This window comes from Syngnathoides biaculeatus, chromosome 23 (genome assembly GCF_019802595.1).
Source record: "Syngnathoides biaculeatus isolate LvHL_M chromosome 23, ASM1980259v1, whole genome shotgun sequence".
Lineage (NCBI taxonomy): Eukaryota > Metazoa > Chordata > Actinopteri > Syngnathiformes > Syngnathidae > Syngnathoides > Syngnathoides biaculeatus.
This window is the reverse complement of record NC_084662.1, coordinates 19063259-19124921: the sequence shown is the minus strand read 5'-3', so window position 1 is coordinate 19124921 and position 61663 is coordinate 19063259. Positions and strand designations below refer to the sequence as shown.

Genomic DNA, 61663 nt, shown 5'->3' with positions numbered 1-61663 from the left:
CTGACCTAACTTTCTGGTTATAAAAATGAAGACTTTGATATGAAGGCTTGTGTCCGGTGGATCAATGTCTTTTCTTTTAAATGAGGCTTTTGCGTAATCACATACAAAAGCATCGCTTGTTTTCACAATAGCATTTTTGGAAAAACATCCGGTGAATCAGCCACTCTCGAGCCGTATAAACTACAATACAAACTCTGTCTTGTGTGACTATTTTCAAGCCAATGACTTCACTTTTTGGAAACTGCATGTGTTTTTTTTTTTTGTTTTTTTTTTTTGCTTTTGAATGCTGTATGAGTGATCCAAGGTCAGATAAATTTTCTTTTTTTCAAAATCCCACCTTTCAGACCTTCGCATAGTTTGGTCACAGCTAACATTGCTGTGACTATTTATGTTGAAGTGATTCTCTGGTGTGATTCAGCCTCTGCTCATAACGGAAGCAAGGCTCGGTTTGAGGGCAGAGGATGAGAGGATGGAAGTCATCACTCGCGTTTGATTGAGAGAAGCACATCCTCTCGCCATTTCCAGCAGACAGGCAGCCTCAACTGGCCAATGAGTACGTGCTAGCAGCTGCCCACCTACTGACTGGGCCTCTGTGGGCGCATACGGTGGAGGGACTGCTGCGCTTTTCCAGCCATGTCTCATGCTCTTTGTTCCTGTTACAAACGACAGTGAAGACATCGTTATCCTTATAATATAACGTGCAGCCAACAGGTTGGAAGTGAAGGATCGGAAACTTTTCAAGTCCGTTTACAGACAAATCGTTGTCGAAGTGTAGGTACAATAACGGTTTTGCGCGCTAAAAACAGCAAGGAAGCATTACAATAACTTTAATTGATCCAAAAAAAATCATGTTTCATCTAAAAATGGTGATCGTAGGTGTAGACTCAGTAATTCAGCAACAGTTTTTTTTCCATTTCTGATAATTTGTGCTGAACTTGAGTATTTTCCTCCTTTTCCATTCAAAGTTAGAAAAGCCCCAATTATTGGATGTCACTGAATTATTATTCTGACTGGTTAACCTGCAGTGTGAGGTGTATAAACAGTGTTTGTTCCTCCCAAATCTGATCAGAAAATTGTCCACGTCGACAATCATGAATGTTAAATGTGTTCAATATATACGATCTCCAATCCTTACACTGTATTACTGTATCTTCAGTTAACACCAAGTTTGGCTCAGCCACAGATTCTGTGATTGTGATGTTGCTGTGTTTGCCAGTCGTTAGTAATCCTCTGAAAAACACAATACACGTGCAGGTAGCCATGACTTACTCTGTTGTATGAATGGCATTAGGTGGACACGCGGGTTTGTTGCGTCGTCTGCAATTCAAGGAAAGAGTTTTTTTTTTCTGGCTGTCACAACAAAAGATAAATATCTATCACTCACATGACAGCAGGATACAACTGTTCTGAGCATTTGCTGTGAAATTTCATTTTGCATTTCTTTTGATTATTCTTGAGAACTTGTGTTCAATTGACTGGAAACAAGTTGGAATGCCACGTAGCTGTCTAAATCAGGCCATCCATCCATTTTCTTTCTCACAGTAAAAAAAATAAATAAAGGAACAACAACAATAACAAGCTCAATCCACTTTGGCAGTTTGCAATGCTGCAAAAAAAATTCCTCCCATGAGCACGGTGACCTCCAATTCTACAATGGCACAAGTTTAGGCCAAATATGAATCTTCCAAGAGCAATTTTGACAAAAACCGAGCAGATTGTCCTCATTCAAAGTCGGTCACCTCTGAAAGATTAAATATTCGACCCGTAGAACATAGTTTGAATGCCAATGCGTCTGAATGTCTGCTGGATGAGTTCAGCAACATCATTAGTTCATTCATGGGCCCTCTCAGGATATCATTAGCTTTTATTTTCACAGTAGATGAGCATAAGGGATGGGATGAAAATAAATCCCTCCCATCTTTATGATGATTTGACACTACCGCTGTAATAGCACCCGTTGAATTGTTTTGTCGCGTGTGCAGTGTACTTCAAAGTACTTGAAGTACTTTACAATAACTCCGCTGTCGAGTGAGTCTTCTCCCCCAAAATAAAGACGTCGTAGTCAACATTCCCTCTAATTTTTTACGTATCTGAGTCCATGAGCGCCCCCTTTGACCACTATGAACAACATCTGACGTATGCGCTGTGGTCAGATCAGTGGTATCCATTGAAGTTACATGCCTCATTAAAAGATTCAGGTTACAGCATTTATATTACCATCATAACATTTTAAGAACAATTTTATTTGTGTTTTTGGAAACTTGCAATGAAAATATCAACAAACAATAAATACATTGCTAACCAAACCAAGCCAACTATGAAATGTAAATTTGAAATGTCACTTCCAACTTTGTTTCATTTATTTATTTTTAACCCACAGTGATATCCCCGTCTGTTTTTCCTGGTGTTAAACTGAATTATTGCTTGCAGAATATCTTTTGCAATGCATGTGGAAAGCTGAATGATGCTACCAAACAGTTTTAAGGTTAATGTTATGATGTCTCATATTTTAGAAATACAGAATTAGCTTTTTGTGCACTGTATTGTCTGTGCTTTCATTGTCTATCAGGCTGTGCCATGGTGTAATTTTGACATTATACACCATTTAATGCTGTACTTTCTACTGTGGCTTCAGACCAGACCTTTTGTACTCAAAAGGAGAAAATCTTGTCCCGTTTCACCACTTTGTCTTCATTATTATTATTATTATTCACATACTCCGACATTCATTAAAGCAACATCATTTATTTATTTTTTTTACTTTTGCCATTATTGTTGAGAGTAAACATAAGCAGCATGGTTAACTTGTCTTTGCTGTATGTTGCCCAGACTATGTTTCTAACTAAAGCACCGGTGGTGAGCGGTGTTTGTAATTATGAGTGTACCCCTTTAAGAGCTAATTGTGGGCGGTGTCAGGTAAACAAGGAAGTGGAGTGTGTGGCACGGTGTGGCCGAACAGCAGCTTGTCAGAGAACGCGTGCTGCTGTGTTTAAAAAAAAAAAAAAAAAGTCAGAGTGTGGTTCGCTGCTCTGGATCGGTTTTCATATGCACTGTGTGTCTGCCACAAGTGCGCAGTTGCGCAGGTGCGCAGCTCAGAGGGAACATTGGTCGTAGTACCAAATCTAACCTGTGAGAGGCAGCATGGTGCCAAAGGGAATCCAAACAATATAAATATGAATAGATAGTTTTAGTTGCTCCTATATTTGGGTTCAGAAGCGTCGTTTCCTATTCGTCTATAGGTCAGCCTAACACGGTTTTAATTAAACACATAAGAATGTGTGATTGTGAGGAAGATAGATGGATGGGTGGATGGAGTACAGAAGAGGTGAAAAGATGAGCATTCCAAATACTTTCCAGATCTGAATTTCATCCAGCGGAGAAGGCCTTCCTGGCCTTTGCCGTAAACCATTGTTATAGAATACATAACGGCAGGAACACCAGCAAAAACATAACATACTTTTTCTCCAGTGTTGTACTGTAAATTTCACAAGGTCAGCCAAGCTTTCATGATCGGCACAAAGTCTTCTTTTGGCCTCAGGATACTCACATGCAGCATGTTCTCTGCAGGAAAGCCTCGTGAAGTATGGAAATGCCATACTTTTTTCTTTTTTTTCTGGCTCCTGCTGACAGTTGGACCTCCTGTCATTCACCTCAGCTCTAGCTTACCGGGTGCTGATGCTCGGCCCTCCCTGGGAACAAATGCCCTGTCCTTCCTGTCAGTACCTTTCACGTTGAATATTATATAATTTTGCAGCGTCTACCATGACTTTTTCCGCCGCTCATTGTCTCCACCAGCTACCCATTGACAGCAGGTTTTTCTTTTTTTTTTCCACCCCCTGCAGCACAAAATGTGGCTTGCAACAGCAGGACATAAAAAGTCCGAGTCGGCTAGTTGCCTCAGCCTTTCTTGACATTAAAATGTAGCGTGAATGCAGACACAGTGACAAGGAAGAAGGAAGGGAGGGGTCTCATAGTTCAAGTACAACAGACAAGAATATGTAAAACTCTGGATAGTGTAACTGTTGAAAGTCTAAAGGAAAATCAGAGCGCACTAACTGCAAATAACGACATTGATGGCAATGAATAGTTTCCATTGGTGTTCTGATAGATTATGACCTGACTTTCAATTCATATCAAATCAACTGCCTTTTACCATCTGAATAACATATCCAGAGTGAAGGCTTGCATGTGTCAAGCAGAACAGGAAATGCTCAACCATGGTTTTATCTCAAGTAGACTTGACTATTGTGATGATCTTCTGACTGGGCTCCCCAAAAAGAGCATTAAATAGATTGACATCAGAGTTTATCGTACTTGGTTGATGATGTTTGTTTTCCTCCGGAGTAAACAAGGGTCAATTTGACACTCTTAATTTTTATTAAACACATGAAAGCGATCCGTCTATTACAACCACAATTACATATTTCCGTTCTTTTAAGAAACCTCTTCATCACAACTTTTTATTTATGGTGATAAGGCAAATAGTTTCAGTTTGCTCATGATTTGGGGTTGGCCCGTAGTCTTGTATCCTACTAGAACTCACTGATTGTGAGTGCGGCTGTTAGTCTCTATGTGCCCTGCAATTGGCTGGCAACCAGTTCAGGTTGTACCCCACCTCTTGCCCCTTGACAGTTCCAGCACTCCCCACGACCCTCGTGAGGATAAGCGGTGAAGAAAATGGATGGATGAACCTGTAAGACGTAATAAATATGGGATATAAGCATAAAGAAGACTGCAAAAACAATCTATGCTTGATTACGCTTTTTTCCTGGTAGCCCCTTAGATTATGAAGACTTGAGTCTGTGTGTCACTTGGCACATTTGAGGCCTTTGTGATGGTTGGGTCCAGGCAAGAGTGGATTCGATTCAAACCTGTTTGTCTTGAGGGTGAACGAACGGCCTTGCTGCCCTTCCCTTTCCAGCCGTTATCACTGCTTTTCAGTCACATGACAGATCAGGTCAGCGGTGTGTTACAAACCTCATCACTCATGTTCGAGGAAGGTGGGGAGGGAGGGGGGGTGGGGGTTCTCTCAGAAGCAGCCTATACAGTTTTTGCCTTGTCACATCTGCAATGCCTCAGTCGGCAACCACTGCATTATGTTGCATTTGCATCTGCCTCTGCAAGACTAACCCCCCCTGGCCCACCCCACACCACCATCCCTTGTCCCCCCACCTCTGCACCTACCTACCATTCCGCTCATACAGTCCTTTTTTTTTCTACAATCATCTCCCTCAACCGTCACCTTCAGAACAACTCTACGGTGCCCACTTTAAACCCAAGTCATGGACACGTAATTATTGGCAATGAATGTGCAATAAAACCAATGAAGATGGTGGGGGAGGTGGGAAGCTAGGGAAACACACCAGAGAGAGGAAATTCCTTGCAGGAGGACACCATCTTTTTCCAGCCATCATCCCCTCCCCTCCTTTCCCTTCTTCCCCATCTTTTTTTTTGCCCATCCTAGCTCTTCCTCTCTCTTTGCATCATCCCCTCTGCGTTGATCTCGAGGAGATGCCGGTGCTTACCCCTCCCATCTGCACCCTTTGGCCCTGTTCCAGCTCGTCTGTGTTTGTGTGATTGCGCTTGTATGGAGCAGTGATGCTTACGTGCTAGATAGCTGATTAGGAGGCGCGAGAAATATTAGGTATGATGCAATACCAATCCTTCCCAAAACAGAAATACTGTTGAATGCAGTCTAGGTAGGAAAAACATTCAAATACTTGTTTACTGTACTTAAGTGAATATTTTAGTTATCTGTAGTTTACTTGAGTATTTAATTTTCTAACATCTTTAGCTTTGATTTCTCTATTATAAAACACATCACTACTTTCTACCCATTTACCAGAGGTGGTTAGAGTAACTAAAAAAATACTCGAGTAAGAGTACTGTTACTTTGGAATAATATGCTGTGATATAAAAAAAATGTCCTCAAAAATTTTACTGATGAGAATAAATAAGTATTCAATGGGGGGAAAAAGAGAGAAACCGGGGAGTATTTTCTGATTTATATTTTAAATAGCACATCAACATCCATCCATCCATTTTCTTTGCCACTTATCCTCACGATTGTCATGGGCAGTGCTGGAGCCTATCCCAACTGTCAACGGGCAGGAGTTGGGGTACACCCTGAACTGGTTGCCAGCCAATTGCAGGGCACACCGAGACAAACAGCTGCACTCATAATCACACCATGGGGCAATTTAGAGTGTTCAATGATGTGGGGAAACCAGAGTGGGCAGAGAAAACCCACACAGGCACGGGGAGATCATGCAAACTCCACACAGGGACTGAACCTGGGTCCTCAGAACTGTGAGGCCAATGCTTTACCAGCTGCTCCACCTTACCACCAGCACATCAACATTTTTATGAAGGAAAAAAAGACAACGGCAAGTCCAGACACAACACATTGTTTTGAATGAACTTTCTTTGTTAAGGAGGGGATGACTAAATAACTTATATTAAACATTTGGCAACCAGTTCAGGGTGTAGCCCGCCTTTCGCCCGAAGCGAGCTGTGATTGGCTCCAGATTTCCCTTGTGAGGATAAGCAGCTTGGATAATGACATGACATATCAAACATTGGTAGGTGAATTCATCCTGTTTTTTTCTCCTTTCATTCCTGTGCATACATTGCAGATTGCTTTTACTCCCCACTCCTTTTGAATGCACAGGAGACGCAACCACTTCCACAACGAGAAAGATAGAGCTCAAACACTTCTGAGTGGCTCGGCCAAACTGCAATTTGCATTCACTTGCTTTGATTCCACAGAGCAGGTTAATGCACACATAGACACCAAGTGGTGTGCAACCATCTGCGCCATTCCCTTGGATGTAAAAAACAAAAAAAGTGCAACCCTTTTTTCTTCTTCAGTCATCAAAGTGAAAACTAAAAATAAAAATTAACGTCTGTGTCATCAAATCCACCCAAAGTGTTTTGATATCTGAGTCCTTGGGAGACTTCTGCATATGATATGATATGATATGATATGATATGATATGATATATGACGTTTATGCTTTGATTTTTTTATTTGTACCCATCTTGTGACTTTGAACAGTGACCAGTACCGCGGAAGCTCTCTACAGGAGATTATTTTTGTATATCACAAAAACCTCCCATTTGAACATGGGTCTGTGGACTTTTTATATCCACTGTCGTTTGTTTGTATTATTGACTGTTTTCATTGTGTTAGATAAATTACTAATCTACTATATATTCTACCATTTTTAGATGGGAAATGAAGCGCACTTTTGCTGTATAAAACTTTAAGTACACCTTAACAGCGTTTAAAGCACATTCGAAAGACTCCCATTTACCTTTTCATGAATCATTAGGCAGTTGCTGCCATGCAAGGTGCTGGCAGGCCAACCAGGAGCAATTTGGGGTTCAGTGTCTTGGCTGAGGACACTTTGACAGCAGACAATTGGAGCCAAAATTAAAACTACCTACAGAGTCACAGCTGTCCCAATGAATGAATTATTTATTTTTTATTTTTTTGGGCTTCGGCACCTGGCTCCCAAAAATATCTATGCACGTGCCTGCCACAGAGCATTTCAACACTTTGGAAACACGGACCGAGACAACTTCATGTACGTTTCTTAAGTACCGAGTGGATTTCTTGTAGACCGACATGCTGACACATTTTAGACTGATTACAGGTGTCCCTAATAAAGTGTCCAGTGAGTGTGACTGATTGCTGCCTCTGTGGCTTTCCCATGAACCGCTCCAGGAGTGCTGTAGTGCTGTGCATGCTCCCTGTGTGGCCTCTAGTTACTGCCAGCTGACTGTTCTTCTGAAGCTTAACAGCGTGCAAGCTGTTATTAGAGAGCTGCTTGTATAGCATGCAGCGTTGTTATTGTTGTTTTTTTTCATTAGCAGTAATCGTATATCATCGCCTCTGAATATTGCATGAGGTTTGGGGAGGCTCAGCTGTCGTGACACCAACTGTAATATTTTACAAATCAAAGATGGATGAGTTTGTTTTTCTTGGTAAGTAGAAGGAGGCCTGACAAAGATGCTCAAAGACTGCGACAATAATGGGAAGTACTGAATGAAAAAAAATAATAATAAAAACAGGGGAGTGGTTGGAGTCCATCAAAATGAAAAATGGATACCAAGATGTGGGGGACTAAAAATAAAGGCAGAAATAGCCACAAAATCAGAATGTTAGAAATGAAAATGGCTTATTTAGAGCTTCCCTAGGTTTGTCTGGATGACAGCGGGTGAAGTGTGCAAAGTGATCAAGGGCGTTGAATTAATGCAACACGGTAAAAAGGACCCTCTAAGGCCCATAACGAGCAGCCAGGCTGCACGAACAGGATGTCTGAAACCATGCCATCTAATTACGGGACAGCTCTGCAGAGAGAATACAGAGGGAGATGAGAACTTTTAAAGGGAAAGCATACTTGTAGCATAACGACAAATAATTAGCTTAGAAGTTGAGTGCAAATGATGATGATGCACTGCAACATCGACAGTGCCTCGGCAGAATATTGATAGGTATTGAACATATGCACATTTTGTCACACTCCAACCAGATATGTCAAGTCTTTTAGTCTGATTTTCTCGTGATGGAGCAACGTGACGTGGCACATATTTGCAAAGTGGACGCAAAATGCTTCAACATTTTTCGGCTCCATCCACGTACCCATTAACTTGGCCCAGGTTTGCTGTCGCTGTTGAAGAAAAGCAGCCCCCACGGTATGTTCTCGCCACCCTGCATTTTTCACAGGGAGGATTGTGTGTTCATTTTCCTCCGCGCACACAGTCTCCTCTTTGGACCCAAAACATCCATTTTTGTCTCTTTCATGTCGGCCGTGTCCCCGACAGGTTTCCAGATGACATTCTTCAACAGTGGCATTCTTCATTGTGCAGATTTGTGGATCAAACAACCGATAGCTGTCCTAGGGATGGATTGTCGTACCTAAGGGAATCTCTGCAGATCCTCCCAAGGGGCCTCTGACATGCTTTAGTGATTGGGACTTTGAAGTTGTGCCATGTTCTTTCCATTTTCGCATTGCGGGATTTAAGAGTGCCCCCATGAGATGTTCAAAGCTTGGGATGTTTTTATTTTATAACCTAACACTGCTTTAAACTTCTCTACATTATCCCTGGCCTGATGTTAAATTACACAATGGTGGGCTTACTCGTTGATATTAGGTGACATCTAAAGGGAACTGAGGTGTACCAGAATAAGAGGGCTGGATCATTTGAAGATGCCACATTTTTCAGACTTTAATATGGCAACCATGAATTTTTCCGTCAACATCATTTCTTTTTTCTTAGCATCCACACAGCTACAAAGAAGTAAAGGTCCTCTTCTATTCCTGTGCTCAGTACAAGGAAATGGTGGGCAAACTCAGCGTGTTGGTCCTTTTCCACGGTAAGTGTGGTTGGGCGGGAAACTTGATATCTGGACCCGGCTGGTACTTCTCGCATTACGGCCTCCGCGACGCGCTTCTTCATTTACACTTGAAATATTTATGTTCTTAATTTAACTGCCAGGGGGCTCAGGTGTCTCTTCCTCTCCTGCATGTTTCGACCCACACTCCTCCTGCTGGGACCGGCGAGTTGGTTTTCTGGCCGTGTGGAGGTTTTGACTAAGAAACTCGTTCGTGATCACATGTGAAACCTTGGACGTGAGGTTCACCGCCGACCTATGGCCTTCTCGATGAAATCACATCTGCAGAGAGAAATGTATTGAATTTCAGACTATAAAGCCAGACCCATCTATTTACTGAGAAAATTATCAGTCACCTCAAAACCAATCATTTGTTCTTAGAAGTCACAGTGGCATGCTTCTATCTTCTGGGGGAAAAAAAATTGACAGCCACGCTTTCAAATTTTCCGTTTGACCAACTGCATCTTTTTTGTTTTAACTTTCAACTTCCTTAAGCGTAAATGGTCAGATTCACAGCCAAAGGGTGAAAAAGAAACTGTACTACATTGGCAGGGGTATAAAGTTGTTATAAATAGCCGCTATGGTTATGACTAGTGTGTGTGGGAGGAGGCCTACCAAACATGGTCAAGTGCAGGCCAAATATAGCAGACCAGTGCAGTTTTGTTGGTTTAGTATGTTGAAGTACAAAATGCTCTTCTGCCTTCACCGACAGTTTACTGAATTCATCTTACCAGATCAAACCAAAATGGAGTCATTGGCAAAGGCTTTATTCCAACTCCCACTGGCCTAAAAAAAATAAAAAATATTCCGGTTACAGCATGCTCCTGTTGCCTAGCAACCATCCAGCTCTAGCAGGAGCAGAGGCATCGTAGTTGTGTCGCTACCTTTAAGTCACAACCATGCAATTGCACATGGCATGACACACCAATGGACCCGCCCCAAAAACAGTGCACGTGCAGATGCTTACAATCGTTTATTATTGACACATCAGTCTCATTAGTGGACAAAAATACAGGTTACTTTTATCTATTTTTGCAACCAAGCATAGAAATAAATGGCTGGGAAAAAAATGACAAAAGACGTGATAAAGTCCATGGTTTTTATTTGAAAAAAAAAAAAAAAAAAAAAAAAAAAAACAACCAAAAAAAAAAAAACTATAGCATGTACAACTTGGAATGAATGTAAACTGAACTCAGACGAAGAGTGGCGGTGTGCTCCGAAACAGCCTGTGCTGTAAATGCAGCACAACGCTCACCCGTCCGAGTTGAGAAACAGAAGAAAAAGAAAAGTGAAGGCCAGTGATTCTCTTGCAAGAAAACGGGACAGACACTATCTCAGCGAAAAAAAAAAAAAAAAAAAAAAAAGGAGAAAAAAAAAATTAAAGAAAGCTCAATGTAAGACTTTAAGCCCCCCCCACCTCCGCCTCCTATTTTTTAAGGGCAGGACACACGACTAAGATGGTCATCCATACAACAAAAACAAAATTAAAACATGCCAAAATGTTTTTTTTTCTCCCCCCCCCCGCCTCTCAATTTTAACTAGCATACAATTAAGTCCCATTCCACTTTATGCTTTATGAGTCAGAACCTGGAAAATTCTCTCATCTTAACAGTACAGGGTTCCTCTCCAAATACAAAAAGAAAAATAAAACAAACCTGTACCAAACTATTAAGAGGACAGCGTATAGTGGAATCAGCACGCTCTGGTAGCCCGGAGGAGGATCGGGGTGTGGGGCAAGGAAGAAAGGGGGGGATATGTGCTCCGGTCTCAAGCTTGCATGCACAAAGAACAGAAAACGAGAGAGGAGATGGCCAGCCCGGACATTTACTACGAGCAAATGGAACTGGACACCTACTTCTTTGCTTTAGTCTGAAAGGAGTCGTTACAGGGTGAATGTTATTTGTTCAGTACTGATGCTAAATTATCACCAAAGAGGGAGGGCCGGAGGGAGAAGGGAAGGATCACTAAACCATCTTTTTCATGCAGATATTTTTGTATATTTTTCTTAACATTTCTCTGTGTGGACAGAGGGATATTGTATTTCAACATTCAATTATTTTCTATACAGAAACAATATGAATAAATGAACTTTTTTCTCCAAGAGGTAAGTAAAACATTTGGATTTTTTTTTCCATTGTTTTTTTTTTTTTTTCCTTCTAAGGGGACAGAACGGGGCGGGAAAGCTTCACTTTGCGGTCATCATCTGTACAAACTCTGGAAAAGAGAAAGAAAAAGTAAAATTACATCCAGAAGTGACGAGAAGATACGTTGAATCATTTTTATGCATTTACATTATTTAACAAGATGAATTTAAATCATGTGATTTGTTATTTAGCGACATGATTTTGTGCACACTTTCAGACAACGGCCATGTTTATCCAAATTCAATCCTAGTGAGGAACCCAGGGAAACACTACAAGGAAATACTGCACATGGATAAAGGGAGATTTGGAGATTGTCCAAAAGTAGGGCAATTCACTTAATGGACACAATAAACAACAAGATGAACACATCGTCTCATGGCGACAGCGGGGAGGGCTGGGGGGCATCTCTTTCTGCCATCACTAATAATAACCATGAGGGACATCCATTAGCATTGGCACTGTAGAGCGTGGCAAGCTTGTTTTGCCCTCTTGCATTTAATAAAAATCAGAGACCAGACCAGTGAGCTACATGTGCTGGGTTCTCGACTTGAATGGTGCTGATTGAGACTACAGTGCGCGGGGTCCTACATGGCCTTAGTTCAGAAGCTGGTTCACCTTCATAGTTGACCTGTCCGTCTCCATCGATGTCTGCTTCTCTGATCATCTCGTCCACTTCCTCGTCCGTTAGCTTCTCGCCCAAGTTCGTCATGACGTGACGGAGCTCCGCAGCGCTGATGTAGCCGTTTCCATCCTGGGCACAAGCAGTGGAGCGCCACACATTTTAAAAAGCGATGGACATTTTGGGAGTGGTGCAATAAATGGAAGAAAATATGGTGTAAATGAACCCTCCCACTATGATTGTATGGCCTGTGCTTCTGGCACATTCATGGTGGAACAAAAAAGTGACTTCACCAAAGTGTTACCCCAGTCTTAGAGACATATACCGTAATTTCAGGCCTAAAAGCCACAACTTCTTTTTACACACTTTCAACCCTTCGGTTTATGCGGTGATGCGGCTAATTTGTGGATTTTTTTCAAACGGCCGCAATGAGACACTCGAGCGAAAAAGGTAAGAATGACACCGGTGGAATATATGTGCCGAGGACGTGACTTTTACTGGCCCTGTTAGTGCTGTGCTAGCGTGTTGCTGCTGTGTTAAAGGCGTGTCTGTGATATTTACCGTTAAGTTTTATTTTAACCTGCTCTGTAAGCGTTAGCGCGGTGCTAGCACTAAACTCTTTCTGTGTACCGTCTTTGTAAATATCTCGTGTCTCAATGTGGGCACTTGCGGCTTTTACACAGCTGCGGTGTATGTATGTACCAAATGGTATTTCCTTTACAAATGTACTCAGTGAGACTTATAACCATGTGCACTCTGTAGGCCGGGAATTACGGTCGTACAATTGTCAAAGTTGATGAAGCTCAAGTGTTAGACTTTGTTCTTAGGTGGTCATACCTAGAATTTTTTTTCTGGCTAGACTGGACATTTACAGTATTTACCTTATCAAATACCCGGAAAGCCTCGCGGATCTCCTCCTCGCTATCTGTGTCCTTCATTTTCCTCGCCATCATGGTCAAAAACTCTGGGAAGTCAATGGTTCCATTACCTGGAAATAATCAACGAGTCACCATTTAATCCAAAAGGCAATTACATAAAAAGGAAACTTAGCTAAGTAGATGGCATGACCCGACATTTAGCTGATGAAAAAGCACCAAATGAAAGCATTAATTTCAGAGTTCAAACGCTGTCTGCATTATCATTTAGCGGGATCAATATTTCCTGCTGGCGAATCTTGAATTCATTTTCAGGACACTTTTGGTGCTGTGTAACTCCAGGCTGAGAGGAAGTGTGCGCACTCGGGTGGGGATCTTGGTGTGAGAGTGACTGCGCGTGTCTTCCTTAGGGAACCCCCACGAATACACTACATATGTTACACACTGTGCAGCGGGATTCCAGGAGGGGTGGGGGAGGGTTGGGGAAGACCCAAAGCCACTCATCCAAAATGCAGACAGAGCGTGCACAGCTGGAAGGTCGTCTAAATCAAAAGTTTCGGTATGAAAACCCAGCTGGGGACATGTAGAGGAAAAAGGACAAAATGGAGGAAGTGGGAATGTCTTTTAAGGGATTTCCAAAAATGTTCCTGACCAGTACTCGGTCATATCAATTCAATAATTCATATATACACTGTGCCACTTTCAGCTACTGTGATTTTAAGCACTCTCATCACTCTAGGAGTGGACCAAATATTATCTATATTAAAATATTGTTAGTAAATACTGATTAAGACGTGATCACATATTTCTGATACCCAAATATACAACTTACGAGTATCAGCATTTATTCATGCAAACTACCTTAAATCAATGTTTTCTACAAAATAAAGCTTATTTGTCTGATTGTGTGTTCTGTGACTGACTGGTCCTGGGTATCATCCCCTTCCTGCCTGAAGTTAGCTGGCATAAACTCAAGGTCCATATGACTTTGAATGTGATAAGCAATCTGGCAACTGGTTGGCCGGATATCTTTTGCTAATTTAAGAAATAAATACGTACATGTGAAAATTATGTTACTGTGGCGATAAAAAAATAAATAAATAAAAATCAAGACCTTAAATGAACCCATGTTGTTTAAAACCAGTTGAGACAATGAGGGTTAAACAATTAACTAACTACCCTGTGTTGAATAACGATGGGACCTCCAGACACCTGTTCTTGACTTATGTGTACATATTCTATCCACATCCTTCTCAGTAAAGCTTCAATAAACTGGTCGGTTTTCACAATGGATGCCCTGCAAATGCCCCAATGTCAATATTCATATTGTTAAAGTTGAGGCAATATTACCAGGGGATCAGATACTCTCGACAGGGAAAGGAGCTATAAGGGGGGGGAAGGGCTGGAAGCTGTTGAGAAGTTGCTTTTACAGGTCAGGACCATATCCAGGGATATCATATGATTAAAAACTCAATTAAAAAAAAAAAAAAAACCTCTGATGAAATTACACTTGAAGGTCGGGGAAACTTAGGGCAAAGCACCCAGAGGGATTAGCCCTTGGGTGGGACAGACGGCAGAGGAGATTGTAGAGATTAGACAATGACCAATAACACCTTGAGATAGAAAGTGTGATAGATGGAAATTTAGAAGTGGTGTGTGTGGGGATAGGGTGGACAAAAAGGGATGCGGTAATGTGATAGGGCAGATGGTGATCTCGTGGCCCAGGGTAATAATCCAAGATCTGTTATCTAACACGGAAGGGAGCCGGCAGAACTCGCTCTGCAACAAGGAGGGGGTGGGGGTGGGGGGGTTAAGACGGAAGGGACAACGCTGTAGAGAAGTGAGGCAGCCCTCGAGCAGTAGAGCTCCCCAAAAGCACCACATTCGCAAGATGGAGGGATGAACGCAAGGAGCGATGTGAAGACCGGGAGGAAGAGTGACGGATCATGGTGGGAGGGAAGCAAAGGAAAGGGAAAAAAAAGAGCATTAAGGGAGGGGGGAGTGGGCGTTGGAGAGGGACATGGAGATGAGGGAGATGCGAAGAGGAGAGTGTAAGGAGTGAACCGAGTGGGAGATGTGTGATTACACTCAAGAGTTGCTGACGCAAACTATAGAAGGCCGAGGCTTCTCTGGGCACTTCAATTTAGGCTTCTTTCATGAAGCTTTTGGAGGAAGAGCCACAAGGAGTGCTGGCTTTTATGACACATCCATGAAACGCAAGTCTTTTAACGTCTGATTGCCATAAATGCTCATTATTCATATCTGCGTGTGCACCCAAAACAAAAATTGTTTTTAACATGTGAATAAATCGCACAGCCTATTTCTGTCATGCTGAAGCTAACACCCTCTCTTCCTTTCAGTTGAATTTGCTGCTTAAGCCCCCTTGTTTGGTAAATAAAGGTGATTTTCAATGGGCCAGCTTACATCTAATGACTGCTGATGTGGGTAAGGGATATGCAAAGCCAACAGAGGCCTTATGTAACCACTTTTATTTTCCATTACTAGCTTCATTGCTGTCTGACCTAGATTGCATCAGCGAAGGCCGGCAGAGGCAGAACGAGGGGATGTTGCCGATGATGTGAGGACGTGTGTGTGCGGAAATGCTCGTTTCCTGCTCTTGGGTGGAAATGAAAGAGTGGGGTTGGGCACCGAGGATGGCGAGAGGACGCTCTGAACGTTGGCCAGCCAACCTGTGGCATAACTGATTCCCCCTCATCGACGTGGTCCCATTTATGAAATCTTATAAATTGACATGGAACAGCTGGGGTCAACGTGTTCTCACAGGAATCTGGCAAAAAAAATGGTGGGAAAAGAACTGCACTATTATCACATGCACTTATGCGAGCTCTGTGGAAGTATGCTAAGCTCCACACATAAAATTTGGTGCTACCATTTACAAAAGGCCCTTAAAAAATAAATAAATAAATAAAAAGAAACATACGGCGGCCGTAATAACTGATTAGTCGTCATTTGTGAGATTGTGAAGAATTCTGCTGGTTGTGCGGCCTCGATTCATTGTAGCCATTCAGTTTGAACTACTTTGCAGCATGACAAAACAAATATGGCATCAGCTAATGTAGTCAATGGCATAGAAAACGGCCAGAGCGATTAATCAGAAGATTTTTTTTATGTATTAACAGATGCCAAGAAAAGCTGACAATGGAGCAAAAATCTTTTCTCTGTGTTATAAAGGTAAACAAAAATTGAAGGACAATTTATTGTTAAATTTTTTTTTTCCGTAATTGTTGTAACACTTTAGGCACCAATAAATTAGGATGTACTTATTAAATCAATTAGTTAATGAATTGATTAGAATTTTGTTCTACCAAAAATCCCAAATCGGTCTAAAAAACAAAACAAAAAATAAATCCACATAGGTCAGCCCCAAATGAGAACAGGAGTTGAGAACATTCATCGGCTGTCCCATCTCTTAACTGCTACCCTACACACCAAAACTTTAGACAGTTTCGCACCCGTGCCACTATTTTTATTTATTTATTTATTTTTAAGTTGGTTACACCAGCACATGATTTGGTCACACCATTTTTGGGGGAGGCACAGCATGACAATGCATACTGATGAAGAGTTGTCCTAATTGGCATATCATTGTTTTATGAAGTACAGAGTGACGGTGATACAAGATATTCGCAAAATATTTTCCTGAGAGCAAGAAGTGTGTCTGGTAATTTAACTAACTGACATAAAATAATTTCTGTAAAGTGTACATGAAATTCACATTTTAAATGACAAGAAGACCACATGACTTGTTTGCGGAAAACTTCAGAGTTCATTATACGTACATAAAATATTTTCATTTTAATTTTTGGTATTATATGACATTACAGGTATTTTTAAAATTTTATTAATGTAAGCAAGTCAGATTCAAAATTTAAAGCACAAATAACAGTTGGTGCCCTGTGGTATTTTTAGATAGGTGCCTTAAAAGGTCTTCCCGGGCTACCATGCGCCCGCGGGCACCGCGTTGGTGACCCCTGTTTTACAGCGTGGAAATTGAGATGCAGTGGGGTGACGTTGTTTACAATTTCGAGAGTCTAAATATATAAAGCTTGCGACACATCAGGCCAGACTAAAAGTGGAGGGGCCGGATCGATGTAATGTCATTAGAAGCAGAGTGGCGATCAGTCCCAATTGAGTGCCTGTTGACCACTCACAATAACGAGAAGATGCTCATTCTTCAGAAAGAAGAATGCAAGAGATTGACCAAAGCGCTGAAAAAGACCAACTTTAAACCATGTTGTCAAATTTTCTGAGACTGTGTTGAAGGAACATTAAAACATGCACTTGCATAAGTGCAACCAGATTATATTTTTTACTCGTGCACGCTCAAAAAGAGTCGCATAAGTGACTATTTTCGTCACGGTCTCAAGTCCTCCACACTGATTAGATTGAGTTTATTCAAGGCAAGCGACGTTTGCCCGTCAGGATCTCTGCACTACTTCGACTGTTCACATTACCTGGAATGAATACCACCAGACAGCAGGCACATATTGCTCAGCAAGAACCAGAAAGACGGTACCACTTTATTGCGTTTAATGCATTGAGGCTTAGCTGGGCCAATTGTCCCCCTTTGTCTTACCGTTCTGTTTATACCAAAAAATATTCAATGGCCAGTTGTTATTTATTTGGGAAAAGCTTGTTATTGAAATAACCATATCCATGGTCATTTCCTAACATCAAAGACTTTCCCATAAATTCACCCTTTAGAGTTCATGGAATGTGGTGTAACATTTTAAAGTAGGCCAACCACCCATCAGTTTGAAGTACAGTCCACTGCTTTGCATCAAAGGCCACTGAATTGTCCCAAAAACTGGCAAACACTGGCAGATAAGGTCTTCAAGAATATTGGCCAAGGGTTAGTTCTTTCTCCTTTCCTACCTTTCAGTCATGACAAAGAAGGAGAAAAAGTCAGCAGAAGTTGAACAGTGACCTTTAAACCCTGCCCTTTATCATTCTCTTTTATTGCTCTTACGGCGTGCCCTTTGGTCACCTTTTTTATGTTCTTTATGCAGAGACTTGACTTGTTCTCCTCAACTACACCTTAATGACTTAATGGTTGAAATGGAGCACACAATGACTAAATCTGGGCAGAAAGCCGAAAGCTGGCCAGAGTTGGCTGAAACAGTTGGGATTTCATGCAAACTGTCAGTGAAAATAATTACAGTGATACCTCTACTTACAAACGTCTCTACTAGCGAAAAATTCAGGTTGTGAAATATTTCCTTGAAAAAAAAAAGTCTCTAGTTATGAAGAAAAACTCATGATACAACAGGGAAAAAATGGGCACTTGATTCACAGCCCCCAAATCCCACCCAATGTAGACAACATGTATTTTGGTTTGTGTGGCCCGATAGAACTGCTCTCCCATTGGCTATTGTCGTAGCATCCTCCTGGCATCCCATTGACTAGGAGGGACATCAATCTTTACCCATGATACTTTTCGTTTCCCTTGGACACTCATCTTTTATCACCACAGGCCCCAAGAAACTTTTGTGGAATTGAGTGTGCGTACAATCATACGTAAGTTTTCTGTCGGCTGTCAAAGGTTTGCCTCCTCCTCTGTCCCCCACGATGCCTTATACTTGTCACTCACAATTCTCTTCGCATAGTCATCCTATACCAGAGGTAAATAAAATATTTTTTATTATTCTTTACATTATGTACTTTGAATGCTTTCTTTGGCAGGGGGCTTGGAACGGATTAAGCTATTTACATGTAAAAAGCGCTTCTACTTAAAAAAAAATTCACATTAGGGAACGACTTCCGGAACAAATTAATTTGTAAGTAGATGTCCCACTGCACTTGACCCTCCAACCTTGAAGATTCTTCAAGGGTGAAGTGGGTACTCATTTCACACACCCACAGGTGAATGGTAGTTGGACAAAATGCTCATTCAGATTGCTTTAATGAGACAATTCAAGCACCAAACACTTTTGATGGCTTTTTACCATAATGTTGATGATTCATCACTTTCACTCACTCACTCAGTCTCAAATTCATTAAAAAAGTGCAGACTAACCGTCAGCATCCACCTCATTGATCATGTCCTGCAGCTCGGCCTCTGTGGGGTTCTGACCCAGCGACCTCATGACGGTGCCGAGTTCTTTGGTGGTGATAGTGCCGTCGCCATCCTTGTCAAATAAGGAGAAGGCCTCCTTGAACTCTGGCAGAGGATGATAATGTTAGACAACCACCTGCTTACTGTTGGGACGCTTATATTTGGACACAATAAGGTCAAAACAGTAACAGTAAATGTGTTTCTACTTAAGAACAAACAGAGGCCCCCATTAAAAATGTTTTTTTTTAGATTAAAAAGACAAGTGTGTGAAGGGTAAAAAAGGCAGGCTTTTTAAACCGTTGGCAACTCAGTAAATAAAAAGAACCCTGATTATAGAGGCTTAACTTTGGAGCTTTAGCAAAAGCTAATTAGCTACAGAGTGAATTTCATGGAGGGAAAAATGCAGCATGTCTATTCCCTCTTACCCCAGACAGTTAATTTTCTCCTCCTTCCCCTCTGAAAAATGCCACGAAACATTCAAGTCTAGAAGCAAGACGGGGTGAAAGGTATCTGTCCCACCACCCAAAAAAAAACAAGTACTGATAAATCTCTTTTAATAAGTGAGTGCTAGGATTTACTTTTTACCTCAACGCTGCAAATTGTGAGATCCCCAACTGATTTTCATCGGTCTTGTGACAGTGACACATTTCTAATTTGTTCTATTCACAACACAAGGCTACATCATTTCATTGTCATGGTTAACAAAGCGAATGAAACCATTTGGAGAATTAAAAAAAAAAAAAGGGGGGGGGGGGGGAGACAGTGGTCAGTTCTGAAGTTAATGGGTCTGAATCTGGGCTTGCTGCATTGAGTTTGCATGCTGTCCCTGTCCTTGTTTGGGTTTTCCTAAGGTACTTTGGTTTCCCCTGTGTTCCAAAAATTGGCATCATTAAAGACCAAATTTTCTACTGGTGTGAACGTGAATTAGTGTTTATGTGTGTGCCATGTGATTAGCTACTAGGCTGGATGGATGGATGGACGTGGTTCCATGAGTATTTTGGAAAGTTAATGCGCTTCAAAGGGAATCACAGTCCTTCATTATTCCTGTTTCTTTGCATGCCGTGATAACAGAGCCACATTACGCAACGGGTGTGATGGAAAAACTTTGACTAACATGAAATGGGTCAGTTTATACCTGCAATCTGCTCCTCTGTTAGTTGGTCAGCCTGTGGATGGAGAAAAAGAAGGGAAGGGGGAGCGGGGGTGGCAAACAAACAAGTTACTCAGCATGCACATTTTCCAAAATCCCAGATGTACTGGTCATCGCATTCCACCCACCACCACACGTTTCAACATTGGAGACCGTGTTCAGGGCTCTGTTGGCCTCTGCGCTAGGCCTGAAATAGCTTGCACTCATGGGGGGATGCTAAGATTTACCAGTGACAAGACTCCAACTTAACAAGATCCCAAGAGTGCCAATCTATAATACGTTCTTTTGAATTTTTTTTCCACCCAAATTACTTTTGTACTAAACACATGATCTGACCGTGCAAAATTGATCTTATCCTTATCACGCTTTAATGACATTTTAAATGTATCTTCTTTCCTGGCGACAGTTTGATTGCTGTGAAAGCAATCCCACACATTTTGTGGATGTCGAAAGTCACTATGTTAAGTATGAATCTGTGAGATGGGTTCTCAGATTTTGCAGAGGAAGACTAGAACCATAAACTAGGCGATGTTTTCTGTACAGGGTCTAAGACAGACAGCATGGAAATGGATACAGTCTTTTGACCAACAGGGGGAAACTGCTGCTAGCTTGATAATGATAACTCACCACATTAGAAAACATTTGTCGTCTTTGACACACTGTTTTCCGGCAAAAAGGAAACACAAACGAACAATTATGATTTGTCACAAATGTAGCACACACGCACACCTCTGAATGGTAACCTTGCTTGACACCAAAACTTTCCATTCCCATGGCTCCTGTGAATTAGTAACAGTTGCCAGTTCTGCCTGCAAGCCAGTTCCCACAGCAGTTTGGTGCACTTATGTTTTGTACCTGCAAATTAGCTCAGGATACTGACATAAATTGAGATCATCGCTGAATTCCAGAGACGCGCAAAAACAAATCAAAGTTTGCTCTTATTCGTGTAAATCTAGCCAGATTAGTCCAGCCAAATTACCAAAAGAGATTAGCAAGAAATAGCGCATGGGTCAAGCAAAATGCTGCAGCATACCTAAAATATGAACTGAGAATCTTAGTGCTGGTAAATGCACCATGGCAATTAGTATGGTCATTAAAAAAAAACACTTATTCGAACACCGCTTGTGTGGAACTGATCACTGGGCAACTACATGCCAAAGCAGTCGAGGTAATGTGTGGTGCACTAGTTTCCTGCACTCAGCAGAGGTGCTCGTTTCAGCCTCAATAAGTTTACTGGCTAAAGAACGACATGACTTCAGCAATGGAAACGCCTCCTCAATATGACATTTTTCATGGAAACAGCATTCTGGATTATTGAAATAATGTTTAAAAGAATTACAGCTATATTGCTAATTTTCTCAACAGTCCAATACTAATCTGTAACTGCATTCTCTAATGATTATCAACACTACTATGTGTAAAACATTAAAATAATCTGATTGTATTGTAAAAGCGGTTGTCTTCTGGCAATGATGTCACCTCAGCCCTTGAAGAAGTAGCCCAATATTTCACAACTTTGAGCAGAGAATCGTAATAATAAACTCTTCTCAAATGATTGACACAATGGTCGGATCCAGGATAATGGCAATGCTATTCTGTTAACAAAAAAGTGTTGTTACAAACTTAAAAAATAATAATAAATAAATAAAATAAAGTCTTGGCATTCACACAATGGGGAGATTCAGTTAAATTGGACATTCGCTGCATAACACACCACGGGCTGACCTTTTGACTCAGTTATGCGAAAAACAAAATGCATGCCCTCATGATTTGAGTAGTGAATAGAGGATGAATCGATGGAGCCCGTCAGGGATTGTGAATAACCTCAGCAACACTCATAAGATTAGCGGACATGATTCGATAACCTCTCTCTCTCTCTGTCTGTCTCTCTCACAAACAACTACTTCCTTTTCTACTCCCTTCCTGCTTCTGTTCGTTGTAACGAAAAGGAAATGTCAAGAGGCAAACACTGACTAATGTCACAGAGTTTAAAAAAGGTTCATTGTTCAAGCATTTTTGCCACATTTTTGTTTTTTTTTCCAATCACCCTCCTGTGGTAATTTCTCACTGCATTGTTAATAAGTCATCCTTAATTTTACAGAGGATGCTTATATGTCAAAGAATACAATGGTCATCCTACAATTTGCATCATATTTCGATAATTTTCCCACAGCAAATAAAAATCTATTCTTAAGTCAGTCATGTAATACTCATCAATTGTTAAAGGTATCTTTTTAAAAATTCTTAAGTAGTATACTAAAGTGTCAAATTGTCCATAAAATTAGGAAATCCATAAAATAAGTCATCTTTTGATGATGGATCTATCGCTTACCAGAGAGGGAGGATTCATGAGGCATGTGAGCTGAATGAAATAATTTAAAATATTAATTATCCATCATTTTTCCAAGCCGCTTATCCTCACAAGGGTCCCGGGGGTGCCAGAACCTATCCTAGCTAACTATCATACAACCAATTGTGTACTCACAAATGACTCTGTGAAATTATGTAAGAGATGGTGTAGAGCATGGAGGCAAGGTGACTGACTGGTAAGCCCGTCTGCCTCATAGTTCTGAGGACCCAGTTTCAAATCCAGCCTCGCCTGTGTGGATGGGTAGTGTTGGGCTATGAACAAAATTAGTGTTGATTTGGACTGAGTCCACAGATCAGGAAGAAAAATCACATCCCGAAAAAAATTTCCACATTACAACTAAAATGAACCAAGTAATTACATACTTCTTACTGTAATATCGCAAGCGCCGCATTGCTCTTTACTTGCATTTACATCCCCTGCTATTGTAACTTAGTGTGTAACCCTTCGACTCATGTACGCATTGTAGCTTAAAGAGCTACATAAATTTTGTTTGGAATTTAAATTCGCTGCAGAGGGTGACCACGGCGCATTGACCAGGAGAAAGTTTATCCAATACAATCTGGCAGATGATGTAAGTGGCTCGGTAATCAGCAGCCTAAGTAGCAGCAGTCTACCGTGAAAGGTGGCAGCTTGGTCCAGTCCACGGGGATTTATGGCACCAACGAGCGCAAAACAAACACGTGGTTCTACCTGTGGCCAAGCTACTGCGAGGGATCCTGGTTAAAGTAAGCCGTTTTAAACTATAAAAGAAAACGTTTCCATCCACAGAGGGCTGCTCAAACAAATCAGTCAAAGCATGCCAGCACACTTATTGGTTCAATAATTTTTTTCTTTTTTTGAAATCACTTTTCATTCGTTGGGACAGTAATTTCAGAATCGTACAAGGGTTAACGAGTAAATTCTGATTTGTTAGCCATTCAATTACTGTTAATATGAATAGAAAAAAGTGGTTTAAGGTCCAAGTCTGAGAACCCACATGGTGAGAAAGATAAATTTATGTGCATAGGACAGTCAGTTCACTCAATGTTCAATATAGCTGACAATCTTTTCTTTTAATAGTCAACTTCAGCCATATTGCACGGAGTTGCCAGGATGGAGAAGTGTCTATGATTGCTTGGTATCTGGTACCTTTTTGTGGAAGGATTACAAAAACAGTGGCCAAAGTCTGATGAGATGTCAAAATATTGCACCATCTCAAAAACATGTAATGAAAGTTTGATTTAGTTTTTGAGTGATATTAAAAGGTATTTTCCGTTCTGATTCCAAGTGTACGACCTACTACATCCTGTATACCCTCTTTGTCATGACGTTGCTACTGCTGAGTTTCCCTGAGTGGACTGGGTATGGGGTTTGGTGAGTCACTGCTTTCCTTCTTTGGATGGAGTCCAAGCTGTCGGGTTTTCAGAAATGCTGCGGCCAGAAGGCTTATGACCGGCCCATCCCTGCCTTTTCTCCTTTTTCCTCTTACTGATCCCCAACTCAAACCAGAACCTCCTCTTTTGGTTATTTACACCTCTTTTTCATCTCCATACCGCCTGGAGGAAACTCCCGGTGATTCACAATCGTCCGACAGATTGTGGTTTGTGTGCCTGGTGATGAAGGGGGAGGGTTATTTGCCGGTTGGCATGAGTGGGTCAGCCACACCCACTGTTGCTAGAGCAGTCAGCCCCACAGCATTGCAGTCCAAAGATGACTGCAGCAGGCGAGAGGTAGTTCACTGGGCCAGGGGACCCACTCATGTTTCACACTTGCACTCTCATATGATCACACAGGGTTCCGTTGGTTAGGTCAAACGGCATAAATGAATCTTTAAACGCTTACCTATCACTGATTTAGAGTCATTATCAACCAACGGAAAGGTGTAAAACCAGCTGTCACTCTGGCAGATGGGTGTGACAAACAAACACGCCACATTCATCTTGACAAACACAGTCAGCGTGACCCACACACACGCTCTTTGTAAGTAAGCTCAACAAAAGACAGTGAGGCATTATGGGCTGAATCGAGAGAAGGGAGGGGGGGGAGAGGATGGCTGTAAACAACACCAGCTTCCCTACACCCTGCGGAAAAGGCTGGTCCACCATATGGCCACGGTGGTCATAGGTGGCTGGGTACTCCTCCGCACCACTCATGCCAAGTTAACTGGGAACGAACGCAGCACATGACAAGGTGTTGGCCGCCAAGCGCATAAATTATTCATCGCGGCAGATCGGATGTCCTTTGAGTTACAAAACACACAACGAGAAACAAGAGCGAACAGAAATGAGATCAGGCCTCAGCCCGGTCAATACTTGGACCGCAGTGGGGCAGCTGTTTACACCCCAATGGGTGTACTGATGCAGACAAGGAGCTTAAAACTTTTCAAGGGATGCGGACAATAACAAACCACATGTCAGTTACTGTGCTGCAATGCAACATGAAGCTGCATCACAGCCAATACCACAAATAGGACATCTTGCTCGCGACAGCTAAGGAGTGTCTTAAGTTGCTCGGACCATTAATGAACTACCAATCTTGATCATTTATAGTAGAACCACAGGAAACTTCAGTCATAATTTTGAAACTTAATAACCTGGAAAAATAAATTACCATTACCAATATATAATAGAATAGTAAGTAAGTTTCTTTCGGCTTGTCGTTAGGGGTCGCCACAGCGTGTCATCTGTATTTATATTTATCTAGAACTCATGTTAGCATTTGCTGTCTTTATTAATTGGCTGGGAGATACGTTGGGATTCTAATGCATTTTGATTTATGTATAAGTCCCCAAGCGTTGCTTCAAACCTCTAAAGAGCAATCTTTAAGACTTTTACAGTGTTAAGTGCCATTGGGATCTAAGTGCGTCCTTTCCATTATCTTAATTGACATTGCTAGTGTGCCTATGTCATCTTTTACAATGCTGCTAACCTTTTGCATCCCAGGAAAGCAAAGGGGGGGGGGGGAGTATTATAGGTACACCAAAGTAACAAGCCCCACAGCATGTGTAGATTGTTTCAATTCAGAACTGCTTTAATGGTGTTGAAAAATAGCCCATTAAACTAATTAATATATCAGAAAATATGTAGAGAGTAGCCATGAATGGATGGATACAACGCAAAATACAGACATAAAAGATCCCAACAGGTTGCAATGCAGTTATGCCACTGTCATGCATATTATTACATCCATTCATTACACCAGTGCCACCCCCTCCATCATGGTTTGGTATGGCATGGCACGGCGAGGCCTCAAGGAGGAAAAAAAATTGAAAAAGACTCCGTGGGCAAGAGTTCCACGGAATTTAAAAAAAAAAAAAAAAAACAAGACCATCCCCCACACTTCCTGTATGTCCTAAAAGAGAAGAATGTTAGCGGGTGCCTTGAATAGCGGCAAGGTAGGCGTCGCAACACGCCTGCGCTCCTCGTGCCGATTGGAAAATGCATGGAACTCGAAGTACTTATGGCTGCAGAATAATATCTTCATAACTAGATATAGCGTTTATCCGTATAGTAATCTAAAAAGGCTTCAATGCAAGGGGGAAACTAGCAAGCTTGCCTCCACCGATGGTTGTAATTGCCGCTTACAATTGCGCAGTTATGAGGAAATGCGGATAAAATTTTATGCATTCAATACGTTCGCATATATCAATGCACCCAGTAATGAACGTCAAAACATGCAGAGACGGGTTTTCCAATAATGAAGTGGGACTAACGGCGTACACGAAGAAGTTTTTAGCGGGCGTTTTCCGCCTCTTCGCATACAGAAGACCTCATCGGTACTGATCTTGCGAAAAGAAATTCCTTTGTTTCCATTTATTTTTGTTAGTGTTAAGCTAAAAGATTCCCACCACAAGCCGTAAAATACAGTTTCCCCACCAAATGAAAAAAGAACGAACGAGCATTACATACCATGTCGAATGGGATTGTGTGCTTGTCGGTGTGTGGAGGCGGACTAGGAATGTGCTCGTCCCTTCGATGCGGCTCCACTAGCGGCTCAAAGCGCGTATATCGCCGCCGCCACTAGGCTCTGGGTATCCCTCCGCCAAAACCAGCACTGATCACTCACTTCCTGATTTCACCTTATGCATATTTTCTTGCAAAACAATCAATTACAATACAATAGACTTACAATACAATTGACTGTGTTGTGATCTAAAGTAAGCATAATATCATCAGAACACATTAATGACAACAATGGTAACTGGTTAGTGTTAGAGCCCATATCAGTTTTTAAAAAAGTGAAAACTAATTGAACTTTAAAAAAAACTTTATTGAAAGGCACAAACAGAAACTACTTTTTGATGAAATTAACATGAACTATGTGGTCTGTTTTGTAAAAAAAAGAACTGTTAAAATGCATTTATTGTTATAAGAGCCACAATATTTCATTCAAAACGTATTGTGAAGAATTAATGTTAAAGAAAACGGCACTACTTTATGCAAAACCTAAAAGACACATGCTGCCTTTAAATTATAGCGTATTACTGAATTGTATTAAAAATTATATTTAAAAAATAAACCATATCTTATCTCAAGAGGTACTGCATTTGTAATTTTTGAAAGACAAACTCTAGTTCCCTTGCAAAAGCACTAGTTTGCTTCCGCGCAAGGATCATGGTATATGAAGTGCTACGGTTGAAGCTGGAGAATTTGCGGTACCCGGCCTTGTGAAGTCGCTTCTGATTGGCTGCTTCAGACCCGCAATATTATACTCCATGTGTCGACTCCTCTGATTGGACACACGGGACCTGCATTGCACCAGGCTGTGGCGCTTGACGGGAATATAATAAACATAAATTTAGAAAAGTTGAAAAGTAATGTACCGTTCAGCGCTGGTCTGCAAACCCTTTATTTTCTAATCCCTTGACATTATGAATACGGATATAAAACGTAGGTATTTTTCATTGGTGCGCCTACAATAACATGAGCAGAGTGCGGATTTACTATTGGCTGCCACAAGTGTCTTAGGCCCGAGTGAAATTTACACATTTGGGATCAACTTTGCAGGCTTCCTTCTTATTGGTCCATGTACACTGTGATGACTGAACAACTTTCACAATCATTTTCTGTGGTCTGCTCGTGTAGTAAGAAAGTGGTGACAGCTGACATAAATGCCCCAAACGTCCCAACACACTTAAAGGTCATGTCCAACGCGGAGATGGAATTGACTCTGAAGCGCCACATGGTGGGCACAATGAGTCGCACATCTCAAGCGCAAACTCCTTCAGCTGAAAAAAAAGATCACCACTGCATAAAAAAGAAACACTTCCCTAGTTTGACATGAGATCAGACTAAACATTTACCGGTTTAGGTCAGTTAATATTATAGTACTAAAATGATTCACATTTGCTAAATGACAGAATAATGAGATCAAGAAGGATTTCCCCCCACCAAGTTATCCTGAGTTTCTTTGGGGTCAGATGTTTTCATAACGTAAGCCAGAGTTATCCTATGCCCTTCAACCAAGATGATGATGTCGTGTCTTTGGAAGCTTCTTTTAAAGCCCTGGATTTTAGCTATTTAGCACGTCGCCCTGGAAGTTAGATTTTTTTTAGTGTTATGAACTCTTAAAGTGTTTCATAATTTGTGATGTTTTTTTTGTTTTTTGTTTTTTTTTTGTTTTCCTCTTCCAGGCCACCTTAGCACGCCGACGAAATTGGTTAGAGTGTCTGCCTCACAATTCTGAGGGACCAGGGTTCAAATTCTGGCCCCACCTGCATGGAGGTTGCATGTTGTGGCACCAGCCCTCCCCTGACCCTTGTGAGGATCAGTGGCTCAGAAAATGGATGGATGGATGATTTGTTTCCATCTGCACTGCATTGAGGCTGACTGGGGAGTTCCATAACCGTCAGGTCCACGTTTTTAAAGTCCAGTTGAGGTAACTTCTTCACAAAGAACCGGTATGAGGCGGAGTTTGAGAGACGAACATCTGTGATGATGATGGAAGTGTGTCCATTTGTCGGATCAGATGACGTGAAGCGGGCCCTACCCTTCAGGTCTTTGTCCATATCAGAACTCAAGTGCCCATCAGTCAACCGGATGACGCGCCTCTCGTCGTCTTTCACAGACACAATACTCCACATGATCTCCCTGTGGTAATGTTATGAGTGAAGGCAGGCCAGCTTGACATCTGACCCCCTGGCAGCGTGGTAGTGGTCGTCGTTCATGGTGACCTCCAGAGCGCTCGCTGAATCGCCGCTGCTTAGCGCTCCAAGGAAGACAAAAGGCCAAAGGGTGCACCGCATCGTCCCTTCGTTCACGCTGGCAAATACAGGCAGGTTGACATGAATGATTCGTTTTGGCGTTGTTACAAGTTTACAATCAACAATGTTTACATGGCTAAGATTAACACAAGCACAATGACATAACATTTTTTTTGGGGGGGGGGGCATTGCTATAAGTTTAGAAGTTATCATCAGCAATGTTTCATCTGTCAAATAAAAACACACATCCATCCATTTTATTTTGCCGCTTATCCTCACGAGGATCGCACAGAGTGCTTGAGCCTATCCCAGCTGTCAACGAGCAAGAGGCAGGCTACACCCTGAACTGGTTGCCAGCCAATCGCATGCACATAGAAACAAACATCCACACTCACAATTACACTTTGGGGCAATTTAGCGTGTCCAATTAACGTTGCATGTTTTTGGGATGTGGGAGGAAAGCAGAGTCCCCCGAGGAAACGCACACAGGCATGGGGAGAACGTGCAAACGCCACACATGCGGGGGATTGAACCCGGGACCTCAGAACTGTGAGGCCAACACTTTACTAGCTAATCCACCGTGCCGCCCAAATAAAAACAACTATTTGTGTTAAAATTTCACGTGGAATCATGATACACGTATATAAACTCAACAATACAATCAACTCTATTGCATATATGTGTCAGGTTTAGCAAAGAAGGAAAGCAGACGTCAGACGTCAATTGGTGGCGACGTACGTTCCGCTTTATTAAGTCACGTAACATAACTTCAAAACTAGTCAGGGAGCTTATTATTCACAAAAGGTGGTTTTGTAGACGCACACTTAAGTACATTGTCAACACAGCAAGTTAATTTTGAGGACTGAGGCGAGGATGTGATAAATAGCGCTTAAGATGAGCGTGTGTAACTTGAATTTATGCCAGAGGCCACACTAAAACATATGCAATCTAGACGTGCATGACAAAGTTGTGTAAAATATGCTGTAGGCTACATGTGATACCATTTTGTTTTTTTTTGACTAACAAATGTCTAAACTAAAACTTCCCATTTTTGCATGCGCATTTATCAAAGTCAAAGTATTGCTTTTCTTTAAGCTATACTGTGGCAGAGAAGTATGTTAAAATAGTACAGGACATGTATGATGGCAGCAGAACAATGGTGAGGTGTGCCTTAGGTGTGACAGAGGAATTTAAGGTGGAGGTGGGACTGCATCAGGGATCAGCTCTGAGCCCCTTCCTGTTTGCAGTGGTAATGGATAGGCTGACAGATGAGGTTAGACTGGAATCCCCTTGGACCATGATGTTCGCAGATGATATTGTCATATGCAGTGAAAGCAGGGAGCATGCAGAGGAACAATTGGAATGATGGAGACATGCACTGGAAAGGAGAGGAATGAAGATTAGCCGAAGTAAAACAGAATATATGTGCGTGAATGAGAAAAGTAGAGGGGGAAGAGTGAGGCTACAGGGAGAAGAGATAGCGAGGGTGGACGACTTCAAATACTTGGGGTCAACAATACAGAGCAATGGAGAGTGTGGTCAGGAAGTGAAGAAACGGGTCCAAGCAGGTTGGAACAGCTGGCGAAAGGTGTCTGGTGTGTTATGTGACAGAAGAGTCTCTGCTAGGATGAAGGGCAAAGTTTACAAAACAGTGGTGAGGCCGGCCATGATGTACGGATTAGAGACGGTGGCACTGAAGAAACAACAGGAAGCTGAACTGGAGGTGGCAGAAATTAAGATGTTGAGGTTCTCGCTCGGAGTGACCAGGTTGGATAGGATTAGAAATGAGCTCATTCGAGGGACAGCCAAAGCTGGACGTTTTGGAGACAAGATTCGAGAGAGCAGACTTCGATGGTTTGGACATGTTCAGAGGCGAGAGAGTGAGTATATTGGTAGAAGGATGCTGAGGATGGAGCTCCCAGGCAAAAGAGCGAGAGGAAGACCAAAGAGAAGGTTTATGGATGTGGTGAGGGAAGACATGAGGGCAGTTGGGGTTAGAGAGGAAGATGCAGGAGATAGGCTAAGATGGCAAAAGATGACACGCTGTGGCGACCCCTAACGGGACAAGCCGAAAGGAAAAGAAGATACTGTAAAACTTAATAGCAATATTACAGCTCTTGTATGGGATTTTATTTCAGCCCAGTGAATACAATTCTTTTGATATGCAGAGAACAATGATGTGGATATGTGACATAAAGGATTCCACAACTCAGTTCTCTTGTTTAATACTGAAAAAAAGAGTTGCTGTGCCACATCCCAACTGTTTCGTTGAGTTGTCAGGGCAGCTGCTTCATTTGAACACACACATAATATGAACTCTGTTCAATGGACTCTTTTACTCTTCTGTTTGCTAAATGTACTGCGACATGTGAGCGGCAGTTGAAATGCCGGGGTTGCTCTCAAATGCTTTGTCCATGGGACCCAGCAGTCTTCTATTGAGCAGCGATCCATGTGGCTACAAATCAAGAGGAATTACATGAGTTGCTGCTATTATGCGTTGTCAGATGTCATTTTAGATGCAGTTACATATTTGTCCTGTAATCATTTAACTACTGATTAAAATACAGAGTGCACTTGTTTTATTGGATATTTGCAAAAAAAAAAAAAAAATCGCTGTTTACCCCTCTTTTTCCTGACCACTGTCAGGACAGGACTTAGTTCTTTGCCCTCTGTGGCGGAATCATTAGTGAAGTGTAAAACGTTGCCATTGACAGAGAAATTCTATGCGGATTGTATCCAAATCTTGCAGAAGAACCTAACATGAAAGCTAAAATACATCTTAAATACAGGGCATCCCATAAGTCTCCATACAAAGGAAACATAACAGATCCCAACATGTATTTCTTTATATTTCAGATAACCCAAAGAAATGAAGTGCAACAAATTGAAATCATCCCGATGGCCGGTTTAGCAACCAGTCGTATGGTTGCAAGTGCATTTAACAGAAAACATGGGATTAATATCACACGGCATTGTGGGAAAACGAAGTCAAGTTTAAAAAAAAAACCAAAGTATTTTGGATCAAGGAAGACATGTTCGAAAACATAGTCAGCATATTATAGAAGCAAAAGAGCCCATACATACATACAAAAATAAAAATGTTTTTTGAATAGGGAGGACTTATTAGACACCCCGTAGTAAATGTAATCACGCCAAATGAGTTTAAAGATATTCATTTATTTTTGTTTTAGTCATATGTGAAATATGTAACCTTAGGAGAGCAGAGATAAGCAAGCCGTGACATGCACAAAATATAACAAAATTCTCTCTGGGGAGATGAACAACCCGCCTGATGCCAACTCGCTTTCATACGGTGGCGATGATTAAATGGAGGGTGGGAAGAAACGGAAACATTTGAAGGTTAGAGGTAAAGCCCCTCTGGTGTCCCTTCCTGCTTCTTGTATAAGACGTTTTCCTTGGATTTCTTGAAGTCCTCATTGGTGACTTTCATGCGGCGCTCCCGCAGTGCCATTAGGCCTGCCTCTGTGCAGATGGCCTGCAAACATACACACAAGGAAAATAAAGGAAGACGAAAGCACAAAGCCATTGTTTTGCTCAACAAAATTCAAATGTCGCAATAAGAAATATTTTGGTTGTCTTTTTGGGGTAAATTAAATGGCCGTAACCAATTTGTTAACATCCCATATGTGGACCGAAAACAGGAATAAGGAAAAGAAGAAAAAATAGTAAAGAGCTCAGCAGTTATTAACACACATTAGGTCATTACATCAAATGTATCATTCAGCTGCATTGGGGGCGTCTCAAATTCTGCCTTAACAAAGATAAGAATTCTTTGTTTTGATTGACATTGTGAGAGGTACTCATTTAGCAAAGTTTAAAATTTGTGGTTTGCTGAATAGCATCACATCGCAAAGAGCTGCTACAAACTAGACCTACAAAAAAGATACTGGTAAAATAAATTTCTCTAACAGTGTCAACCATAACTGAAAATTGATGTCAGAATGCAGACTTCCTTTATCTTGCCTTAATGTCTGCTCCCGATAGATCATCCTTTGCCAGAATAAGATCGTCGAGAGTGACGTCGTCAGCTACTGTCATGCGGCTCGTGTGAATCTGGAAGATCCTCCTTTTGGTCTTCTCATCTGGTAGGGGAAACTCAATTTTTCGATCGATTCTCCCTGAGGAAGACATAAAAATAAGATAAGAAGCAATGATAAATGACCAGTGGGAGTAGTGCTCAACTCAATGAGAAATGTCACAGATTTAAACTATGAAACATGCTCATTATGTCTCATATAGGGTGAGCTTTATTTACAGCCGTCATACTGACCAGGTCTGATGAGGGCTGGATCCAGAGTTTCGATCCGATTAGTGGCCATGATAACTTTGACGTCACCCCTCGAGTCGAAGCCGTCCAGCTGGTTGAGTAACTCCAGCATGGTCCTCTGGATCTCCCTCTCGCCACCCGAATTTGAGTCATACCTACGTGACACATACACACACGTCCGATCACCCCCATTCTGTCCTGAGCGGTAGTTGCAAAAGGAACATCTTTGCACCTCTTGGTCCCGATGGCGTCGATCTCGTCGATGAAGACGATTGAAGGTGCGTGTTCTTCTGCCACCCTGAAAAGCTCTCGGACGAGCTTGGGCCCATCTCCGAGGTACTTCTGGATGAGCTCGGAGCCCACCACCCGCAAGAAGGTGGCAGATGTCTGATTGGCTACCGCCTTGGCAAGCAGGGTCTTACCTGGTGAGCGAAGATTAGAGATTAGTGGGGTAGGCATCACTGAACAATACAAACTAAAATTAGCAGACATTCCAACAGGTTCTTCCCTCTTGCAATTAACTTCTTTAACAGTTAACATACAATTATATTTTCATCATTATTGTATTGTATTGTATTCACTTTTTCAGTCACTGTGATTTGATGAGCGCGATCGTGCTCACAAATCTGCACAGTCGACCACGAAAAATCACGCATGTAAATATTGCTACGAGTACAAAAATAGATATTGAAAGACATCGCTTATTTTGTGTAGTCTTGACATAAATTACATGATTATTTCATAAACATTAACTAAACAAGCCTGCTCCTAAACAATCTGTATTCACCCATAACCAGGAAATGCAAGTTAACCCTACTGAGCATGTATGGAAGTGATGCCAAAAGCACATGTTCAGAGCTGCTTCATGCACTGTGGGCGCATTTACATCGAAAATCATGAACATCATGAACCATAGCAAAGGAAATTCAGTTACACCAGAGTTGCTCAATCCTTCGATCGCGAGGCAGTTTTGGTGGATCGTGTGATGCCCCCTCCCAAAAAAAGACATTAGACTATCATCCACCTCGTCACTTCGTTCAAGTGCGGCCAATACGTCAAGCGGCACATAAAGGCACATTCTAGCAAGCCAGTGTGACAGTCTGCGCGCTCCCCTATGGTGAAAAGTCTCCTTGTGATTAATGAACATGTCTTACTAACATAGGGAACTCTGGGTACGTAACAGCTGCTTACTGGAAAATCCCCTGGTGTCATAGTTCCCCTTCTTCTACATAGAGGTAACTAACATACGTTATATATCCCAACCCTAACTTAACCTGAAAACAAAAGTTGATAAAAAGATATACACATATATGTACGTTCACTGTGTTCGTTTTTCTGATACGTCCATATTGAAAATGAACACTCGGTGACAAGTTGTCGAATGCCACATATTGAAGCATGGATGGGGATGTTTCAGACTGGACGGAAGTTTACAAAATATACGCGCATGCGCATTAATATGCGCGGATGTGCGTTAATCACAAGGAGACTTTTCATCATCAGGAGCGCTCAAACCGTCACACCAGCCTCCTATTTACAGCAGTCGCGACTTTTCTTCAGATAAAGTTTGTCGGATCAAGAATATTTATTGATGAACAATTTTTAAATAGCGTTTTATATCATGTTCTACTAATATCAGTTGAAATAAAAAATTATCAATTCTGAGTTTGAAATTTTTGTTTTCTATTTTAGTTATGTATTTGTTTATTTTATTTTTAATTTACAGTTATGTTATACTAATTGAGCAAGTTATTTTAAGGTCTTGACATTCCATCCCTAATCACACCCGCAATTTTATCTGCGGGCATGAATGGTGGCCCACACCCGTAACTTTAATCCTGCAAGCATGACTGACCACACCTGTACATTTTTCAAATGTAAGTGACTGCTTTTTATTATTTTAGTATGATAATTACAACCATCATCCAAAACACAATAAAAATTGGACCACAATTGCCAAGTTACTAGTAACCTATTATTACTCAACTCTTCTCGAAATGTCTTTGTGTCTCAAACGTATTCTCTGTCAAATGACTGTTGTTGTACTAGGGCGGCTACAACTACCAGAGACAAATTCCATGTGTTTTTTCGACATACTTGGCAAAATAAACATGATTCTGATTAGAAGTACTTTCTATACCAGCACTGTTTATAAACTGACACACACACACACACACGTATCAAGTCCGCGGTGCCAAAAAAGTTGCGGAACACAGCCATAATGAACTCAAGCAAAACACAAGCGCACGCATATTAAAAAAGGCAGAACTTGGATACGCTTTTGTGCCTTTACGAGCCAGATAAAGAGGCAGAGAGCTGCCGTTCGCCACCCCCGCTGTAAATAAAAAAAAAAAAAATCCTGTAAATGGGAAAAAAAAAAAAAAATTGACATGACTCTCTTCACATGTACAAACTGTGAAGACTCTTGTAACTACTTGCTAATGATGACTTTCATCTTAACTTAGCCCTCCCCCTTCAACATAGTGCCTTGGCAGGAAGATGCCAAAACCCATATTCTCATCTCTCATTTCCTGAGACACTCTGGTTGGGAATCACAGCTGTATACTACATTATGCTCACCCGTGCCAGGTGGTCCATAGAGGATGACACCTTTGGGAGGCTTAATGCCCATTTCTTCATAATACTCTGGATGTGTGAGAGGCAACTCCACCGACTCCTGAAAGGTCAGAACAAAACCAACCACACAGTCAGCCTCCATATTGGCAAAATATCCATTTTTGACATGCTGTCGTGACCCCTGATGGGACAAGCTACAAGAAAGTTTACTTATTTATAGTAACTTGTACCCCAAAGACATTCACACAGATTAAAAAAAAAAAAAACATCTTCCATAGGGTAAACATAACTTTTATATCAGTACACATCCAAACATTTAGCTATTACTAATGTACATCCAGCTTGAGACGATCAGGATTTTTGGGGCCGATCAGCCACCAGTAAGTTTCAATAAACGATAACCGATCACAGAGCTGATCATAAGATGAAGAAATTAGTATTTAAATGAACTTTTGATTTACTTATTAAACTTGTGTATTTTATTGCTAAAAAATATATATATTTAAAATAAAGTATCTTTGTTCATCTATTTATGCCAGTGAGGCATAGTGAGAGAAAGAAAAAAATAATGGTTAAAAAATAATTCTATTTGATGGCAGTATGCACATACAGCAATTAATGTGAGCTACTTTTTGTGACATTTTTGTGTGTTGGGAGTGCTGTCAGATTTTTCAATTGTAGTAGTACGAATACAAGTAATCGATGTGCGTTGGCGCCAAAAAGGTTGGATTTCACTGCTCTGGTCAATATGCGTTCAACAGAACGACAGCATGTTTACACACAACCACGAGCACTAGCCTGCAAAGCTACGTCACGTTTTGTTGCCTGCTTGCAAACCATATGGTGAACATAACTCAAGCAGGCCTTACATAAACATCCTCACTTGTCCCGAGCAAGGGTGACCACCAACACAATCACCCCCCCACCCCTTTTCTTGTTATAATCCAGCCATAGCGATCCACTCGGGTTGTCATCCCCATGGTAATGAGCCATATTTGATAAACCACAATGATGATGGTAAAAAAAAAAGGGTGGGGGGTCGGGGGGATGTTGCAGTACAATAAATTACATTGCAGCAGTCTGACATAGTGCAATTGTGAAAAAGCAAATTTGTCTTGTAGGATGATCCGCGCATTACGTGACGTCTTGTTTCAGGGAAGGGTAAACATGCCTTTGTATTTAAATCTATTACACACGACAGCGATGTTTAATGCAGTGTAAAACTGGACTCCACTGTAGTGAGATGTTTGTGAACCAAATGAATTTTCCCCATTAAAATGAATGAAAATAGACTTACGCCAAACCCAACCCCAAAAGATGACAGATTTACCCCAAACTTAACTATAGAGCGAAGTAAGAACCACAAACACCACTCATCTTTATTCATCATCCTTAATTATTTCTCCTACCCCCGCCCCAACAAAAATAGCGTTTGTGTTCCTATTATCACTCTCATTTTTGGTGGGAAGTAACAGAGACAGGCTAATTTAGAAGAACAGCAAAAACGTTTAAGTTAACCTATTTGAAATACGTGTCGGAAAAAGCTAACAACTTACTTTATGCTGTTTGAGAGAAAGCATAGGTGAGGTAACTTTGGGAACTGGGGCAATTTTTGAACAAAAAATATCTTCTCAAAATCTCAAACTATTTTGTTTGTGAGCAGAGTTGTTTGTGAACTGAGGTCCCACTGCAAAAATATTTTTCTGTGCTTATACATTTTTTTTTTACCTAGGACCTCTGCCATATCTGACAGACAATTATACCTTGATCTCCTGTATCTGATTGTCCAGTCCCCCGATGTCAGCATAGGTTTCTTGAGGGGCTTTCTCCACTTTCATCACAGTCACCAACGGATCAGTGTCATCCATCAGCACCCCAATCACAGCATGAACCTGAAGGATCAACAGCAATATTTGAAAAAAATGTATGATGATAAAGAATGACGACTGTGGGAGCATCACTGAACATTACCTTATGGTTGAGCAGGACTGAGCAGCCTGGCTCCAGCAAATCTTTATCAACGAAAGACAAGATGCTGACGTAATGCTCTGATCCAACTGAGGTAGACACAATGGCATGGTTGTCGTCAATGATCTCTTCCAGAGTGCCTACAGACATGGGGGTCCCTCGCAGGTCATCCACCTTAGACCTCTCCTCCTATAATGCAAAGACAACTATTTAATTCCCAAAAATATATTTTGTATTAGAAGCAGAGCACAAGATAACATCTAATATTAACTTCTGTATTGTACAACGATCATTGTTCAAACATGATTTTTGTTATTAGTGTTGGACCAGGTCAGCTGGTAGTCTACAATGGATGACTGGTGAGAAGCAGCTTACAACCTGGATTTGCTGTCAGTTATTTACAGGGCAAATATAGTTTGGGTCAAAAGTAAACTTAATTTTGGCCCATCCTGTAAAGACTAAAAACAACATTCACACCAATGTACAATTTGGAGTCTTCACTGAATGTAATTTGCATGCCTTTGAAATGTTGAAAGAAGCCTGAGTTACTGGAGAAAACCAAGGCAAGCATGCAGATACCATGCAAGAACAAGGCTGGAGCCAAGGCCCAAACCGAAGAACTATGAGGAAGGGCCCAGCATTATGCAACCACACCCCCCATAACATAGAATACCTATATATTTAATTTAGCTGTATTAAAGACTGACCTCCTGTTTTTCTTCCAGTGGTTTCATCTGTTCCTGGTTTCTAATGAACTCCTCCTCCATTAAGAGGTAGTCCTTAATCCGCTCCTGCTTCAGCAGCTTCAGGCGGCACTGAGTATGAGGGGTGACTGAAAACGTCAACAATTAACATCAGTTTCATAAAAGTGGCATATTTTTGTTTCCATGGACTACAATAAAGCTTGCTTTATTTTCAGTTCAGTATTGCTTTCAAGTCAGGTTTTCAATCTTGTTCAAAAGTGAAAGATTGAGTTCACATGGTGCTCCATAGAAATGCATAAATGTACACCCCAAAAAAAATTATTCAAAAAACGTAAAGTTTCCTTACAGAGTCAGTATTGCCATTGGTTTAGTATCCTATACTAAACAATATCCTGACAAATATTGGCCCTTGATTGCAAATGAGAAGGTAGATATATTTTTTAAATGTTTAAAAAGATGAGTAGACATCTGTAGCAATCCTAAATCTATCCCCCAACAAAAAGTATCGTACTTTATGGACGACAGTGTGTACCGGTTAATAGGCCGCGCCCACTCTGTTTGCTTTGTGCAAAACAACAGTTTTAACTAAGGAGCCTCTAAAATGGCACCAACGAAGAGATACTCGTATGAAGCACTTTTTAAATTGCAAACTATCAGTTCCACAGGGAGGGGGGCTGGAGAAGTGACTTTTTTTTCCTTTTTTTTTTTTAGAATGACCAATGACGAAATAGAATGAAATAGAATCACAAAGCTCTACTCACATCAAAAATGGAAAACAACATGTGTAGATGTATGTTTGTGTGCCTTGGATAACCCCATGAGGCAATACTACACAACATAATTAACTTTAAACATTTTTTGTGACTAACTGAGTTCACGTTGATGATCACTAAACACCATACGAATGAAAATGCACACCTGGGCTGTCACTCACATCAGTGGATTCATCCAACTACAGTGAGAAACACTCACAATCTCACTTTTCTCATTCACAGCTTGCTTTTCGGCGGAATGTCGGTGTCGTATTTTCCATAAACAGTTCAAAAACGCCGCAACACATTTCACTACACTGGTAGATGAGGCAAACGCACTTCGAAAATGACATTTTTAAAAAATAGTCCACCTCCCATTCCATATGAAAGTGATACATTTTTGTCTTGTTTACTGCAGCATCCATACTCTTGTTTAAGATTTCTTAACCGAGAGATTAAAATAAGGGGGAACTCACTGACGTGTTTTCCTGTACTGTCGTTGATTGCACATGCGTGGTGAGCTAAAGTTTAAAAAAAATACTGCTGAGGTCTTTTTTTTCTTCTCGGTACGATGTCGCGATCGACCAGACGCATTGAGCCCCCCTGCACGAAAGTATCGGGGTTGCACAGCCTCAGAATAGCTCATACCTTTCACTTTCTCAGTCACTCTCAATGTCATTTTCATCCCGAGTTACCACTGCAGTTGTGCTCTCCTCCCCACGTAGCAGTCCAGCCTTTTAATCCCTTAGTGATAGTAGACTCTTTCATGCTCCATGTGTTTAAAACCCACTAGAAGAGGGTCGCATCCAGCTACTGTACATTGTAAAAGATTTTTACATTTATTATATTAAAAAAAATGTATATTTTGCATTCGTGAGTGTCGTGCAGCATCCTCTTTTCAGGGCACCCACTTCCTCTATGGCCAATTGAGGTATAGCGTGCCCTTGCCCATTCGCAGTTCACCGTACGTGGCCCGACATATTTGCTGATGTTGCTCTCAAAGTTTTTTTCCAGAATGTACCGAATTGCACTTAGAAGTCTCCTAATTAGATAGGGCAATTTATAATGTGGCACACCTGATGTGCACGCCGAATTCCAAAATCTGTAAATGTTGTTCTGTGACTACACCAATGAAGAAAACCTGAACACACCGATTACATTGTTTTAACTTGTAAACAAGCTACCATATGATGGTGCTCACAAGGCAGTGAAGAATAATTGCAATTTGACATTTGTAAGCAGAAGCTGCTTACATTGCCAGTGTAGGCAAGGCATGCTTTGCAAGGCTCCCATCATGTTCCCAGCAAATAGAATTTAAGGTGCATGATTCGTGTCAATTATTTCTGCGTAATTGTGCGCTTTATAAATTGACTTACCCAATGGTAGTTTACTGGCAGCATCAGGTCCTTTTGTCTTCTTCTTTTTCTTCCCAACTCTGGTGGGAATTGGGGGTTCATATTTCTTTTTCTTGTCCTGAAAAACGTGGAACATTCTTATCAATTGCTATTGAGCATCTCAACCTAAGGTTTTACAGTTAATTATACAATACAGTTGAATGAATGGGAACCAATAAATTGTGCTCTCAGTTAAACTGCAGAGCAATGTAAACATTAATTGTTATAGGCACAAGAACACAAATTCATTTTTTATGAAGTCTGTTCCAAACCCAGGATCAGCTGGATGTAATAGTAAAACAACCTGGAAATAATATTCGAATCAACCTAACAGGTAACATTGCCAAATGTAGCTACAATGTGAGACGTAATATAAAAACATAAGTTAACAACGTCACATTAAACATGTCAAAAGATCAAGCATTGTTGATAATACATTTTTAAAAAACCCATAACCAACAGGTTAGCAATAATTTAAACCACCCAAGCTTACCTTGTCATCTTTCTTGCCTCCCCCTGGACCATGACCTCCGCTCTGGCTTTGACCCTTGAATAGACGCACATTGTTTAGTATAAGTGCCAGAAAGTCATGCATGTGAATACTGAATAAGGCCGTATAGCTTCCGAATGTCAGAGCAAGGGACCATTAAATTTAGCTCGCATGGCCCACATATCAGATGTGTTAGTAAAACATCAAACCACGGGTAATACAAAAAATACACTCCAAAAGGGAAGTCCGCTCGACGCATATAATCAAATATCTGAACTTTACGCATTATTTTTCCAATAACATTTGAGAATAAACATCAATGACAACACGATAACAGAAAAGGAAAAGCTAACCATCGGCTAAAGAAAGGCTGAATGCAGTTGTCCTTTTTCAAATGACGAAACCAAGCCATTGAGTGAAAAGAATACTTTAACACTTTAATGTATGAGGTGTTGTGTCTGAAAAACGTAAAGTAATAAAATCTTAATTAATTGGAACCATTGCGAGATTGAGAAAATTGCTGCCTCACTTACCATTGTTCCACGTCGCTTTGGAGTGACGTCACAGTGCAGTTTTCCTGTCGTTGTTTCAGTCGCCCGTCACATCATTCATTGGCACTCTACTGCCACCCAGTGTTTGGGAAGTGGTTCTCAGTCCAGTATGTAAAGGAGTTGCAGGCTTTTTTTTTTATACGTGATCGAGTTACATTAAACGATCCTTTCATTGTTAAAACAGCTGTGCTTTATTTATTTATTTTTTTTACTGAACACAAAGCTGATATACTCAAAGGAAACAATGAATGATAGCATGTGGTACAGTGTACAAGTTTATTGTATCTTGTGCCAGAGAGGATAATTTAAACGTCCTGCCAGCCACTATGCATCTCTGGTATAGATAGATGAACAACGTTTTTAATTATAAACCCATCGATTCTCTGAAAAGCTTATCCTCACCAGGGATTCGGGTATGGTAGCCCCTATTGTGGTCAAATTTGAATAAGAGGTGGGGTTACACCCTGAACTCATGCAAATTTAAGGAATGTGGGAGGAAACCCTAACTGGAGAAAACACACATAGGTACGGGGAGAACATGCAAACTGCTCACAGGAAAGCTGGATTTAAACCCACGACCTCAGACCTTGCAGGACGATGTCTCAACCAGTCACTCACATAAATTGTAAATATTAATTTTTTAACAATTTAAATGTGAAAATGTTAAATTACATTTAATCTCATGATCTGTATTTGTTTGCACTGATAGAGGCCTGGATTGGGAGGATAAAGTAGGATTGAAACAAAAACTGTAGGAGACACAGGTGTTCATTTTAATTTAGAAAATACAAAATTAATGAATGATATATTTGTATATTTTTTCCAACAGCTCCACCATGCTCCCCCTTTATGAATCATTATTAATTAATTATTACGTAATTTGGAATCCGTGTACGTAAAAGGTGAAATATGACTTTGTCAAAAACAAAATAGTCAATGGTTTTCTTGCTATTCTCTCACAGACTGCCCACCTTCCCAGCCTCTCTTTCATCTCTTTCACAAGTACGCTAATTCAATAAGTATGCCCCCGACACTAACAGGTCGCCGTAGTCACCCTAATTATGTTATTACAGTAATGAGCTAAATATACAGAGCTTGGACTGTTTATTCAGCTAATCACACGTCCGAGTAGTTATGGAGCAGGTTATGCAATCTCACACTACCTGTACCCTGGACCAAAGTCTGGTATACAGTTTTTCCACCCCTCAAAGGTGAAATGTTTGATTTCCCATTCAATCAGATTTCTTGAATTTGTCATCACTGATCATGATGCCACTTTGAAGTATTGTACTCCTGTATATATATCCATCCATCCATTTTCTTCATCGCTTATCCTCACGAGGGTCGCGGGGAGTGCTGGATCCGATCCCAGGTGTCAACGGGCAGAAGGCGGGGTACGCCCAAAACTGGTTGCCAGCCAATCGGAGGGCACATTGTGACAAACAGCCGCACTCACAAACACACCAAGGGGCAATTTAAAATGTCCAATTAATGTTGCATGTTTTTGGAATGTGGGAGGAAACCGGAGTGCCCAGAGGAAACCCATGGAGGCACGGGGAGAATATGCAAACTCCACACAGGCGGGTCCCGGATTGAACCCGGGACCTCTGAAGTGTGAGGCCAACGCTTTACCAGCTGAGCCACCGCGCCACCTTACTGTATATGTATCGAAAACAATAGCATGTTTCAGTTTATTTAAGCCGCTTTTCAATCAAATCAAATTCTTTATTCAAGCAGATGATCGTCATTCAGATTTAAACCTCTTTTACAGGCACCAACTGGGCGAGCAAGGCAAGAAAAAGACATTTACAACACTCGTAAAATTATTCCAACAGCCAAAAAAACTCAAAACAAAACATTTACAACATATTCAAATGACATTCAAGTTATGAGAAATCAGTTGCTGTGTGGTTGTCACACTGTTGATGTTTGGGACAAGCACTACTCACAACACTGAACAGTAACATTAGCCAAAGCTTGATACACCCTCTATTTCCAGGCAGTCTCAGGTAACAATTTCTTTTCTATTATTTTGTTCTTCTTTGCCACACTTGATGTCTTCCAGTTTAAAGGGGAAAGCCAGTGCTTTGCATGAACAGTGTATTCAATAGCTCATGTAATATGTACCCTATTTTGATAATGTGACCTTAAATCCTCTCTCATTTAATAGTGTTTTGACAAGATTTTTATCGACAATTCCGATTTTTTAGGGGGGCTGCCATTTTTGCGAGTCACATGACCTACGTGCGCGGATGTGACGTGTACTGTGCCATTCTAAACACTCAATTACATGGGACACCATTTATGCCCAGCACTGTTTTCTCTGATTCATCCTCATCCGCCGCCACCGAAGCACGGCTAAAGGCTGCGGAGGCAGTTAGCCCCGGATGTCGAAGCTCGGCTCGCGGCCCGAGCTTCGGTGGCAGCGGAGGCCTTTAGCCAAGCTTCGGCGTCCGGGGCTAACGGCCTGGAAGCTTGGCTCGCGGCCTGCCACTGGAGCTTACTCGTCAGACTCCGCATCATTCTCGTCCCAATAACCATCCGCGGCTGCCGGCCTGGAGCTCCAGGGGCCTTTGTTTAGGCACTTATGTCCCCCACGTAGGCCTCCGAGTGGTCAGACTCCAGTGTCATTCTGCCCGAAGAACCATCCGAATATTCAACATTTATAGCCACAGGTTCAAATCTGTATGGAACTTTTCTTCAGTCTTCTCGACCAACCAGTACTGCTATTTCTTCATCAGATGAGGATAAATTTGAGAAATCCGCGCCGGGCATAAATGGTGTCCCATTTAATTAAGCGTTTGGAACGGCACGTAACACGTCACATCCACGCACGTAGGTCATGTGACTCGCGGAAATGTCAGTGCCCCTGAAAATTTGGAATTGTCGATAAAAATCTTCTTAAAACACTATTAAATGAGAGAGGATTTAACGTCACATTGTCAAAATAGGGTACATAGTACATGACCTATTGGATACATTGTTCATGCAAAGCACTGGCTTTCCCCTTTAAGGGATGATCGGAAAATTGATGAAACAGGTAGCGGCACGCATGACTTGTTCCTCTTGTCTGAGAAATGGTTTCACTTATGTAAATTTCAAGACAGATGAGAGCGCTGAGTGTCTAGAAGACTTGCTCAAGAGGTCATCACAAGGGAGGTGTGGGGAGTGAGGGAATCGCCATTGTTCAGAAATATGTCACAACATTCAATTCATTGCGTGGATGTAGTTGAGCGCCACACTGATGTCCATTTTGTTCAGTTATTGTTGTGTACAGTGCAAGGAACAAGTGTTATGAGCAGGGCTACAAGACAATATTTGGTGTTAGTGATGAGAAAGTTGAATGTTTTTTATGAATGGCACTTTCACAGTGTTGTGTTCAGAGCTGACGAACCTACACATCATATCCCGGTAGGGTATATGACTCTCGGGGTGTGACAAACATTTTTCATTGAGTGAAATTTAAAGCAGCATTGCCATGGAGTTTTATTAGTAGTTTTGCACACTACTCGTTTACACCAGCATCCTTGCTCATCTTATTTTGTGTTAAAAAATAATATGTTTGAGAAGATTGGATTTTTTTAAAGATTTCTAATTTAAATTGCACGTGCGTGCATGTGTATCTGCCGTCCAAGCTTAGCCAGATTCTGCCTCCAGCGGCCCCAAAGTAAAAGGCCCAATTTGAGACCCTGCCCGAGAGGCTTTATCATCATTTTGTTCTACTGGCTCTGTGTGTAAAACCTGGTGCAGCTGGACGTAGATAATTGCTTGGGTTTGCCTTTCTCTATCTCTCTCACTTTAATATAATGAAGGGACTTTTAGTCTGGACTTCAGTTAGGGTGGACGACCAGTAAGACGTACCGTTTCCTTTATTTGTAAGACATTTATTTTGTTTTGTAATAAAAACCCACAAAGAAAAACTAGAGATACGAGCTCTGTATGGTAGCAGCAAACTCACACACTTTGCTGTAGGAATTCCCTCGCTAGCTTAATTCTAACACATAATGGAAAATGTCATTGAATGGCTTATCAATAGCATCAATAGTAGTGGTGCTATAATCCTTTTCGCAATGGATATGGGTCAGCACAGCAAATTGAATTCACGTATTAAATCACATTTAACATTCTGTGTAATTATGATATTACTATGCTTTCATAAAGTACAAAATTAGAGAGTGCGCTTTTGGATTTTAAAAACACACGACAAACATTTTTTTGGAGGCGGGGGTTTGGGTCGCTGGAACAAATTAACAGCATTTCTGGTCATTTAAATAGGGGGATTTGACACAATTGTTTTGAGTTTTGAATGTGGTAACAGAACAAATTTAACTCATATCACAAGGCAACAGTGAGGTCAGGTGACAGTGAAAGTAAAAGCTGGTTTTAAAAGGGAAGGGTCATGTTTGTCAATGCATCCAACATGATTTAAAATAACAATACATGTTTTTAAAAATTGGTCGGTTTTATTTTGAATAATGCTCCCTCACATGCTGTCATGATCCTGCCGCTTCAGCATGAGCTGTGCAGGTGCCCGCGCGGCTGCGCTGATTGGGAGGCGCACACCTGCTCCTCATGCGGGCTGATCATCCCCTGTATATATAGGACCCGGTGACGACTGGTCCTCGGCCAGTTCGTTGAGCTTTATGTCCCGTTCCAGCACTCTCGTATTCCTGACTGAACATGTGTGTACCGACCTTTGTCCGTTCTCCGACCAACCCTGTAAGCCTGACTCCTTGACACTTCTGCCTGCGTTGATTGTTTCCCCGTGTACCGACTCCTGCCTGTCCGCTCATCTGTTCTCGTCGCCCGACGTCACAACTACCGCTGCTGCACCGGACTGCCTGCTCGATCCCCGACCTCTGCATACAATAAACGTGTCTCTTCTTGAACTACCTTGCGTCTTCCGAGTTCCTGCATTTGGGTCCTACCTCTCGTTCCGATGGGACGTGACACATGCTTGAGTATTTTTAAAAAAATGTTAGTACAGTTGCTGACCCTCTTGGCTGCTATCAGGTGTAATCAAAAACTCCAGAATTTCTAAAAAATTGACTGTATTTTAAAATGGGTTTCATTGTTGTTGTTTTTCTTACCTGCTCTGAAAGTACACACACATGGACAGTGTTGGGTCATAAATCCCAAAACACTAAATAACAGGAACACCAAATGTGCTTGAGCAACCTATATCAGACTAGTGTGAACTTGTCTTTCATATTCTGCATGACACGCCGATTGGTAAAAATAAAAGACTGAAACCAGCAACACCCAAAAAAAGCCACTTTATTGAAGCCACTTTTCTCCCATCTATGTTTACAGCAATGGACACGAGATACTGTACAGTGAATGTACTGTTCTGTAAAGCACTTACGCGCAGTGGAAGTCAGCCGTGCAGTCCGCTATTGCAAATAAACCTTTAAAGCTTAGGTACAGGGGAACAAAGTGGACTTCTCCATCACCATAGAAACTGAATTCCACATGATGAACATCCCACCGTACTTAGCCTGGCCCATATGTAAGATTCCAGCAAACTATCATGCATAATTCATATTGTTTGAGTCTACACATGTTAATGGAAAATGCGCAGTATTCAGATCTCCAGGGAAGCATAGATCTTTGTTGATTACAGTATTTCATTCTAGGCTCATCCTCACACTGTTTTGTATCCACTTGGATCCACTTTATTTCTCCCTATCTGTCCACGCTTGTCTCCGCCAGCCGGTTGTTCATGATACCGAGGGCCCCCACTCCCCCGGAGAAGCCGTTATGATGTGAAGTGGAGCCGGACTGGCGTGGGTTTCCTATCGCCATCTCGGAAAGCTGCTTCTGCATGATAGCCAAGTTGACCTGCAGGAGACATTGAAAGATTTCAGATGAGAACGAAACACCACTTCAAGGTGTTGGCAGCTGCCATTTTCCTAACAATCCATTCATGTTCCACGCCCGTGTTCATTTAAATGAACAAAGACCTCAGTAAAGTGTGACTAACGGGTACAAAAGCAACGCTCTTCCTCCCTCCCACTCACACACACATCAATTCTTTTCTTCTTTTTCGGACATCACAGGACTGAGTGTAAAATACAACAAATCTGTTTGGACCATAGTTTAAGCCCAACGGCACTGCCAGCCCCCACATCCTTATTCGCAGAGGACTAATTGGCCCATATTGTTGCTAGGTTACCAAAAGCACTCCAATCTGTGTATCAAATCTTGGTAGGTTACTTTCGGTTAGTTAAAACCTTGTCTGCCATGTCAGATTTCTGCTCGTACTATTACTGTATACCAAGTGACACCGAGCCTCGAACTTTTCTGAGACACCTTCAATTTATTTATATGTATATATATATATATATATATATATATATATATATATATATATTATATATATATATATATATATATATATATATATATATATATATATATATATATATATAGAGAGAGAGAGAGAGAGGAGAGAGAGAGAGAGAGACAAGAAAGAGAGATAGATATTTCAAGTTCTACGCCGTTAATGAAAAAAAAAACACACACACAGGAGCACTGCAGTTGAAAAGGGGGTTTTCAAGCGAAAAAGGAAGATCACAGGAATTTACTGGCTTATACCTGTACCCGAAACAACACACCATCATTTTTATTCTTCAGGGGAAGCACTTAAAAGTCAAAGCTCAACCCTAATATAGAACAAAGGCAGCGGTAGCTCAGCACTTGGGCTTTAGAAGTGGAGTTTCAAGTCCTGCTGTGGATGCAATGTGAAAATGGCAACTGCAGTAGTTTGTTTCTGTTTAGTTGCCTTTAAACAAGGAACCAGCTGCATCTCCCAGCTCAAGAAGTGCAGCTTTATTTGTGTAGACTAGCGTATTTATATTTTTTGGCGTACGAAAATTTAAAAAAAGGACAAAAATCAATGTGCAATGAACAATCTCTACTGTGTGTGAAACATCAAATTACCTTAAATATGTACATATAATAAATCCAATGTATTGTTTATGCTGTATTGGGTGCTCATTTCCATTTTTGAATGATCTGCATTGTCTACATATTGGATGGTGGAGCAGGAATATTGGCAGGGAAAAATAGAGCCAAAAAAAAAATCGTAAGAGTGTGGCTAATGTGGTGACTTTAAAATTAAATCATCTACAGTAAAAGTTGGCCAGCTGCAGCTAATGATCTGATAATATGTATTAAAGTAAAAGTGAGGAATTATTTTCTCACTTTGCTCATAAGCTTTCATGAGCAGAAGCGCATTCTACTTTTGAACAAGAGCAGGAAATTCACATTAGAAACACTTCCCAACCCCCAAAAAAAGAAATGACAAAAGAAACATAAAAAACCCTATCAAGTCTTCAAATATACATTCTGATGTTTCAGTGACGAATAATCCTTAGCGAGGCACTTTACGCATCTATGAGTCGTGACATATATTATATTCCCCAAAGTATTCGCTCACATGCATCAACTCGGATGTGAATTTAAGTGACATCCAATTCTTAATCCATCAGGTTTAATATGAGATCCCCCACCCCACCTCCCACAACCCCGCCCTGACTGTACTTCTTCCTTAACTTCTGAAAGTCTTCTTGAAGTCTTACTAAGCCAGCCAGCCATTCATAAACCACTAAGCTTGTGAATGTGAACACACTGGTGCTGGACGAGAAGGCCTTGGCTCTCACGCTCCACCCGAATTCATCCAAAAGTGTTCTATTGGGTTGAGTTCAGGATCGTGCAGACCAGTCAAGTTAATCCATATCAAACTCTCTCATCTGTGTCTTTATGAACCTTGATTTGTGCACTGATTCATGAGTTATCTTAGAACAGGACAGGAAACTGCTCCCACAAAGTTGGAGATGTACAAAATGTTAGCCTCTGAGCTCCAGTGAAAGTAACTCTGAATGCTTCAGTATATCGAGAGATCTTGGACATTCAAACAGTTTTTTTCCAATATGTCTTTGCACTAGTTCACAAAGCAAGGTCAATAAAGATCATCATATTAACCCCTATGGATTTGGAATGGGATATCACTTAAAATTATATGTGAGTCAAGGCAGGTGAGTTAATTCCCTTTGGCATGTTCTTCCTGTGTTTGAGTGGCTGTTTTTTTTTTTAAACTCTGGCTTCCTCGCAAATTTTAAAAACATGAATGTTGGGTTTATTGTACACAGTTTTTGCTTCAATTGTGATAATTGCTTGTTTGTGTGCCCTGTAACTGGCTAACAATCACTCCAGGGTCTTGGCGAAAGTCAGATGGATAGACTCTCGCTAACCCAGGACCTTTATAAGGATAATTGCTAAAGAAATGTATATCTTTGTAGTTTGTAGCTAAATACTAACAAATGTTGTGCCTCTGGCATTGCTTAACTGTTATGGGACAAATAATGTTGGTAAAAGTACTGCACACAACACTGAACAATAAGATTAGCCAAACTTTCAAACACAATACATTTGCAGACAGTCTGAGTTAATAATTTGTTGCTATTATGCTCATACAACACATTTACTTTACTTTATATTAATTTGTTCTTCCTTGCTACACTTGGGAGTTATGATTCACATGATTCAGATGAAAATGAATCTATAGTTTGTCTTCCAGTTTAAGGGATAATCGGAATACTGATGAGACAGGCAGTGGCATGCATGGCTTGTTCCTCTTTTCTAAGAAAATAGTTTCACTTGTGTAAATTTAAAAGCAGATGGCACCGCTGAGTGTCTGGAAGAGTTGCTCAAGATTGGGAGGAACCAGCATTGTTCAGAGATTTGTAGAGTTCATTTTTAGTTCCTCAATTTCAGTCTATTTCTCCTTTAAACGTAATATTTTTATGCACGGTGTCCAGGAAATCAAGTTCTGGGAGAGAGAAATACATGTACTGTACTTATCAGCGAGTTCAACATTGTACACAAATCCATAGTAACTTCAAACACGTGATGTTGCAAACATTGAAAGATAACGAATGTCGTTGTGTTGGTTGGGTTGCTTTTGCGGATATAAATCAGTCTTTTTTAAAAACCCATACTTGGACATTTATCAAGACTACACAGTTGTCGGTGCGCGAAACTGAAGAAGGGTAAACCGAATTATGCACAAAGGATACGATACGATTTGTGCCAGAGCCCATTAAGATTATCTGATCAATTCCTGTCTGATATTCTTGCCACTTTGGAAAATACAAAGAAAAAATAATAATAATACAGCTATCCATCAATTTGACATCTTCTTTGCCCTCATCGGCGTCATTGGGCTGGAGCCTATCCTTACTAACAATGGGTGAGAAGGGGGTACTAGTTGCTAGCCTATCTGGAGAACCTGACAAAAAAACAACCTCGCAAGCTCTGGGAGAACACGCAAAATCTAAAAATGAATGATGGAGCTCAGAGGCCCCTCGATTAGTTTTTGTACAATTATAAATACGTTTCTTACTCTACCGTAACTGAGCAGTTTTGAGTTGTAACAATACCTTTCCCCACTAGATGACAGACATCGTTTACTATTGTGCCAGATCTTTTCCAGAAGAGAAGAAGATTCCTGACGCCATGATGAAAATCAGCAGATAGAGCATAATGATGCAATGGCGAAAAGCTGGGGTAAAAGAAAACTCTACTGCGCACACTGTAGTCCCATGTGACCCCCTGGTAGGCACATTTTGAGGCACCCATTTTTTTTTTTTTTAAGAATTCAACAACAGAAAACATTGTGGTATGTCAAGCAAGAGACAACAAAGGAAAACTCAGAGGGTCTTGGCGATCATCACCTCAATAATTGACCCCGTTCGTGAATTGTGATTCGATACGCCATTCTGGATTACCTGTCACATATGTGAATTTGCAGCAAAACTAGCGGCTGACGGTCAGCAACTCATGAAAATTAACAAGGAGACAACGAGCACAGTGAAACTCAGTTATTGACTAGGTGTTCATTACTTCTCTCGTTAAACCAGTCTAATAAATTGACTGGTAAAGGAGAGAAAAGCTGGGTCGTAGAAATGGGGATTACATTCAAACAGACGGTCTCACCTTATTTGCTGCGAGAAAGTCTCTCATAGAGATCATCTCTCCAGACATCCTGCGCCCAGCATCAGTTTCGCTTTCATTGATGGCATCAGTCTCTATGGACGGTTCACTGCGGGCTCGCAAGTGCCCCGGGGCCACCACGTTCCGACGGGGGTGCCGGTGTGGGTGGTGACCCCCTCTGGAGTAACAACATCGGCAGGTGGCTTCGAGTCTCCTCAGCAGCCAGTTGAGGACCTGCTTGATGACAATGGAGATGACGTTGAAGAGGGAGTAGATGCAGCAGACGCCCGTCAGGATGAACAAGAAGTTTCCCATTTGGTACGCTGCCGTAGCGTGGCCCTCGTAGACGAGCCGCTGGCTGCTCACCATATCTCCAAAGCCGATGGTGCTGAAGGCCACGAAGCAGAAGTAGAGCGAGTCCAAGTAGCTCCAGCCCTCGGCCGCAGAATACATGAGCGAGGCACAACAAGACACCAAAACAGCTGCCGCTCCAAGGATGAACATCACACAGTAGACTGAAGGCTTCCAGCCAGCAAGATCCTCCCCTTTTCCACTTGACCTTGCACGGACCCCTTGACCATTTTGGGGGAGTTGAGCCTTGTTGCGGCGGTGCTCGTGGCAGGATTTGAGGACGACCGCGATGACAGTTATGACCCGCTCCAGGAAGAGGTTGAAGAAGAGGATGGTGGCTGCGCATCCAAGGAGCCCATAGAACATCAGAAAGACTTTCCCTCCGGTTGTGGCAGGAGTGGTCATCCCAAAGCCTTGAACACACAAAACGCATCTTTAAAATCGCAATACAGAAGACCCTACAATAACTGCAGTTGTTGCTAAATGTTTACAGTCACTTACTCAACTGTACTTTGTTTAACCATCAAGATAATCCATCAACAACAAACAACACCAAAACTAGAGCACAAGATAATTGTTTACTAAATGACATTTAAGGGATGACTAATCAATAGGTTTGCCAGCCATTTTTATGATCACACTTTCTGTTTCCATCATGTATGCATCCATCCAGGTCTGACCTACTTGACGAGGGTGACATTTAGTCACTATTCATTTATCAATGAAGTGTGTTATGCCTTGGAAAATTTGTCCAGAGATTTCATATTTATGAGATATTGAGAGCTATAGATGAAAGATGAACTCAGCACAATGAGTATTAATTACACTGTAAATATTATTTTGACATGTTTTGAAAGTATAGTATTGCTATCTAAGAATGATGGAACGTGTACTCCCTCACCATTCATCTGAAACACACAATACCACAACTGTCATTGGAAATAATCAAAGGAAAATCATTACAACAAGGGAATGATACACGTTTAAAAATCTGCCCTGTTTGAAAAAACACTTGAATGGCCCTCCTTATCATCAATATTCTCGCTAAATTTCCCATGTCAGACAGTTTATTAATCACAAAACCAGTCAAGTGTCATTTATTACAAAACACAATAATCAATATTTAACTTGCACTTACCTTCAGCATAAAATTTATCAACAAAAACATCACCTCGTAACACCTCTCATTGACTGGGCTCTGAACCCTGTACACTGCCTTCCAATGATATACACTTGTGGTGTAAATACCTGCCTTAAACCAGGATATGTGGAGCCATTTTTTACTTCTGCCACTCAACACCAACAAGCTGTTCTTGTTATTTTTCCTAATTTTCACAGTTTTTAATCACACCTCATTGCTTATGTAGTTTGGTAAGAATTAGCTGACATATGTTTCAAGCTCCTGCGATTGGTTGGTGACCAGTTCAGGGTGTACCCTGCCTCCTGCCTGAAGATAGTCAGAATAAGCTACAGCACTCCCGCAACCCTTGTGAGGTTGAGCAGCTCAGATAATGGAGGGATGGATGTTTCTTGCACTGAATGTTTTCAGGTGATCAGAGACAGCACCACTGTCCTTTGTTTGAATTGGATAGAGAGTTCTTCCTATTACTCTTGCCGGTCTGATGAGGAACGTGCCTTCGCAATTCAGTTGACTAGTCACACTTACTGTGTAAGACGGACAACTCATTGTGTCTTTACTGCCTGGGGACTCGAAAAACGTTCCTGATACTCAGATAATACCGAACTGAACAGAGCTGAAGTGCTAAAGTCCATCCTTGCCTCTCCTCCAAAAGGATGTTCTTGACAAGTCTCACTGCACAAAGAAAGGACTTGCTGGCTTAGCACCCCCTGGTGCGATGGCTTTAGAATTGTCACTCTTTGAATGGTCAATAAGTAATAAGGAGCTCTTTGGGTGATCAGTTGTAAATGGACTTTCTGACAGATGACGTGGCCACTATGGTGGATAAAGGTTTCATCATTACTGACTTTATGAACTGTAAAGTGTACTGACTATTTTTTTCAACAAGAAAAGACAGATGTCAAAGAAAAAGACAGAAGTGCGTCTATTGCAGTATGGGTATCGTTTCTTTTACCTCAGTCATATCTCCTGAAGCTGCATCTACAAGTTGTTTAATAGACTGCTCTGGGATCAAATCATAGGATGGCAAAATTTGTCACGCGGGAAAAATCTTTGTCAGGTGTCAAGGGTTGAACCCCGCTCAAGTAATAACACGGGGTTCATATAAATCTTCACCTTGGGGATCATCTCATGCATATGCGTGAAAATCTTGGCCCACAGGCCACATCTGGTTGGGATAAAATTTCCTTCAGCCAGCGAGACCGTTTAGAAATCAGCATGGAACCAGCTGACATAGTGAGCTTGCTGACAGCTAATAAGCATGTGGTCTACATTAATTTCAACAACATATCGTTTTCCTGGCATGACCACACATGCAGCTTACAAATTCTCAATTAGAACACAGTGTCACTAATTGCATGAGCATTGGAAGTCAGACTGCTAGATTCACTGCTACCATGAAGAGCAATAATTTAACTGTGCACAACTTCAAAAAACACCGGTGTCAAAATAACATTCAAGAGTCATGATACGTGATAAGTGCAACTACAGAAGAGCATTCTCGGAGATAATCCTCTGAGCCCCTAACACACTACACTATCTTTTTTAAAGGCGTGTTGCGACACGTTGATTACACAAGCTAGAAATTCTATAATAGGGCGCACCATTGCTTTACCAAATTATAGTTTACCGAAGATCATTGCCGTGTCACTTAGATCATCCATAACCTTGAATTCAAGTAGCTAGTGCCTAACAAGGCTAAGACAAAATAGAGGTTTTTAAAAGAGTATATACGTTTACTGACATTGATAAAACCATGCATCCTAATTGATTAGATAATATGGCTGTACTGAAAGATAAACCAAAATTAGGACAAGTTCAAAAAAAATCAGAACGCATGTTGGAGAAGGGAGAAGAATGCAAGAGGGATCTCATCTCACAGTACAAAACAGACAAAGCCGAATCACAAGGTCAAGTTGCTGTTAAATCAAGATCAAATCAGCCCGACCACTTAACTGAGGCAGAGTTTCTCAAGAGCTGCACGATCAAAGATTCCTAAGTCTTGTGTGCAGACAAAAAGCAGACGTTTGCAAATTGAATTGTGTGCGTAAAAGAGAATCTGAATTTTGATGATCAAGTACAAGATGGCCACCAATTTGAAAATGCGCTTGACAAAAAGAGCAAAAGCACTCTTGCATGGTCCCGTGCTGTGGGTGGAAATAGTGACACCACTGCTAGTGATCTTTGATTTGTCCACAAGACAAAAGAAGAAAGGATATTTTTGAAAATGACAGAATGTAAACTGACATGAAACTGCCTTGGGACAAATGAATTGTATAGTGCAAAATCGGAAATATGGGGTGGAGGGATTAAAAGTGGAAATGTGAGTTGGCGTTTCTGGCTGACATAACTCGGCATCTAAGAGTCTTAAACCTCCAGCTTCAGTGATGCGATCACACGATTAGTAATGCAGCAAATTGCTTTCGAGGGAAGATGCCCCTTTGTGAGACAGAAATGCACCATTTCAAGTTGTCTCGCTTTCCCTGTTGCCAAATCACCTTCAGCCAAGTCTGTTGCACAGTGCTCTCAAACCGAGATTTTTCCAAGAAACCGCACGCACTTCACACTGAATTTGCGTGGTGCTCCATTGACTCTCAAGCACAGAAAACTCATTGCGAGCTGCTTCGCAACCCGTTTGCCTTCACTATAAATAACGCACCCGTACAGATTAAGATGGAGATGACAGAACTGCTGTGTTTGGGGAAACTAAAACAGATGACTATGTTGGATTGGGGCAACCACTCGCTACATTCCTGAAGCGATGCCACAGTTTGGTTTGGTAGCGCGAATCTGTGTCAGCAGCTGTTCTCTGTGATGAAGAAGAGGGAAACATCACGCAGGCGGCACCGAGCTGATATAACACCTGCAGTCCGTTCAGAGGATCTCAACGATACACAAACTTACTCTACGCAATCAGTGCCAAGAAAATATGCTAATCATGAGGTGACATGAAAATTGATTTTTTCAATGTATTATTATCCTAACTTTTCTTGATGCACACATTTACATTTAGATTTTTTTCTCATGTGTTCACATTTTGAATTTTTATAATTTTGAAATGAGAATTCTTGACACAGATAAGATATTTAAGTTTGGAATAGTATTGCATCCAGCTTGTCGATTTCAAATCATATTGGTGCTAAAAAAAAAAAAAAGTAGTTTTAGTCTGTTAAAAAGTGCTTATTTTTTTTTGCCGGTGACCTTTCATGTGCTTTTTAGCCCCTTTTGCAATTGAATTTGGCACGTGATCTTATGGATAAGACCCACAAATTGTGGTTAGTGTCTCCGCCCAGTGATGGTGAAGCTGTGTGAAAGCAGCCATATATTGCAAAACATTACCAACTGGACGTTAATGCGTTAGTCGTGGTACACACATGGCTGCTCAAGCGACAATAAGAAACATATTGTACACAAGGTTTTATGAAACGCAAATTATTTATTTACATTTAGCAATTACCTTCTTTTTTTCACACCTGTAAATATTAAAATGTGTCTTTATATGTTACTGAATTAAAGTTCTTTTATCTGTTTGACCCAGAAATAGATTTATAGTTTCTAAATGTGGCGGCACAGTGGATTGACCTCACAGTTGAGAGGTCCCGGGTTCAATCCCAGACCCGCCTGTGTGGAGTTTGCATGTTCGCCCCGTGCCTGTGTGGGTTTTCTCCAGCCACTCTGATTTCCCCCCACATCACACACACAACACACACACACACACACACACACACACACACACACACACACACACACACACACACACACACACACACACACACACACACACATGTAACATTAATTGGCCACTTTAAATTCATCCATAGGTTTGATTGTGAGTGCGGCTATTTGCCTCGATGTGCCCTGCATTTGGCTGGCAACCAGTTCAGGTTGTATCCCGCCTCCTACCCCTTGACAGCTGGGATTGGCTTCAGCACTCCCGCGAACCTCGTGAGGATAAGCAGCTAAGAAAATGGATGGATGGATGTTTCCAAATGGAGAATGGATTTTGTTGAATTATAGAGGCTCCCCTGATTTTAAATAGGCAATCTCAAGTTAATTAAAAAAGTACACATACAGTACACCATCCTTGATATTTGTATGGTGATAAAAAAAAGTGTAGTTGTCTTAAAATTGGAGAATAGGAAGCAATTTTATCTCGTGTTTTAAACCTAAATGTAAACATACTGCAATGTAACTTTGCTGTGCATGCATTTATGTCATTCATACATAAAAAAATGAAACATTATTTTAAAAAATGATTTCATTTCATTCAATATTGTTATTATTATTTGTTAGTTTGTATTTTTGTCACTCACCAATGGTAGAAACCACTGTTCCCACGAAGTAAAAAGCCCCAGTGAAGTCCCAGCGAGGTCTGATGCTGTCCACTCGGATTCCTGCCACATTGGCTTCCTCGTAGTTCCTGAGGAAGCGGTGAAGCTCATTCTGACTCAGGTTGTAAGTCTGCCTGAAGAGCTCGAAGCTGTGCGCCCATCGCTCCTTGGCCTCCCTCTCTTTGGGCTGCTCCAGGGCGGAAAACACGGCGGCTCCGCATAGCAGATAGACCACGATGAACAAGGCCAGCAGCAGGAATCTCGCATTGTCTTCATTGATTGGAGCCGAACCGCAGCAGCACGCGCTCCGAAATGCCATTATGTCGCCGATGTGCAGCCTGGGTGAGGGGTTTGGGTCATGATGCTCTCGAAGAAAACGAGCGCTCCGGCTCAGAGAAAGATGCGCTCAAGGTTCGCTCGACGAAAAGTCACGCGCAACGAAAAAGAAGGAGACAAAAAAAGATGACTGGAAGTTCCGCATCTGGCGCGTCTTGAAGCACACGAGAGGAGACGATGAGATACGCGCAACAACCTGTGGATGTCGCGCTGTGGTGCCCTCGAATCCTGCCCCCCCAAAATGGAGCCCCAACGCCCTCCTTCCCAGAGCGCACGTTTTACGCACGGCGACTGAGAGTCGAGGGACAACAGTGCAACAGTACCAGCGCCATATTTGATAGTGGATTTAGAACACTAATTCCATTGCAAAATATAATATGCATATTTAATTAACCTGCCCGTTTTGTGCCGGTTTTAGCGTTTTATTTTTTTTGTCCAACGTTTTATGCCAAGTACCAGCTCACAAATGACTTAGCTCTCCAAGTACTGCTATAATGATAAAAATTAAAATACAGTTACGAAGTAAGCAGAAACAAGATATTTCTTGTCACTCTGGAGTTATATAGTTTGAACATTCACACTGGACTTAAATAAAAATCTGTAATTTAATGATTCAAAGGGAATGTATTGCACATAAAGATTAATACAAAATCAGTCACTCAAATTTGAAAAATGTCCGGGTGTGGTCAGTCATGCCTGCAGATATAAAGTTACGGGTGTGATTAGGGATGGAATCTCAAGACCTTAAAAGGACTTACTGAGTTGTTATACTCGAGTATGTAGTTGTTACCTAATACCATAATCATAATTTATTGAAACTGCACTGAGACAGACATTTTTAAAGAGGTCAATAGACATTCAATTTCAAAACTAAGTATTCGTGTGATCAAATCATTTTATTTCATCATGATGTATTGTTTTAATCTTGCGTAATTTACGGTGCTAACTATTGGCAGTCCATTGATGAAAGCTAGCAGGAGATGATCTATATCTTTCTAAAGCATGTAGAGGGGAAAAGTTTTCAACTTCAAGATAACATGGTACCATGGGAGAAAATGACCATTCGCATTTCTGTCATGCTCCTGGATTCCAGCCCGGGCTGGGCGTGGCCAGCTAATCAGAAGGTGCACACCTGCGCCTCATGAACACTGATTAGACCCAGTACATATGGGACCGGGGGACGACAAATACTCCGCTAGATCGTTGCTCTTGATGCCTCGTTCCCGCACTCCTGCTTTCCTGACTTCTGATCTCCCTACACCGACCCACGCCTGTCCACTGACCACCCTCGTAAGCCCATCCGTACTGGTACTTCGGATTGTTTGGACTGTCTACCTGATCTCAGACCTCGGACCGAATAAAGGTTTCTTCTGTACTGTCTGCTGTCTCTGGAGTCGTGCATTTGGGTCCACCCTTGAGCCCCGTATCGTGATAGAACGATCTAGCCAGAACATGGACCCAGCCGACTCTGAAGCCATTCGCCGTGCGCTGCAAGTGCAGGGCAAATGCCTGGGTGAGCAAGAGGCTGCTCTCCAGGGTATGACTCACCGGATCCAGGAGCTCTGCGCCCAGCTGGAACCGTGGCTAGCCTCCCAAGCTAGCGCGGCCGCTCCTGTGCCTCCCCGTGCCGCCATCACTCCGCTCTCTCGACCAGAGCGGTTCTCAGGCGACTCCGGTAATGTCAAGCCCTTCCTGGCGCAGTGCGATCTCCACTTTGAGCTGCAAGCGTCCGCTTTTCCCACGGACCGCTCCCGGATCGCCTTCGTCATTTCCCACATGACAGGGAGGGCGGAGGCATGGGCCACCGCCGAGTGGAGCCGTAACTCGGAGACCTGCCACTCATGGGCGAGCTTCGTCTGCGCGCTCACCCAGGTGTTCCAGTACGCGGCTCCGGAACGCCAGGCGGCGTCCTCGCTCATGACAATTCGCCAGGGACATCGCCGCGTGTCCGACTACGCCATTGAGTTCCGGATTCAGGCTGCCGAGAGCCGTTGGAATGAGGAAGCCCTCCATGATGCCTTTTACGAGGGACTGTCCCCACAGATCCGTGGCCACCTCGTTGCCATGGATCTTCCGCCTTCGCTTAACTCCCTCATCGCATTGGCCCTCAAAGTGGACCAGTGCCTCACCGTGCAAAGGCAGATGGAGGACCTGAGGGAGGAGGAGAGGGAGAGTCTCAGTCCGGTTGCTTCCGCTTCCCGACCACCCGTGTTGTCAGCTTCATTGGAATCCATGCAAGTGGAGGGGCTTGGCGGCTCAGCGGAGGAGCGCTTACGTCGGCGACGAGAGGGACGCTGTTTTTATTGCGGGCGTTTGGGACACTTGATCGCCCGCTGCCCGACTCGACCAGAGCACTCTGACATCAGGATCTCTTCTCTGGTGAGTGTGCGGTACACCGCGGCGGGGTCAGGGAGGTCCCTTCTTCACCTCACCTTGGGAACGGACTCCCGTTCATGCACTGTGACGACTTTCATAGATTCTGGGTCGGAAGCAAACCTGATAAATCCCCGCGTGGTCGAAGAGCTGGGGGCAGCAACCTTCCCCACCCAATGGTTTCGTCACGCCTATGCCGCCAATGGCAAGTTCCTTTGTCGGGTTAAACATCGCACTCAAACGCTACGTATGAGCTTTCCGGACGCTCACTTGGAGCGTATTAGCTTCCATGTCTTCAACGCACGTAGTAGCGACATCATCTTGGGCAGCCCGTGGCTCAAAGAACATAATCCGCACATAGATTGGACCACGGGTCAGATCAAGACTTGGGGAGAGGACTGTCTCAGTCGCTGTTTTGCTGTCCAGGAAGACAGGGGTATTCAAGTCGCGCCGGTTCGGCTAACAGAACCTAGTACCGCCCCGGACCTGACCGCGGTGCCCTCCTGCTACCATGACCTACGGGAGGTCTTCTCTGAATCTAAGGCAAAGTCTCTGCCGCCACATCGGTCATACGACTGCGCGATTGAACTCCCGCCAGGCACCTCTCCTCCCAGAGGGAAACTGTTCTTGTTAACAGGACCAGAGCATCAAGCCATGAGGGACTACATCGAGGACTCGCTGGCAGCCGTACTCATTCGCCCCTCATCCTCACCAGCCGGTGCGGGGTTTTTTTTTGTCAAGAAGGACTCCGAGGACTGAACGACATCACAGTCAAGAACAGCTACCCTTTGCCGCTGATCGCTACAGCATTCGAACTCCTCCAGGGAGCCCGGATCTTCACCAAGCTCGACTTGCGCAGTGCTTACCATCTGGTGCGGATTCGGGAAGGGGATGAGTGGAAGACGGCGTTCAACACCCCCACGGGGCACTATGAGTATCTTGTGATGCCTTTTGGACTGACAAACGCCCCGGCCGTCTTTCAAAACTTCATTAACGACGTGCTTCGGGAGTTCCTGAACAGATCTGTCTTTGTATACCTGGATGACATTCTCATCTTTTCAGCAGACCTAATCTCTCACATTCAACAAGTCAGAGAGGTGCTCCGGCGTCTGCAGCAGCACCAATTATACGTGAATATGGATAAGTGTGAGTTCCATCGGGCATCCGTGTCCTTCCTGGGCTTCGTCCTGGCTGAGGGAGAGATACGGATGGACCCCGGGAAGGTCGACGTGGTGCTGCGGTGGCCTACCCCCACCAACAGGAGGGACGTGCAGAGGTTTTTGGGATTTGCCAATTTCTATAGGAAATTCATAAGGAACTTCAGTTCCGTGGCCGCTCCTCTGCATTCGCTCACCTCGCCACATACCACCTTCGACTGGTCTGGGACCTGCCAGGAGGCCTTCAGCAGGCACAAGGCAAGTTTCACTACTGCGCCCGTTCTCATTGTTCCGGACCCAGATAACCAGTTTGTGGTGGAGGTGGATGCATCGAATTCAGGAATCGGAGCAGTCTTGTCGCAGAGGAGTCCCAGGGATGGAAGGATCCACCCGTGCGTGTTCCTGTCTAGGAAGTTGACTCCGGCAGAGAGGAACTACGACG

The 61663-nt window shown here is 42.0% G+C and overlaps 3 protein-coding genes across 5 annotated transcripts; all 3 read right to left on the bottom strand.

Annotated features, from left to right (window-relative positions):
- Positions 1–11010: 11010 nt before the first annotated feature.
- On the bottom strand, positions 11011–26650 carry LOC133496509 (calmodulin-1). Its single transcript, XM_061812192.1, has 6 exons — positions 26522–26650; positions 20249–20279; positions 19075–19218; positions 13044–13150; positions 12159–12294; positions 11011–11613 (listed from the first exon to the last, which is right to left on the bottom strand). Exons 1-6 carry the CDS (start codon positions 26522–26524, stop codon positions 11585–11587), a joined length of 450 nt encoding a protein of 149 aa, XP_061668176.1. The 5' UTR covers positions 26525–26650; the 3' UTR covers positions 11011–11584.
- A 5322-nt stretch (positions 26651–31972) lies between these two features.
- LOC133496731 (26S proteasome regulatory subunit 4) lies at positions 31973–41621 on the bottom strand. The gene is made up of 11 exons (XM_061812637.1): positions 41522–41621; positions 40992–41045; positions 40481–40577; positions 38356–38480; positions 37652–37837; positions 37444–37572; positions 35684–35780; positions 33336–33525; positions 33107–33258; positions 32800–32954; positions 31973–32311 (listed from the first exon to the last, which is right to left on the bottom strand). Exons 1-11 carry the CDS (start codon positions 41522–41524, stop codon positions 32177–32179), a joined length of 1323 nt encoding a protein of 440 aa, XP_061668621.1. The 5' UTR covers positions 41525–41621; the 3' UTR covers positions 31973–32176.
- Positions 41622–46806: 5185 nt separating this feature from the next.
- On the bottom strand, positions 46807–57841 carry LOC133496584 (potassium channel subfamily K member 13-like). 3 transcript variants are annotated; one of them, XM_061812341.1, is made up of 4 exons: positions 57338–57841; positions 51902–52299; positions 51539–51772; positions 46807–47380 (listed from the first exon to the last, which is right to left on the bottom strand). In XM_061812341.1, exons 1-4 carry the CDS (start codon positions 57672–57674, stop codon positions 47225–47227), a joined length of 1125 nt encoding a protein of 374 aa, XP_061668325.1. In that variant the 5' UTR covers positions 57675–57841; the 3' UTR covers positions 46807–47224. The 3 variants fall into 3 exon arrangements, with proteins under 3 accessions (XP_061668325.1, XP_061668327.1, XP_061668324.1); XM_061812343.1 differs by having other exon boundaries at positions 51539–51769; XM_061812340.1 differs by having other exon boundaries at positions 51539–52299.
- Between the last annotated feature and the right edge of the window lie 3822 nt (positions 57842–61663).

What these genes read in the sequence shown, in the direction of transcription:
- LOC133496509 (XM_061812192.1), bottom strand. An exon ending in AACAGAGGAGCAGATTGCAG is followed by an intron (nt 19,219 to 20,248) that starts GTATAAACTGAC and finishes ATCCTCTGCCAG; the next exon opens with AGTTCAAGGAGGCCTTCTCC. An exon ending in CGGACAGGTCAACTATGAAG is followed by an intron (nt 11,614 to 12,158) that starts GTGAACCAGCTT and finishes TCTCTTTTCCAG; the next exon opens with AGTTTGTACAGATGATGACC.
- LOC133496731 (XM_061812637.1), bottom strand. An exon ending in TGCCAGTAAACTACCATTGG is followed by an intron (nt 38,481 to 40,480) that starts GTAAGTCAATTT and finishes TGACGTTTTCAG; the next exon opens with TCACCCCTCATACTCAGTGC. An exon ending in ATCAGATACAGGAGATCAAG is followed by an intron (nt 35,781 to 37,443) that starts GTATAATTGTCT and finishes CTGACCTTTCAG; the next exon opens with GAGTCGGTGGAGTTGCCTCT.
- LOC133496584 (XM_061812340.1), bottom strand. Translation starts at nt 57,674, where the DNA reads ATGGCATTTCGGAGCGCGTGCTGCTGCGGTTCGGCTCCAATCAATGAA. An exon ending in AACAGTGGTTTCTACCATTG is followed by an intron (nt 52,300 to 57,337) that starts GTGAGTGACAAA and finishes TGTGTGTTCAAG; the next exon opens with GCTTTGGGATGACCACTCCT. An exon ending in ACTTTCTCGCAGCAAATAAG is followed by an intron (nt 47,381 to 51,538) that starts GTGAGACCGTCT and finishes TGTCTCCTGCAG; the next exon opens with GTCAACTTGGCTATCATGCA.